A 54,107-nucleotide genomic window follows, 5' to 3' on the forward strand; every position below is an offset into this window, starting at 1 on the left:
TGAATAACATCTTGAAGTTTCTGCTCAGTCACTGCAGCTGGATGAGAAGACTACCACAGCTTGTGATGTCACATGTGTAGAACGATATAAGGAAAATATAAAGAAAATTCAACATACATGTATTTTCACTTTTCTCGCATTAAAAAGAATGCTTGACTTCCCTCTTTCAGAAGACAGGAGGAATAATATTATCTTTACCATAGGCCTACGTCTGTGACAAGTCGAGGAAATGTGCACTTTTTTTTTCGAAAATATCTAATTTTGTGAAATTCTCTTTATATATAATTCTCCTTATATCGTTTTACGCATTGTGACATCATACACTGATAGTAGTCTTCCCATCAAACAGTGACTGAGCGGATACTTTAAAATTCATAACTTTTGAACGGAGGGTTCCATTTTTCCCAAACTTTCACTGATGTGTTCTACTAATATTGCTGCATTCACCCAATCCACATCTATATAAAGGTAGACTTGTCCTTTAAATTCACAATAGTACAACATACTGTAGAGGTGAAATGTTAAACTGACTTCTTATTTCCCTTCTTTAATTTCTGCAGCGTGTTCTAGACTATGACGCGTGTGACATCCATCGATGAACACAAAGTGTCATTTATGAAGGTGAGAAGTATATACCTTTATGAGTTAGAGCACACAACTCTTCTGATAAGACCAAAGTGTCACACAGTGTGAGAAACACAGTGTGAACACAATGTGAACACACTGTGAAATCTCTTCACACTGTTAATTCGAGCGTTGCCACAGTGTGAACACAGTGTGAAATCTTTTCACACTGTTAAATTCGAGCGTTGCCACAGTGTGAACACACTGCGAATTATCAATTCACAGTGTGACATATTATTGAACATTACCATGTGAACACTCTGTGAAAACCAAACCACAGTGTGAAATCTTCTCCACACTGTTCAATTCGAGTGTTTTCACATAGTCGACTACGTGACCACACTGTGAACACGCAATGGGGCACCGTGAAAGTGTAAAAGGGGCCTTAGGGAAGACGCATTTCTCTATTCGGTCTACATTTATTTGGCGGGCAATGGCATGAAGCCCAGAGTATCGGCTCCTACTGCGTTGTGATGCTGTATGATTTAATAGTATTTTTACGTGACCGGTGAAGTGGCTGCCTGAAAGTTGGGCTTCTAGTCACGTCACATTGGATGGACTGACTATATATCTAAGGCTGTGAGGATAAGGGTGATCTATCACTTGGTCTACTCCCACTTCGGCTAACAGCCATAATATAGTCTCAAACCACATGGTATAATCCTGTTTCGTCTACAACCAGTTCGTCTAATGACCATTTAGTCCAATTGCCACTTAGCCTCATTACCAGTGTGTCTACTTCCAGTTGGTCTATGCCTACTTCGTCTAATCCCAACAGTTTATTAGACAAAAGGGGAGAAAGTCCAAGGAGACAAAACGGCAATAAGACTATCTGGTCATTAGACTAAATAATAAGTAGCCAAACTGAGCATTAGACCAAGTGAAAAGTAGACAAAACTGGCATTACATGAAATTGAAAGTAGACCGAGTGAGTTAAGCCTTAATATGGTGACGAACTGGGAAGTAGACCATCTGATAGTAGACCAAGTGGTAATAAACCAGGATAAGTGCCTTACCTAAAGGCACAACCACCGCAGCTGAGTGGCTCAAACAGAGACCTCGTCATAATTATTAGTCTCGTGGTTTTATCTCTTAAATCACTGAGAGCTTCTCACTGAAATCCCATAAAGATTTCCCATTTAACCTATCGTGTTTTGAGCAAAAAGCAGCTTATAATGTAGAGGGGAATGGCGAATACAGGCAAACAGCAAGTCAAACACACAACCCGAACAGCAATGTCTGTATGTTCCTTCTGATTATCCAGATCACTTTGCCGTGTGAAAATCGAAACCCCGGATGTAGTATTTTGGACTTCCTTTGAAATAGGAATGTAATTACATTTCAATAAACAGATGTACAATACATGAGCGCTCGCGGGCATCTCGTTCAACATACGTATTCAACATAGTATACGCATTCAACCGCAAAAACAGACTATAATACTTACTCGCATTGCTTCTAGCTGGTTCCGTCATATCTAATTCAGTACAATTCAATTCAACGTTATTTCCACAAATTTAGTTAAAAATACAGTATACAGAGAGAAAATCGGTGAAAATATACATATACAAACCAAAATTATTCCAGAAGTATACATAGTCATAATTAAAAAGTGTGAGACGGAGATTGACATAACAATTTGAGCAATGGAAGTGGAAATCAGTAGTAGGCCATTGGCCTTTGGAGGCTGATCCCATTACAACAAGTTTTACAATGTTGAAATTATACGTCATCGCGAATCACATTAAAAAGAAAGATTCGCAATGAATGAGGACAAGGGAAATAACATCCAAAAGAAAGGGACCTAGGCATACCAAAACAACTATAGGGAAATGGGACAAATGGGCATAAGCATAATTAATTGTAATACAAAAAAAAAAAATGCATACAATGTTCTGTTGAAATCTGCTTAAGGGTAAAACAAATTTGTACATGTCATAAAAATACTGAATACCAATGGAAATGCGTGAATCTTAACCTGATTCTATGCCGAGCAATGCAAATTGCAAAACCATAAAAACGATTAAAACAACTGGGAGTATCCTGGGATATTTCACACTCTCATTCGTTATGGACCTATACCGTGGTTCCGTCATGTAGTGAAGAATAGCCTTGTGTCATCATTATTTTCAAAATCATATCACTGTATTTACATTTGTTATAAGTTTCACTGATTCATATTGTAATTTTGATTATGATATTGGATTGTCCAGTGATCATGCATCGTATTTTGTTGTTGTCGTGAGTAATATTTTTGAGAAACAGATTCAACCCAATTGAATTCAATGTAAGTCATTACGTCAAACCCGTATTCGTTTCTATTATCTCACCTTGGGCTTTTTTTTTCCTTCCTCATTTTCACTTCGTAATTGGACAAGATATGGGCGGCGACTATGATAAGATCATGTCACTTTGGTATTTTACTATCTATAGGTAGACAGCAAAACCCTATGAAGTATCGACAACGCATGCCCCACAATGGAGTCAAGCTTTGACATTCCCGAGATTATTAGCAGCATGGCTTCCATTTCGGGAAAATAATATCCTTTCTAGTCTTAAAGTGATGTGAAATCTCTTGTCGTGCAGGTTCCTGTATAGGGATTAAAAACAACAACAAGGAACATGAATGGCGTATGAAGACAAAGAGGGGGAGGGGAGACGTGGAAAGAAATGATATGGGGAGTATTAGGGCCTACACTCATCCGCTCATTTGAATTCCATTTTCACTATAGACCTCTACTGGGATGAAGTTCTACTAAAATATTATCCCGTTAAAGGGATAATTTAGATTTGGTTGAAATTGGGCTTCATTTATGTGTGTGTGTGTGTGTGTGTGTGTGTGACAGAGAGAGAGAGAGAGAGAGAGAGAGTCAATTAGAAATTACTTATGAAATATGAAACAAGCAAATTATTTATACGCTATGGAAGAGCGAATGCAATTAAATAGAAATCCAACAATTATTTGATGATAATTGGTTTTGAAAACGCCGAGATATCCAAAACCAAGTGGTACTAAAAAAAAGGGGGGGGGGAGAGCACCCACCTTTCATGAAGACCACAACCAAAATTATACCCTTTAAACAGAAACGTAATGGACAATAAAGTTAGGCTCTATCCCTCTTCACAGTGTCTGAATATTCTTTATCAGTGTTTATCGTTTTCTGAAATACCACTGCCAGAGATGACACAAGAAAATCGTGCAAACGGACAATAAAAAAAAAAATGAGAACTAAAATATGAGAACTGAAATAGCCTAAAGGTATTTATTAGAATGGGGGAGAGATCATAGTTTTCTTTTAAACCGCTAACAGGTGAACCAGAAACAAGTTATTTCTTTCAATATCCTTGGTTAAAAAACACGACTATAATATTATGAGTCAGCATGGTCACGTGACTTTATACATGATGCACAGGACGGAGTGGATCAGTGATAATTGGATGCGCAAGTTTTGGAACTGCTTAAACCGACGAGAGCAGCAAGTGGGTTGTAGAGTGTTTCCGAAGTTAAACAAGAGCATCCAATCCCCACTGATCCATGCACGAAATAAACCTATGTATTGTTCATTTAAAAAAGGGCCTGTAGATTCATGAAAATCAAATTTGTCCCCATTTTGCATCCAGTACAGCACGTATACAACACTATACATGTGCTACACGTGTCACTTATACACAAGGCTTAAGCCATGCGTTCAGATTTTACCGGACGCATGGCTCACAGTGGATCCGTAAAATTCAATGCATGAAAATTGACCATTCAGATGGCAGAGATGCTAAAGCCCATTTTATCAACAAAAAAAAAAATAGATAATATATATATATATATATATATATATATATATATATATATTGGAGTCTAACATGGCTTATCGCTTGTCACTAACTCGCTAATTGTTGTGACGTATAGACCGACTAAGATGTAAGATGAGCCGGTTCAATTGGAATGATGGTCATATATTTTTGCTTTCCCATTTGTAAAGACCGATCAGACCTGACAAGCAAAATCCACAGTCATTGTGGTGTCCATTTGATGGCGTTCATATGGGAATGCAGGATATAATCTTATTATGCCGACTGGCCACAATTTGTCCAACTGGTATATTTTGTCAATTGGAAAGTTGTCTTAATAGTTTATTTAATTTCTGCGTGTAATACACTTCACATGACAAATACAATGATTGTATACTCGCCACGATACAATCCCTAGCTTTTGTGATTATAGTACATATATTATGGGTTTTTCCGAGAGGGATCACCAAAAATGATCGGACATAACTATAACATAAGATTACAATATTGCAATCCAAATTTCGTTCGTTGAATTAATTCTCAAAGCCGTTCAGGATATAAATCTGTCTTCATGATGTACATTTTATCACCTTGTGTGTGTGCAAAACAAATCTTCATTTGTGGTTCTCTGATTTTTGTTTTTCCCTCACAGGCTGCTGAAGATAACAGACACTGGCTACTTCCACTTGTATGATACCGATATGGCCACTCTAGTTTTCTCATGCCAAGCACGGGGCATCTTTGCATACTTACTCTTTCTACTGATCGCTCAGAGCTCAGGGCTTAACATCCTGGTGAACGCCATACTCGGCAAGGGAAGCCATTTCCATTTATCAGCTTCCATTAGCGAGCAACTCGTAAAGAGAGGATATAACGTCACCTATCTGGTCAGCAACGCTTTCGAAGATAAGATCAGAGATGGACAGTACGGTCACATGTTTCATCTTGAAGTTTTTACACATCCCATTCCTGTCAAGGAGGTCCATGAGATGTTCGACAACTTGACTCGACTGGCGTTTTCCCCGCCCGATCCAATGAAGGAGTTTAGAATTACGGGGAAGCTCCTAGAGGCACGGAAAAACGATTGTGACGCATTGCTAAATGATGAAAAGCTGATGTCTCGACTGCGTTCCTCAAACTTCTCCGCCGTTCTCTATGACATGACATGGCTCTGTGGTGCCATTATAGCTGAAGAGCTTGGTATACCGCTTTTTGCAGTGTGTCCGTTCCCGAATCCATGCATGGTTACCAAATCGGCAGGTTCAGTGTTTAATCCATCGTTCCTCCCTGTATTTGCAGCACCGTTTTCAAACAAAATGACTTTCTATCAACGACTGATCAACACTATTATGTACGTCCTAATATCCATCGCTGGTAGAGTGAACTTTTTAGACATATACAGTAATATTACAGATAGATATGGAAAGTCCCCTTCCGAAATATTTGGACAGTCTAAATTGTGGTTAGTAAACAGCGATTTTGCTGGGGAGTATCCGTGTGCTCTTTCTCCAAACGTCATATCTGTTGGAGGACTCACTACAAGGGATCCTGGCCCACTCCCTCCAGATTTGGAAGATTTTGTTCAAGGATCCGGCATTCATGGCATTATTGTATGTTCGTTTGGAAGTTTTCTTAATATGACTGATGATCACATAAGTGCTTTCCAGAGGTTCTCTAGAGTTTTCGGACGATTGCCTCAAAGGGTAGTTTGGCAGGTGGCGGGCAAATTATCTTTTCCTCTCCCACCGAATGTGAAAATCCTCCCTTGGCTTCCGATGAACGACTTACTGGGCCATCCCAAAACTAAAGCTCTCTTCTATCATGGTGGTCATAACACCTACTACGAGGCCATATATAACGGGGTCCCTACAATCGTTAAACCTGTGTACGGAGACCAGAAGGACAATGCCATGAGGAGTGTACATCTCGGAATCGGAGTAACTATTAGCAAGGACTTTACTGAATACGAATTGTACAACGCCTTGCGCACGATTACTACTAATGTGAGTTACACGGAGACAGCCAGCCGTCTTTCGGGTATCTTCCGTGATCGCCCGATGAGGCCGGCCCAGAGGGCCGCATTCTGGATCGACCACGTCATCAAGTACGGTAGCGATCACCTGGGTCCTCTCGAAAACCTGAACGTCGTCCAATACTACCTACTGGATGTGATTGCATTTGTGTTGCTTGTTGCAGGAGCTACAATGTATGGTATCGTAAAATGTGTTACCATGGGATGTCGCATGTTATGTTGTCGTCAAGTTGTCAAGGTCAAAGCTGACTAATCTCTGTTTCATCAGGAGTAGAGACCAAGGCACACTCTACGATTAGACCGGTCGTATGACCTTAAGACCCGGGAGTGTTACGTCACCAGTCTTGCCAGTTTCCAGTCGTACGACTGGGTCTTAGTGCCAGTCGTAGAGATTTGACAATTTGAATAAACTCGACCGGTCGTGAGCTTTCAACCAAAGAAAAGACAACGCATATGCAAAGAGCATAGATCGAAGCGCATTCAATGCGCGCTGCGTGCGCTCAGAACTATTCTTTACTGGTAAAAATGTCCTTTCCAGAGTGGTCGTAAATCTAGTGTAGTCTGATCGCATAGTGCGATTTGCCAGATCGTACGACCTGGTCCTTGTCTCATGGTCTTAAGGTCGTATAGTCGTGAGTATATAGTACTGTGTGCGGCGGACTTAAAGTAGTCGTCACGCGAAAAATAGCTTAATTAATATTCATAAATAAAGTTCATTATAAATTTCTGGAAAGCTTAAGTCTCTGGGAATATGAATGGTTAAGTTTCAGAACGTGAAAAACGTCTCTAGAACGATGGAGATGGTGTTTCGAGACCCCTTTCTGACCGCCAGAACCCGATCTGACGGCGAAATTTTAGGGACCGAAATTATGACGTCACGCAAGGAACGAATCAGCCCTGCGCTGATGTGCTGTTGCTACGCAAAGCGTGGCTCAAAGCGTGAATTCGGCATGATCTGCGTAGAAGGTGATGTTTCTTCTTCACAGTATCAAGTACAAGTTGTTGCAATACACTGGAATATTCAAACATAAATCAAGAAATCAAGAGAAATCAAGAGGAGGGTACAGGTAAATAACCTGATTATCCCGATCGGAGGGGAAAAAAAAAGAATTTAAAGAAACCCCCCATTAGTTGATAGACATACAAGAGTGAACACACATCTTATTAATGGGAGAGCTTGCACCGGAGCACAGTCAAAAGAAAAAAAAATCACTTGAGTTTGTCAACAATGAGCCCGTCATAAAAATCTGCGGTATTTTCTGCCATAGTAAAATGGAATGAAGGTGAAACTGAAGAACACTTTCTAAGATACATTTAAGGTATTTAATCAAACAGCGGTCGATGAGTAGTAGGTCCAACTATACAAAGTGCATAAGTTAAAGCAAGGGATAGCTTACCGGTAACAAGTATAGGCACCCTATACAGTGACAATCAAGTTGATGATCCCCCTTTACAACTCAAATGTGTTTACTCTGAAATATGTTGAATAATAATTCTGTTATAATAGAATTGTTTTGAACCATAGCTGTTACATTCTCGTTCCTGCTTAGTATGATATCCTTTTTGTTTTGAACTCTCATTAAAAAAGAAGAGCAAAGTACCATCAACATTTACGAAAAACAAACAAACAAACAATGAATATTCTGCAATACAATGTGTGATTCTTTAAAATGAAATAAAAAAATCATGTGTTAACTTTCACGCTGGTGTATAGAACTGAAAATTGTTCCGAGAAATTGCGAGTTGAGAATTGAATAATATTAACAAGAAAGTGTACCTGCCAATGAACTGGCAGAAATTCATCACTCATAGAAAAGTAATGATGGCAGTTGTATGGACTAATTCGCTTTGTTTAATAATCCCATGTTCAATTATTATGTGTGCACCCGTGGTTCAAAACAAATGACACACTCAGGCTTCCTCAAAATCAGTGGCGGATCCAGGTTGGGGGGGGGGGGGGCACCGGGCACCCCCTTTTTTGTAAAGGCGCCCCCCCCCCCCTTTACAGAATTCCTGGATCCGCCCCTGAAAACCATTATGATCCTTCGAAGATCTATGCAGCATATATGCCAGTTTTTCTATACGCGTGGCATTTAAGTGCTTGAATTGTGTGAAATATTCTTTGTGAAAGTATCTTGGGTTAGTATTAATCTGATTAAATAGGGATATCTGATAACGTAAAACCACCAGGTCTCCATCATTGATTTACGAATTTCATTCGCCATAGCACACATCAGGAAAAAATGGTGAATCTCATACAGGAATCCTACTTGCAAACAGAATCAATGCAGTACAAAGGTCAAGGTTGGGAAGCTGATGTTGAACTCTTGCTAAGCATTCCGTCTGTTTACGTTCTAGTTTTTTGCTCTGATTGAAGAGATACGTATCACATGTGCAGATGACAGAGACAAACACACAAACAAACATACACACGAAAAACAAAACTGTGGATTTGTTTGTTTGTTTTTGTTTGTTTGTATGTATGTTTTGTTGTTGTTGTTGTTGGCTTGGTAAAAATCGCCTTGTAAAATCGGGAGAGAGAAAAAAAAAATAGATATGACATTTGGAAATTTCATATTATTTTCGTCAAAAATTTGTTGACCAGTCCTCATGAATATTCAAATGAGCGAGTTGATGATATCATACCCTGCCAATTAATTTTGTTCGTAAATATGAAATTCGGAAAATTGGTATTTTCAGCTAATACAAGTAAAAACGTATTTCCATACCAAGATATATCAGAGTTAATCTTTGTTCTTTTATTTTGGGAGGTTTTAAGAAAAGTTTTATATTCATTTAGCTGAAATATGAAATAATTTTTATTTGGTCATTTCTGCTGATGAACTGAATAAGAAATTGTGAGAGCATGACGTCGTCAATTTGTTGATATGAATATTGAAATCACTGGACAGACAGGTCAAGAAATGTTTTTGAAAAAAAAATATGTAATTTCAAAATGTCATATTATATTCCTTATTTCATATCCAATTTTTGTCATTTTTGTAGCGTCATGTAGGCAATATGTTTTCTTTTTATCTTGAAGTTTATTTATCTTTGCTTTTGATTTCTTCTTTCAGACTATAAAACGAAAACTCTATAAGGAATGAGAAGTGTTGGGCTCAGTATGCCTACTGCATGGGAAAATGTGAGGTGGTTAAAGGACAAGTTCACCTTCATAAACATAAGGATTGAGAGAATGCAGCAATATTAGTAGAAAACATCAGTGAAAGTTTGAGGAAAATTGGACAATCGATGCAAAAGTTATGAATTTTTAAAATTTTTGTGTTGGAACCGCTGGATGAGGAGACTACTAAGGCTCGTGATGTCATATGAGTACAACAGAATAAAGAAAATGCAAAGAAAATTCAACATATTTTCACTTTTTTTCGCATAATAAAAGAGCACTTGACTTACCTCTTTCTAAAGGCAATGGGAATAGTAATATTACCCATAACATATTGTCAGTAACGAGTCAAGGGAATGTGTACTTTTTTTCAAAAGATGAAATTTTGTGAAATTCTCTTTATATTTTCCTTATATTGTTGTACGCATGTGACATTATACACTGTAGTAGTCTTCTCATCCAGCGGTGACTGCACAAAAACTTCAAAAATTCATAACTTTTGAACGGATCGTCTGATTTTCCTCAAACTTTCAATGAGATGTTCTACTAATATTGCTTTATTCGCTCAATCCTTATGTTAATGAAGGTGAACTTGTCCTTTAACTAGATGTTGTGTGATGGTTGTCAGTCATCAAACGTTGATGTAAATACATGCATGTGTATAACTACAATGTAACTTGTTCACCGTTAGCACGTGTAAGTGTGTCATTACCTGACATGTGTCCAGAATAATAAGACCATGACCTGGTATGTCAGTATGTCCTTTGTTTTGTTGATTTTTTTTCAATAAAAACATTACTATAAGATAAATACTATCTCATGTGATTTTTAGATTTAGTTAAAATGTATGAATTAGACGAGTATAAGGCTCTCACTGTGCAATAACTATGATGTTTCCAACTAAAAGTAGAATGTTTTCATGAAAGTAATAAAATATTGACAAATCAGGGGCACATGAGTACCAAATACCCAAGACCCCCCCTCCCCCCCCCCCAAAAAAAAAAACCCAAACAAACAAACAAACAAACAAACATGGTATAGTTATAATTAATGACACCAAACAACATGTGGCAAAAGATGCTATCACTTTTAACTTGACGAAGGACCCTTCCTGTAACAATATCCGTTGAATTCTGTCCAGTACGCTGGGCAGATCGAGCCCGCATCCACCCGGAGCGAAGCAGCCGCGAGGAGCCTGGTGAGTATAACCAGTGCGAGTGGCATCCTGGTCCCTGGTCTGAGTGTGTGCTTTGGAGCGGCTTCAATCAAACAGTGAACCAGATTGACCGATTGCCTGGTCATTTATCAGAGCCGCCAAACGCCCCTTTCCACCATGCATCACTTTTCGCGAAACACAAATACATTGCTATATTAAAGAGAGAAAAAAAAAACACACAAACAAAATCCCAAACGCTGTCTCCTGCAAGAGGCAATAAGAGGAGATAGGTAAATAACAGAGACAAAGACGCGGAAAGTAAATGAATAGATAAATAGGCCTAAATAAATTCCGCACAAAGTTTAATCTTGATAATTGAAAATAATCAATATATGAAATCATACATCACTTGATATATAATTAAATACCTATAAGAACGACCTAAGTCCAAATTTGGCTATTGTCTTTGGAAACCATTTACGAAGTTATGGAAATACAAAATTACATCATTCAAGTGACTGTTTTCCATTCAAATAATTTTGTATGAATAACATCGCAATAACTGAGAACACTAAAAGCAGTAGGAAGTTATTTATTCAATTACCTTTAACCCACATTTTCTCTAATGGACTTGGGTCGTTCTTATATTCAGGTATTCAATTGTTCTTTTTTTTTGCGTGTTCTTTTATATGTGCGTGTCTTTTCTCATTTTTGAAAGCGCTTAGAGACTTGAATGCAATGTTCGCTGTACAAAAAGTGTATATATACATCAGGAACGAAGTAGACATATTTTGGTATACGTCTCTGATGAACAATGATCTTGTGCTTCTTTTCCTGTTTTTTTTTTTTTTTCAATGTCGCTGCTAAACCCTGTGTGTTTTCTGTTAAGAAAAACATGTGTACAAAAATCTTGACAAATGGGAATCAACTTAGTCTTGCTTGTAGTCGTCCAGGCGTACAGATAGGTCGACGGATCTGGCGAACAAGGCATAATGTGAGGAGACGGGGGGGGGGGGGGAAGACAAAGTGAGCTGTCATACAGTCCACTGCCGTTACAACGAAATCCTTCGCTAAATCGAAATTTCGTTAGAACCGAACAAATAAACAATAATATTGAGATATATATATATATATATATATATATATAAACATAGGAGATAATGTCGGTGCCTGAATTTTTACTTCGTTGCGCTCGGAATTAAGTTATAACCATATTCGTTGTAACGGGAGTGCACTGTATTGAGATTTCGTTATAACCGAACAAGTAACAATTTAAACAAAAAATACAGGGGATAATGTTGGTGCCTGAATTTTTACTTCGTTGCTACCGGAATTTAGTTATAACCGTATTCGTTATAATGGGAGTGCACTGTCAGTTACTAATCTTATAGTAGGCGTAGTAGTCGTAGTAGTATAGTATAGTAGTAGTAGTAGTAATAACAATGGTAATAATGCATTGTAATAATAATAATAATAATAAGCATAATAATAATAATAATAATAATAATAATAATAATGATAAAAATAATTATAATAATGATGATGATAATAATAATAATAAAATCAATAGTAAACGGTCCTAGGGGACTTTCCCTGAACGTAATATTCATCAAGTTCTGTTTTCTCACCAATTATTAAGGCCTTGAGAATTCATAATGGGGGATGGGGTGGGGGAGAACCCGACTGAATTAGAACGAATAAATCAGATCGGAAATCTGGGACATATCGATTCTCATTTCGTTATGTGGAAAAGACAATTATTTGTCGTTTCTTTGTAAAAGCGTGGATCGGCGTGTTAAGGAAAGCTTCGGTCTACAAAGCGGATTACAGTGTAGAGTTACTCTATTTCCGGGTAACCTCCATCCAAATGAATAGAAGGAATTAAACTATAATGTGTCTCTTTACTTCCGTGCTTGCAGCTTTATATCGCCACTCTCCACATTTCCTGACTACAGGGTAGTATCTCAAGGCTCTTATGATAATATCCTCTTTTACTCTCTCTCTTGCAAATCGGAACCATCTCCTTTTTTGTTGTTACTGTGAACTACTTATATTCGGGTTTATCATTTCCCCTCTCCCCTTGATGGAGGTCCTGAGGTCAAACATAATTTTCAATTCTTCTGTCTTTATTCTCTTTTCCTGTCATTTTTTCCTTTCACTCAAAATGTATTTCTTTTTTATTCTTTTTTTTTTTTTGCTTGTGTTATTTACATGCTAAAATTAGAAATGATTCAAGTTTGTATGCCAGTGGCTTAAAGGAGACCTCCGGACGATTTTCAGATTTTCACATTTGAACAACTATAAATTAGTTATACTGACGACAAACTTTCGGAATATAATTATGGTAATTGGGATGAAAAATAAGAATATTTTCAAAATATAGAACAAATTGCAATGAACAAGGATGATGACATTGCAGAGTCACCATAAGAATGCAGGAGTTGGGGCTCAAGGAAGCAGAACAAAAGAAGGTGACATGCGTACATTCTCCACAGGTGGAATTGTTAAGCAAGTGGTATTGTAATGGATTTACACTGCTACATTACTGAAATATATGAACCTCCTATGTCATCATCTTTGTTCAATGTAATTTGCTTAAGGTTTTTGAAAGTATTGTTTCTCTGCTCAAGAACCACAATAAATTTCAGAAATCAATGAATGGAGTTGTCGATGTATGTACTACATGATGTGAAATTATGAAAATTGTCTGGAATGTCCCTTTAAATTAAAAAAAAAACAAACATGTAAATAAAAAAAAACAATAATAATATCTCGTCAGCGGCGGTTGTAATGTGTATAACAGAAAACCTTCAATATTTGCTTTATACCCGATGCTTTACTCTTTACGTCTCCTTTAACTGCCATCTTGCATAATCAAATGGCAAAAGAATATTGCAGTACCGTATGTCAGTCTTCAAAGCAACAGGGACACTTAATGGAGATATTGATAGAAATTAAAAACAAAAAGTTTCATTTGTATATTACTTTGTAAGTGTGCATTTACACAAACGTTTCATTAGTAGTCATAATTCTTAATAACGCAGTCTGGTGTGTGATGCAGAGTGATGTATACATGCGAGATTATGCGATTGTGCATCACAAACCAAACAAAAGCCTTTTTTATAGAGTTTCTGGAACAGCAGGTTTTCTTTACTACATAATTTTGAAGTTTGGGATAATGAAACCAGCTTCTCTATCCAGAGTGTGTACTTTTTTTTTCCATTATGTCAATAGGTTAGGAAAGTCCATCCGTTTAGAGTTAGGCCATTTACATCATTTTAAAGCTTAAAGTCTGCTCTTAACTATAAATGATGTCGGCGACTTTTTGGTGATTTTTGTGATGCAGGGTCACATATTTGTCAGGTCATGCATTTATGCGATAATGTATTTGAGCGTTGTTAATTATGGCCATTTAAGATCACTGTTCGGTATCTGATATTCCCTACCTCATGTGATACTAATTTTGCTATGCAACATTGAACTGTCTAGTCTCATATTTGACATGTGCTATGGATACTTTAATTGTCGAAATTGATACAGTACTCGTACTCTGTCTTGGATATTAAATTCATTCAGCTGTTTATTTGTACGGTTATAACAAAGTTTCGATATAACAAAAGAAAACTGCTGGTTCGGAGGACTTCACTATAAAGAGAGTCCACTGTAACCGTACAAATAAACAGTAAAAACCATAGAAGAGAAAATGTTGTAGCCTGAATTTTTACTTCGCGGTAACCGGAATTTTGTTATAACCATGTTCGTTATAACGGGTGTGCACTGTATATCAAAAAATCCCTGTAACATAATTGGCATGAATTCACGAAGGTGGTACAAATGAAACCATGGTTTAAACCATGGACCAAAACTATGAAGCGCCAAGTGTCGCATGGAATATTTCGTGACGAAATCAGTCATTTCGTCGATGAAATGATTATTTTGTGACGAAATGACAACATTTTGTAACTAAATGAATATTTCGTGAACGAAATGACAATTTCGCTAACGAAAATATTCCGTGCGACACTTGGCGCTCCATGGATTTTGTCCATGGTATAAACCATGGTTTCATTGTACCAGCTTCGTGAATTCGGGCCTTTGTGTACAGCATCATTACTAACAAACAGCTGAAAAAAAAAAAAAAAACTCGACTGGAGTCGGCCGTTACCGACGAGTGTATGCTTGAATGCACATTATTCACAGACTGATGCTATTTCAGGTTCTCAAATGTAGCCTGGTGGACCCACGAATCCTCACACAACCAGATCTCTAAAAATAAAAGAAAAAAAAATGGAGGCTGCATCATCATGTATTCAGAGGAGTGGCTTTTGGAAAGAGACAACACACACACAACAACCACACATACCACACACACACACACACACACACACACACACACACACACACACATATGTATATGTATTTATATATATATATATATGGTATATGAATATATATACATATATGTGTGTGTGTGTGTTATTTGAATTGAATTACACGACTCAAAAATGAAAATATACAACATAAATTGGTGTACCCGGTAATTTAAGCTTTAAGTCTTTGTCAAGTATTACAACAATAATATTAAATTATTGTTTTGTAGTTTCAAAAATTATACATACATATACATTTATACATATTATATATGAAGAGTTTGTTTGCAAAAACCGATAAGTCAATATTTGCCAAATGGAGATATTTGCGATTAAAGGTCAAGAAAAATAAAGGGAATAATAAAGACATTTTTTGCTTCTTCGGATCATAACTTCAAAAATGTTCCTTTATATGTAGTGACCAATATATCATTTTAAAGGTATTATTTTGTACTTTATGACAGAGATCTTACTTCAAAATTTTCAATAATGGACTTATCGGTTTTTGCAAACAAACTCTTCATATATATATATATATATATATATATATATATATATATGTGTGTGTGTGTGTGTGTGTGTGTGTGTGCAGTCTCAAAACTCGCAAATGCAACAAATACACCTATAATCCTATATTGTAAAAGAACAACAACCAAAAACCCACTCACTGTAAATGATTGTTTTTACTCCACTAAAGGTAATTTTTTTTTTTATCAGATATGGGGCTTATTTTAGGGCGTGTTTTAGAGATAAAACTTAAATTCAAACGTCATTTTAGCAAAATTTGTGTATTGAAGAAGAAATATAAGCACTTGGTCTTTAGTGAAGAAAAAACGGCAACATAGAAATTCATATTAGTAAACCTTTTACGGCCTCTGTTAATACGTGTGTATACATGAAAGGGTGCATGATTGGTTTCAAAATTTCGGTTGGATTCCTTGCGGTAAAAGTTTCTGAGCGTGTGTGTTCGCGCGAATGTATACACTTAATAATAATATATCAATTTATAAAGCACAAAACCTATAGACATATATTCTTCTGCGCTGCAAAAGCTTCTGATGTGCTTGATGATTAATGAACAGTTAAATGAAAAGATGTGTTTTGACTCTTGATTTAAAGACTGCTAAAGTTGGAGATTTCCTGACTTGTAATGGTAAATCATTCCAGAGTTTGGGAGCTGCACAGGCCAATGCTTTGTCTCCCGATGTTACTTTTGTTTTGCGCGTTCGTATTTGTAAGAGAAGAGTGTCCTTAAAACTGCGCAAATTATGAGTATGTCTATGAGATTTAAGTACTATTAGTGCAGATATGTAACTGGGGGCTTGACCGATGAGTGACTTATGTACAATCAAAAAATCTTAAACAATATTCGTTTACGAATCGGAAGCCGGTGTGTAGGTCTTTCAGAAGAGGAGTAATCCTACTTGAGAACCTTGGTTTGTTACAGATAAGCCTTGCGCAGGAGTTTTGGACTCGCTGCAACTTGAGAATCAGGGAGTCCATGTAATAACCCATTGCAATAATCCAGTTTTTAGTATTTACTAACTATACATGCTTGAACGATCATTTCCATACTATTCTCATCAAAATATTACCTAATGTGTCTAAGATTGTTTATCATAATACTATGGTATGATAAATTACACACATTTTATTTTGTGATGTGTGCTTCCATGTTCAGATGTGCGTCAAAACACACTCCAAGATTCCTAACATGTGTGAGTGTTGTTTTTGTGGTTGTTTCACTTCCTTGAGTGTATTATCATTGCTGGTGGTAGTGGTGATGGGGATGGTACGTATCTGTGGCTGTTGCACGGATCTATGCGTCTTTATGTCTTGGATTGAAATGCTTAAGTGCTTTTTGCACTGTAGGAAACACTTCATAGACAAAACTTTTCTCCTATGAGCACACTCATTAAACACGAAAAATAAACAAAAGAAAGGCTAGCAAAACAGTGTTAACAATAAAACACAACAAGAAAATGATAATGCATTCACTTTCTCTTTATTGCACTGAAATGGAAGTCAAGCACAAAATGTCGAATTTCGCCAACTCTCCTAAGGCATCAGTATTTCAGGTTACATCCGTTTCAGTTAATGTATCTAAGTTGTTACCAAGTAAGCACGGAAAATTGCATTTTATGCCACATGTGATTGCTTTTCTTTTGATTGCTCAATCAAACACTATCATTATCAATCTGCGCCGTTGGTTGTCTGGAATATCTGTTTATCCTCACCCATGTTTGAGAAACAGAAACACGAGCGAAAAAACAACAATAACAACAACAACAAAGCAGTCATCTACTGCTTGATATAGGAAGCTTCAAATCCACCACGGGTGATCGAACTGTCGCTCGTAAACTCGACGATCATTCCGCTATTGGTCGATGTGATAGGATCCGGGACTTCTGAGCCACACACTTTTTGGAGGAGGTTACCGTTGCCGTCCCTGATCTGGAAGAGTTGCATGAAGAACAAATGCCTGTAAGTGTGCCTTTACAGCACTTGTCCCTTTTTCCCCTTTCCAGATATGCTTGTTTGTTAGTTTTTCTTTCGCGTATTGATGTGCATTCAGCTTCAATGTATAAATAAGTAAAAGAAGCATGGGAGATATAACCTATAATGTCTAGAAATACATCAGATATGAACAAAATCTAAAATAAAAAAAAATGATATCCATTTCCTTCCAATTATGATAATTTCACACGTATGTGATAAATCAACGACTGAAATCTACGTTTTTGAACAATCTATTGTAAGCCAGAGAGATCAATAACAGTGTCTTACCAAACCAACAATAGGTCATATGCCCTGATTTTCTACTGGAACCCAGACTAGGTGAAGGAGTTTAACCTAATGAATTTCTAGTTGGTTTTTTTTTTTTTTCTGAAAGAGTAATTCTTCTTCTACATAATTCTCAAGTCTTTGATCATGAACTTTTACGAGAACACTATTTTCTTTCTTTCTTTCTTTCTTTTTCAGAATAGTGTGATTTGGTGTATCTTCTCGTTTACACATCACTCTTCACTTTCAAGTTAAATAATTGGAAGAGATGATGCTAAAGCGTTGGAAATTGGCAATAGCCATGGATAAAAATTAATGTGTTAATATAGATCAAGCTTAGTTTCAGCTTGATTTGATAACTCCTTCATTGTTGTTTCTAAAAAGAATTACACCCAGTTTTTGTTTTTGTTTTTGTTTGTATTTTCTCATCTTCATTGCCCAAAGCACTGCTTCATAAGGTTAACGCGCTTCAATGTAGACCCTATCCTTCAAAGGCTCTTTTCTCATTTTTTTTTTTTAAATACACTCTCATCTAGCATGAGTCCTTTTTATATTTATTTAGGTTCGGAGAGTCTCCTTGAATTTAGTAACACAACATTTTAAAGCTTTAAGTCTTCTCTTTTAGAATGCTTACTTCACTAAAAACCCATGTCTTGCGACTTTTTTTCAGCTTTTGTTTTTGGTTAGTTATGTGATAGAAGGTCACATGTCACAGTCACACACACAAACAGACACACACACATACTTGGGCTTATGTATGCAAATAAAATATATGAACAAAAAAAGGAAACAGAAGGTTGAGAGAAATATTATTTACCCTCCTTTATGAAAGGTTTTAAGGTTATTTCAATAAAATTAGAATAAATGCAATATATTGAATTGTCTCTATATTTTTTCGTATTGTTCTCCCACTGTAACATCAGAAATAATTGTTGTAATAATTGTTGTAATCGTCTTATCCCGCTATTGCGGATCAGGAACTGTAAAGATTAGTAAATTTTGATAGAGTTGTCATATTTTTCTAAAAATTCAATTATATGAAGGGTTTGTTTCCAAAAACCGATAAGTCCGTTTTTGAAGATTTTGAAGAACGATCTCTGTCATAAAGTAAAAATAAAGAGAATAATAAGAAAATGTTTGCTTCTTTTGACCATAACTTAAAAGATATACCTGTATATGAAGTGACCAATATATCATTTAAAAGGTATTATTTTGTACTTTATGACAGAGATCGTAGTTCAAAATCTTCAAAAATGGACTTATCGGTTTTTGCAAACAAACCCTTCATATGTTCTCCTATAATACACTTGCCTTTATTCAATTAATATGTGAAAATTTGAAATATTTTTGAAAAGTGATACCTGGTCTGGATAAGAACGAGTAAGATTGTACGTCACAACAAAGAAAACAAAAGTAAGATTACTCTAAATCTATAGATTTGATATTTTTTTTTGTGCAAAACAGTTCTCAAACAGTTAATATGATTATGCAAAATGAATGCGCTGATGATTGCATCACCTCACCCAAATTTTTCATCAGGCTTATACGACAGGAAGGAGAATACCAAAATTAAAATGATTATGTTTCTATAAAAACATCAGGAAAAATATCATTAATGGTATGGATAACCTCAAAATGACGATCTGTCAAATTATATTTATTTTAGGATTTGATTCTGAGGCTTGAAAAAAAAAGAAATTTCTTGCAAGGTCTTAGTACAATCAGTACGACAAGATTTAAGGCAATATTGCCCGACTTTGGCAAAAGGAAGCAAGTGACATCGAGTACAAATGCTACAAATGAAGAAAATATGTTTTTGGGTGGAGAAAAAACAATGTCGGTATTCGTGCAAGTCATATGGTGATGCATTCATATCAATTCGAAGAATGTTGATATTCCCATAGAAACTCATTCTTATGTATTTTGCTTCCTTTTACCAAAGTATTGTAGATTTGTAGCATACATGAAAAATCTGGCAAAAGGAAGCATGTGATGATCATATCATGAGTATGTTACCTGCTTTCTTTCGCCAAAGTATCATAGGTTTCTACCAAACATTAAAAAAAATGGGAAAAGGAAGCAAGTGACAGTCATATCATAATGATGTTACTTATTTCCTTTTGCAGAAGTATTTTAGATTGTGTGCAAATATAAATAATTTGGTTGAAGGAAGCAAGTGACAATCATATCATACGCTTGTAACTTACTTTCTTTTGCCAAAGTGTTTCAGATTTTTAACAAAAATGAAAAATCTGGCAAACGGAAGCAAGTGACAATCATATCCTGAAAATTTTCTACTTGCTTCCTTTTGCCAAAGTATTATAGATTTGTAATAAGCATAAACAATAGGCAAAAGGAAGCTAGTGACAATCATATCATACGGATGTTGCTTGCTCCCTTTTGCCAAAGTATTTTAGATTGTGTGTAAATATAAATGATTTGGCAAAGGGAAGCAAGTGACAGTCATATCATGAGGTTGTAATTTGCTTTCTTTTGCCAATTTTTATCATGCAATTTTTGTGTACTTTCTTTTGCCAGCCGACAATTTCAGAAATTAGTCAAAATAGTAACTTTTGGATTTTTCAATTAAATAAAGGGGTGCTCTTCGTTATTCCGAAGGGTCGTTAATCCGAAACACACAAATTCCCTATACCTAGAGGTTCTTTAATCCGACAATGAAAAAGGGTTCGTTAATCCGAACATTTGTGGCGTTATTCCGAAGGTTCGTTATTCCGGAGGTCCGTTAATTCGAAAATGAAATTCGGAATAATGAACCTTCGGAATAACGAATATTCGGACTAAAGAGCCTTCGGACTAACGAACCTTGGGGATAACTAGCTGTAACCAAATAAAGTATGCCTTAAATATGCCAAATCAATAAAAAAAAAAGTCAATATCTATAAAAATGTCACTTGCTTCCTTTTTCCAAAGTAGGGCAGAAGAACATCATCAATTCACTATTTGTATTTTTATTTTGAATTTTAAGATCTACTTCGTGAAAGTTAGTAAAATTTCATAATTTTATAGCTGCAATGATTTCTGTTAAGGTTGATAACAATTTTCCTTGATATGCACGTAAAATTCACTTTTCTAGACGAAAGAAATTTAACTGTTCCGGAAGTTCTTCCGCAAGAAAGGAGCAATGTGGACGGTACCTCGACAGCATCGTAGGCACACGAGATGTGACTCTCCAGATCGAAGGAGTCAAAGCTGAGTGTGACAGTCTCGCCAGCTCCAGCCTCGATTTTGAATGAGCACATCTCGTTGTTGCCATAGTTACTTGGAAAGTTTGGCGAGGTAAACTGTCCAGTTGACTTAGTGAAAACATGTCCGCAATCTGGAACCGGAACGATCAAAAAAGTGATAAAGGCACCACGTTTATAATTTTGTTTGCGACTATAAAGTGATATAATACAAAATTCTAATGTACGGCATCTTACCGAAACCATTCATATCTAAGTCATATCGTAATCCCCGTCCATTATTTTTTTTTTTAATTTCTACTATTAAGATATTGACAAAGCGTCACCTGACTTGTAGACAAAGATATGTCATCTGAGCCCCGTTTTAGCAGTCGCGAGTTACCATTGAGGACGTAATCAACGATTACTCCGATCCATAACCGATAAAGACTTTTAATGAACAGTAAGTTTACTTTGACGAAGAGACTTCGGCCTGTGACTGGTAAAGGAGAGTTATCATCAATTTCCATGAGTTGTAATGAAATAATACTATACGTTTTGATAAAACTAGCCTTCATAATGCCCGTATCTTCCCTTGAACTGTTTATAACAATCATCTTGGTTTCTAAGCGTCAAATAAAAAAGAAGAAATGTCAAAATGTTTATGATATCATAGCACAAGAACTGACATACATGTAAAACGTAACATGCTGTGACTAAATCTCAAGTCTTTAAGATCCCATCGATTTGACAGGCTTTGTGCTGAAAGATTCCCGAATGTGAAGCAAACTCACAATGAAAGGTGGCGAGAAGGATATCTTCGGAAACATTAAAATTTAGGTTTAATCTGTAGAATACACGTCACAGAAAAGGGCTTTTCTCTTTGCAATATTCTTGTCATAATATGTAGTGGTTGTACTACCAGAAGCAGTAGCAGTAGAATAATAGCGATAGTAGTGATAAATTATATTAAGTGTTTGTTCGCAAAATCCGATAAGTCCATTTTTGAAGATTTTGAAGTACGGCCTCTGTCATAAAGTACAAAATAATACCTTTAAAATGATATATTGGTCACTACATATAAAGGTACATTTTTAAAGTTGTGGTCAAAAGAAGCAAATAGTTTCTTATTATTCTCTTTATTTTTCTTGACCTTTAATCGCAAATATCTCCATTTGGCAAATATGAACTTATCCGTTTTTGCGAACAAACTCTTCATAGGTGATTGTAGTATCGAAGAACGTGCATACCGGCAGGTTTATCATAAACATAACGAAAGAAACGCACACATGCGCATATAATATATTTTATTATACATACAATATCATTATGGATAGTGCTATTTCCAGGCATGAAGGGGAAATGCAGAATCAAATCATAGTCATGGTTAATTTTCTCAAAATAGCACAACAAATTTCAGAAAATGCAAACATTGAATGCCCTTTTTGAGAAATTGTGCCTTAGATATTGGTTCAATGAAGGATTGAATTGACAAAAGCCACAAATGCATATTATACCACTAAGTTCGTATGCTAATGAGATTATATACATTTTTTTTTTCGAGAAAAAACAGATATACAAGTACAAACACATCCAAAATGTACACCCATTTCGTTGGTTTTTTTTTTTCTTGTATCGCTACCAATCTCCCCTGAATTACAATGATGGTACAGTCTTCAATCTGCACATATACCGCGCCATCTGTATTCCACTGCGGACTAATCCTGAGATCAGTGATAAAGTACTGAAAAACATTGTCAAAACCTTGAGGGGGATCGAAAATTTCCCTTTTAAAAAGAATTAGTAGATCCCCACATTTCATGTTTGTAAAATTGTCTTCTCTTGTATTCTTTGTAATTACGACGCTATGTTCAGTCTTATGTCAAATCGATTGTGTCATGTTATTTGTGTTTTGAGATGTGGAACAATAAATCAAAAATCAAATCAAATCAAATCAAATCCCCTCAAGAAACCTCCTTTACAGACGTATTTGCCCTAAAGGTGCCGCCCTATGAACGCTTATTATATATATATATATATATATATATATATATATATATACATATGAAGAGTTTGTTTGCAAAAACCGATAAGTCCATTTTTATATTTTGAAGTACGGTCTCTGTTATAAAGTACAAAATAATACCTTTTAAATGATATATTGGTCACTACATATAAAGGTACATTTCTGAAGTTATGGTCAAAAGAAGCAAAAATTTTCTTATTATTCTCTTTATTTTTCTTGACCTTTAATCGCAAATATCTCCATTTGGCAAATATGGACTTATCGGTTTTTGCGAACAAACCCTTCATATATATATATATATATATATATATATATATATATATTATATACATCATGCATTCGTGTATTTGTATATTTATTCATTATTCATTTATTTATCTCACCTCCAGTTTCAGGAGGTTCTATGACGTAGGATGCGGAGAAGCCGGATGAGCTCACGGAAAAGTCGCTCACGAATCGAATGAGCATCGACTGTCTGACCCCGACCACAACCCCGGGGCTGTCGGTGCCGCACCACTGGCCGAGGAGAGGTTCAGATGATGAAGCTCCGTCGTAGATCTTGGAGAGATAAAGATATTGAGTACAACAAACCGATATCAATATGAAACAGTAAATATACCTATAACCAACATCGTCCTTATGGTGATATTTATCACTTTTAAGAATTAACGGTTTCATTAGTTTCATTGTCATTGTTCTTTCTAGCAGCACTGATTTATTGTCATACTTAACTCATATCGGGCCAACTACGGGATATTGCATAGTTCGTTCAAACGCCGCAGGGGCCACATACGGAATATCCCGTAGTAAATGAGATGACATATAAACGACGTCATTCCAAAGTTCTTTCACCTTCTAACCTTTGACAACATGTCCCAGAATGCTTTGCTACACTGTCTGCGATAATTCAAGAAGGTTTTGTCAGTGAAACGCCAACAAAATCGTAAAAAATCATCGGAAAAAAAAAAATATGTGTTTACATGGAATAACGCGAATAACCACGAAGCGTCAGTGGGTACTATGTACAGCTGTACGGAGTGCTCAATTTTGGATTTTCTGCAGCAGTTTTTGAGGAGGTTTGGACACTTGCAGGGCGATGATTCGACTGTGATAATAGTCCCACATGTACATCCACATGTATGTACAATAATTGTATAATTCAGTCGAACCTGAAAAGCTGTAGCTGTATCTATCGTGACGAGTTTCGCTACAACAAACTATAGGATGCACACATTATACTATCGATTTCCCGCGCACTAGCAATAGCTTCATCGTAAACATAAACCTGCAATTATTGTATCAATAATCATGATATTTTAAAAGGTTGCAGAATATCCACTGTGTATGATAACATATTCGAGAAAAAGTTGAAGTAATCAATAGCACCTTAAAGGCATTATTTACCATTAGCAGGTGAAACAAAGACCCAGCTTTAGTGCTTCAAAATAGTTTTAGAATGTGAGTAAGGCATGTTAGGGATAGAAGCAACCAATATGTAAAAACTATATATATTATATAATATTTTATATATATATATATATATATATATATATATATATATATATATATGGGTGCTGTTCGTTATTCCGAAGGTTCGTTATTCCGAAGATTCGTTATTCCGAAGTTCGTTAATCCGAAACACACAAATTCCATATACCTAGAGGTTCGTTCATCCGAACATTTGTGGCGTTAATCCGAAGGTTCGTTATTCCGAAGATTCGTTAATCCGAAAATGAAATAGGGTTGGTTATTCCGAAAGCTCGTTTATCCGAAAATAAAATAGGGCTCGTTATTCCGAGATTCGTAGATCCGAAATGAAATAGGGTCCGTAACGAACCTTCGGAATAACGAGCTTTGTTTCATTTTCGGATTAACGAACCTTCGGAATAACGAGCTGTAACCATATATATATATATAAATATATATATATATATATATATATATATATATATATATATATATATATATATTATATATATATAATCATATATATATATATAATATACATTTAAGGGCGTGTGTGTGTGTCTGTGTGTGTTTGAGACATACCGAGAGTGAATCGTATCTGCAGTTTGTAGAGATCTCGAGGCTGAAATCGTCGAATGTGACTGTAATGGTCTCTCCGTCACCGGCAACGAGAAGGTAGTCGCACGTCACACCGAAGTCGTAGTTGCTGGGATAATTTGGGCTGGTGAAAGAGCCCGATGACTCGTTGTAGTAACCTCCACAACCTAGGGAACAAAAGTAGAGGTTCAAAACGACAACAAGACAAATTGCATGTTAGCCTTTTTTTTTCCGTCTTCGCGTCGCTTTTGCGAGTAATCCTTTTTGACAACACGCAGCAAACTACTACAATCACTGCCAACACTAAAAGCAAGATATTTTACAAAGACATGTGTTTTAGAGTTCTTTAAAGCAGAAGCGGACAAGGAAACTCAAACAGGATAAATTAGGAAAATAATATGAGACGAGGAAAATGATAAACGTAAGGAAATGGGGATAGAATAAACAGCAAATATTTTAAGTGTAGATTTCTTATTCATATATATATATATGAACATGACGATCAGCACACTGTTTGATTTGATCTACATGCGCACTTTTGCTAAGCACAAGATGTGGGGGGTAGTACACGGTACCTTTTATTGCTCTAATACACACTTTCATCTTCACACGATCTTACATTTAATATTAAAAAAAGAAGTGTCAATTTCCGTAATAGCTGAAGAAAAGTGCAAGCCCATTGAATGAGCATAAAAAGAACAGAAAAAGCGACCCTGGTATCATCAGAGTATTTTTATATGCATCATTTGAGTCTGCGAGATAGCGATTCTCATTCTCAGTTAAACGTGGATGGAATAGCCCCAACCTTACTGTCAATGAACCTGTTATTCAACCCCCTTCCCACACACACACACATTAAACAGAAACATTTCCAAACCGATATACAGTGCGTATTAAAAAAGAAAACTCATCCAAATTTGAAGGGCTACTATTTCATAATTATCGGCTATGGAGAGCGTAATGTTGGTTGGAAGGAAAGGCCGGGAAATTTTTCTTCGTTCCATTGATACCGAATTATGTTGACAAATATCATGCATGACTAAGCATATGGACTTTAAAGACAACAATGACAAATTGCACTTTTTCCAAGTTTGGGTGTTATCGTGAAGGAAGAATGCATGTCTCACTGCATGGATGAGATCTGTAACTGAACGTGGCCAAATAGACCAGCCTGTAAGAATGCAGGTTTGTGTTTAGGGTTTGACAATGTGTTTTTGGTTTATCCTAACATTTCATAGTTTATAACCTTTAACATGGCCACCTAGCTGTTCGATAACTTCGTCACATCCACAGAGGCCAACACACACAATCCATTTTCTCTGTTCATATTCAACGCATAGAATGAATTATGAAGAGAAAAAATGTATAATGGTTTAGCCCTTATGGTAAGGAGCAATTAGTATTCGACAACGTGGACGTGTTGAAGGTTATTAGTCACAAAAGGTTAGAAGAAACCCGAGACATGAAGCTGCAGTTGTGCAAGCTGGCCTGATGATTTGACCACTTTCATTGACAGATCCCATCCACGCAGTGAGACATGCATTGTTCCTTAACAATAACACACAAACTTGGAAAAAAGTGCAGTTTGTTATTGTTGTCTTTAAAGTTCATGTGCATAGTCATGCACGACTTTTGACAACACAATTAGGTATCAATGGAAAGAAGAGTTCAAATTTTCGTACAACTAATATCGCGCTCTCCATAGCTGAAAATAAAACAGTAGCCGTAATAAGTAGCACTTAGTTTCTTTTTTTTTTCTTTTTGTTGATACGCACTGTAGAGATGACCACACTATAACCGACAAATCTACGTGGGCAACATAACTAAAACAATCACCAAACGTACATTACTTGTCAAAGATAAAGATAATCTGGTTACAACCATTCTTACCGGAATCGCTCAGAATTACAGGGGCAGAGAGAACCCTCCCCCAGCGTTTCCCTTGCCGATGTAGATAGGGAGATCTGGAGAGCCGGTTTACAAGTCGCCGATCGAAGCGATATCCGTCCTATTGAAGGTGTAGGTTTCGATAGTCATGCAAGGATTATTAGCATTGCTCCTGAAATCCTCCTATATTGTCTCCATGACCCAAAGTAAAACAGTGTTTTTTGTTGTTTTTTGTTGTTTTTGTTTTTGGTAAAATACCCCTTTCATATCAGCCACCAAAACATGGCACGTCCTCTGGGGGCACGCCGTGTCCATATCAAAGCTCGACTCGGCGTGAACACAGCACTAACAGAGAATGAACACGGTGTCAAGTTCGTGCCAGACCGTCTAGCACAAACACGGCACGCCGGCTCATCCCAGACGCTGTCAATTTGAACGGACACGGCATACAACCGGAACCGGGAAATCTCGGATAAAAGCAACTGCGAGCGCGCTAGTATGTATACAGTAACGTGTTTGCTTTGTAAACCTGCAATGATCGTTTAATTATTATAAATTATGCCGTGGCATGGTCCTGTAAGAGAAAATTGTTTGCAGACTTCAAGAGATATCAAATCGGTAAGAATAAAAACGAACGATTTAAAAGTGGAAAACACTGGTCTCTATGGAAGAGCCCGAATAGCTTTTCCCCAGTGGTGGCGATGAGAAATATCTCTTTGGGAAGAGCAAGATCATTGGTGGAAAATCTGCTTGACGGAGGTCTGCGCTCTCAGAGTGCTTTTCTAGTTATCCATGCAATAGTACCATCTGAAAAGTTTAGTGAAATCTTAGAATAAGGACACAGACAAGATTGAGAGCAAGGATAGACCAATTAGGACACATTTTAAATTCAAAAAGTTTTTTATTCATTCATTCATTGTTCAATAATCCATATTTCACAAATATTTTTTTTTTTATTTCAACACAAGTTAAACACAAGACAGTGAATTTGTAATGAAATCAACAAATATAAGCAAATATGAATAATGTGGAACCCATATACTACAAAGCAAAAGCGAAAAATGTGTAACCTGAAAGATGAATAAAATAAAACGCCATTGTGCACGCATCAGACGCTATCCTAAAATTCTTTTTCTTTTTCCTTATTTTTTTTTTAATCCACCTCGGAAAATGCCTAAAAGGTAATCCCCCTTCTCCAAATAACTGAAAATTTGGGAAATATTCAACAGTGTTCCAAGTATTTCGTAAAGTGTCCGCAGATCTTAAGCTGAATCTAAAAATACAAAAGCTTTCTCTCTTACATGGGCGTGTATGTGTGTGTGTGTGTGGGGGGGGGGTGGCATTCCTCTTCTCCCCACCTCCTTAAACGTCATAGAGTGAAGACGCATATGCGGATATATGTGACAGCTGTACTATGTTTGATAGATACTTTATTTTCTGCAAATCAATATACATGTATATAAGGTACATAATCATGAACATGTGGGAAACATACAAAGTATGTTTAAAACAGAGTCGTTTGACTTGCATAAACAACGATATAAAATGAAATTAATGATATAATATACAGTATACATGTCTATGCAGCAAGGATTACAATAACAATTATAGTTAAGAAGCGATTATGCAGAAGGCCGCTATTGTAAGATTTGCTAGGATTGCATTCCACCACAGATAGTACACCAGATAGTGCAACAGTGAAAACTTTCTAGATGTGGAATGGGGACACTCCTTCCTACATACTCATCCTTAGGTCCGTCTCCATAAACCCATAGTAACAAGACGCACGTAGCGGCTCAAGAGGTGAAAGATGCCACGATTTGTTATTCAAATTGTGTCTGAGTATGACAGGGACTAAAACATTTGAAAATATTACACTCATTTTAATTCTACAACAGCAAAATCTCACTGTGGGAACGGGACCCCCTCCCACACCCTCCCTTCGGTCCATCTCCATAGATCTTTAGGGTAGTTCAAGTTAAAGTTCAAGTTTATTTAACCAATTCATTAAACATTTGACATTTTACAAAAGGATACAGCATTAAGAATAATGAATGGTTTGGGACCCCAAAAGAAGCAGAGCTTGTAAAAAAGGGGTCCCGGATAAACATATAAAACAAAGCAAAACATACTAAAGTATAATAGTAACATATTTACATAGGACAGATGCAACACAAGCACACACACACACACACACACGCACACACACACACATTCAATCACACAAACACGTGTCACAAAAACGCTCATGCACATACATATAATTCACATGAAATTGCAGAAAGATACTTTCTATTCTACTATACTTTTAAATTCAGCTTCCCTGATCAATTCTTGTTTTACAAATTTCCCTCAAGATAGATGCGACATGTACGTTTAAGTTGGATAGTGATGAGGCTGACCTTATTCTCAATGGCAAATTATTCCATTCTCTAATACAAACATATCCAAATGAATTTTGGGCAGTTTGAGTTCTTGCAAAGGGTTGATGAATGAGATTACTTTTACGCGTATCATAAGCATGAACGGTAGAATTTAACACAAACAAAAATAATTTGGTGACAAATACATTATTCCATGATTTAGCCCCCTACACTGTCTCCTTATATGAATTTTTTATTATTTCTGACTGACAATTATTGTGCAACAGCAACAAAAACAACAACAACAAAAAAATCCCATCAACGTGTGAACCTGAGTGCTAGATTTCAGTTCTAAATGTAAAAGCTCCCTCGTATGAGAGGAGGACCCCCTTCCAATAAGGTCCAAGATTTGGACCGGGGATTTGGGAGGCGAAAAAAATGCGTGTATACTGTATGCATGCACATGAAACGGGTCTCCTTTGCAACCTTTCATCAAATAAGATCATATTTTTTTGAATATTTCACTCAAAGTGTGCACCAGATCGTTAAATTTTAATTCAAAATATGCAAAATCTCTCGTGCTTGGGAGGGGGTATCCCCTTCCCAAACCCTCCCCCTCTGTGCCTCTTTCCCTAGCTTAGTACACTTTTTAGATTTACAAAAAAATATGAATAATTCTGAGTGCACAACACTTATCACTTATATTCCGAAAACTCAAAGTTCCCTCATGTACAAGGGGAATTTCCCCTTTTAATCGACCCTTTCCTCCCTAAGTTTCCTCCCCCCCCCCATCAGTTTTTTTTTTCTGTGATTTCCCAAATATTCCATCAAATATGCGTATACGAGATATCTCAATTTCAACCTTAAAAAGGCAAAAGCTCCATAGTAAGGGAAGGATGGAGATAACACTCGCCCTCGTTGTCTCCCTGCTCGCCCCCACCCCCCCCCCCCCGCCATGCATAGAAGTAGACTGTGGCTACACTTTGATCATAAACAGTTTTCCAAATATGACACAAAATGTGCGCACCAAAACGTTTAACTGCAATCAGAAAATTATACAGAATCTCCTTCCACAGACTTGCTACACTTCTCTTCTGATTGACAAATTTCCAGATATTCCAACAAAAGTGTGTGCCAGCTTGTTGAATTTCAGTTCTAAAAGCTTAAAACTGAAAAAAAAAAGGCTCCCTTGAACATGGGAGAGGTATCTTGCCACCATTTCATTGCTTGTTACCCACTATAGACTTGGTACATTTTTGGGAATGACAATTTCCGAATTTTCCACAAAGAGTGTGCCCCATCGCTTTATTTCAATTCTAAAAACGCAAAAGCTCCGCGAGCGGGAGGGGGAATCCCCCTTCCCCTAAGCTCTACCACACAGATGATGCATATTCGGAATAAGAGCTAAAAGTATTGCACCAAAAATTTGCACCAGATCGCTGTATTTCAGGTCTGAAAACGCAAAAATCACTTTCGTGTGGGAGGGGATATGCCCCTATCCACACCCTCGTGTCCATGCTTTTTCTGTTTAATTGCTGAACAGACAGCGTTCATGATATTCAGTGTAAGAATTATTAAGAAGATTATTCAAATGATACCATTTTATAGGCAAATTGTTCAATAATAATCTGCACTTAAATATACTGCAACCTTAAACAAGTGGGACTGTTTCAACTCGTTAAGACACGCAAAAACATGCATCAAATTGCACCATTTGCAACATCAAAATGCAAAAAGTTCTCACCGTGGGAGGGGGGACACCCCCCTCCAACATCCTCCCCTCCCCCCTCGCTCGCTCCGCTCGCTCGGGTTCAGTCTCGTTCATGATATTCAGTGAAAAGAATTAATACAAGAAGTGTATTTGAATAATACCATTTTATAGGCAAATTGTTCAATAATAATCTACATCAAAATATACTGCTACCTTAAACAAGTGGGACTGTTTCACGTCGATAAAACACGCAAAAACATGCATCAAATTGCACCATTTACAACATCAAAATGCAAAAAGTTCTTACCGTGGAAGGGGGAACACCCCCCTCCCACACCCTCCCCTCCCCCTCGCTCGCTCCGCTCGCTCGGGTTCAGTCTCGTTCATGATATTTAGTGAAAAGAATTAATACAAGAAGTGTATTTACATTATACCATTTTATAGGCAAATTGTTCAATAATAATCTACATCAAAAATTTTAATATACTGCTACCTTAAACAAGTGGGACTGTCGATAACACGCGCAAAAACATGCATCAAATTGCCCAATTTACAACATCAAAATGCAAAAAGTTCTTACCGTGGGAGGGGGAAACCCCACTCCCAACCCCCCCCCCCCCCCCTAAGATGAAATCCTGGCTACGCCGTTGATAAGGTCCCCGTTTGGTCAAGCTCCATAAGCTTTAGTACACATTTAAGACTCATAGGTAGATAAATGTGTGACACCTGACACGATTTAGCAATTTTTTATACCTTCTTTTTGAATGATGATTTTGTAACTATATCTAAAGGGGAGGTTTCCCCTGATTACATTATATCCATCTCTCATATTTCCATACTTAAATTATGGTATTCTTGCGTGGGGAAATACATATCAAACACTCTTAGATAAATTAGGTTTATTACAAAAGAAGTCACTCCGTATTTTATGTCAAACTGCATTTCTGTCTCATACTGACCCGTTATTTTTTGAAAACAAATTACGACAAAAATAATATTCCAAATATATTTGAAGAGTTTGTTTGCAAAAACCGATAAGTCCATATTTGCCAAATGGAGATAATTGCGATTAAAGGTCAAGAAAAATAAAGAGAATAATAAGAAATGTTTTGCTTATTTTGACCATAACTTCAAAAATATACCTTTATATGTAGTGACCTATATATCATTTAAAATGTATTATTTTGTACTTTATGACAGAGATCGTACTTCAAAATCTTCAAAAATGGACTTATCGGTTTTTGCAAACAAACCCTTCATTTGAAACAATGTTTCCAAGAAATCAGTTCGTTCACAATTACCCAACAAGGCGTTCGAATGAATTTCATTTGCCCTTTTTCAGAACTCTGCTGGCTCAGAACACCTTCATTTACGATGGGCCAAAGTATTAGAACTCACTTCCTAACGATATTGTAACAGCACGAACTTTGAATTCTTTCAAGAATGAATTGAAATTATTTTTATTGAAATCTTATAACATACAACGGGATTTGGTTTGTTTAATCAACTCTATTAAGTCATCATCTTTCTTTTATATATGCATTAATCAATTACATATCAAATATTTTCTATTATTAGAGTAAAATAATCTGTCGAATATAAGTTCTCCTCAAATGTTACTGTTATTGAATAATGTATCATTGTGTCTATTCTTTCCTTTTAGTATGTCCGCTCTTCTGTATTTTTTTTTCTGGTATATGTACCCAATTCTTAATTCGCAATATCATTCCAGGGTGCGTCTTATCATTCCTACATCCTGGAATTCAGTTTGCTTGTGTCCACGATGGCGTGTGTTGCAGTTTCATTTTCTCTTTTTTTTTTCCTCGTTTTTTCCGTTCCTTCCTGTTATTTTATTTCATGTCAGTTGACATTGGTTTCTTTGTTTTTGTTTCATATATTTGTAGTTTCATGAAGTCATTATTCGTTTTCTTATGTATTTCTGAGGGTCCCATATCGTACAAGCTTGGCTTTTTAGTGGGACCCTCCATTTCCATTCCCATCCGTGTAATATGCATATGTGTATACCTCATAAATGCAATATGTTGTTACTCATGATCACATGTATTTTGTTAATGTACGTTTTTGAAATGACTACAAACATGTTCTGTTGATGCACTGTATATAATTTTCCCTGTTTATTTAATGGAAATGAAAATAAAGATGAATGAAATTGAGTTGAGTGAATGGTTACCATTGACCCTTGACACACCATATCCCCATTACGCCTCAGTTATCAAAGGTCCGTTATCTTGACCTACGCAGCTCCTCATGAGAAAAAAAAAAATCTGGCTAGGAACCTGAAGTAATACAATTGTCCTCTTGTCAGCAATAATAGTATGTCTTTTTCGTTAGTGCTGAGTGCAAGGCTGCTTACACGCCTACACAAAGGGTGCGAAAATATCGAATGCAACATACTGAAATTCGTATAGGAAATGGGGAATCCGTAACACAATTCCCTCCTCGCGAAAAACGAATCGCTTAGCTCAGGGTGAATCTTACGGAAACGAATTATTGTTAACAGTTTAACACTGAAGACAAAGTAAGTGGTATCATACATTAAAAAAAAAATCAAGCGCATTTACAAGCTTGGCTGGTATGAAAAAAAAAAACCGGATATACAAGCTCGACTGATTTTGACAAGGATTCGAAGGAAGAGTATCTGAAGAAAGTAGAAGATAGAAAGAGAGGCCAGTCTCTACGAAACATCCACAAGGCAATTACATGTTTGTTGCACATGACAAATTATACAACTGAATGAATGCACCATATGATTACTGATATGTGGTTTGCTTTCATGACGACGCGTTGCGACGACGCGTCGTCGCGAAGCTTGGCGGGAATGACGAGTTGTTATGTTGATGTCAATCTGTTATTCGTCTCATGTCTATTATGAACTGTGCCAAGAACAGCCCTTTCGGTGAAGGCATCAGTGTCAAAAGCGCAGGGTGATGTTCGTTTTCTGCACATTAGCCACACGATTACAACGTAAGCGTACATGTGTGATTCGCGATTTCGACATAGTATATTTTATCCTTGAAAACCCCCCTCCCAAAAACAACAACAAACAAACCAATAACGATACACAGATATACTAACCGTGAGATTCCAAAGAATACCAATGACAACAAAATACAGTGGAACAGGCCACACGCGATTACGGCATTGAAGCAAAGCATGACCATGGTCACCTCTGACCTCAAGACCAACGTCGACGCTGATGCTTTGGATCAGAGAGGCGACCTCCCTGTGCCGAGTGATGTCCGTCGTCTTCTGTCAGCAGCAAGCGATCAGGGGCCCGTTTCTTAAAACTTGTCGTCAGTGACGATTTGTCATAGATGTGAAAAGCTACTGAAATCCTTCATGAAACCTCGATCGCGCTAACTTGAAAAACTACAGACCAGCCTCCAATCTCTTATTTCTTTCGAAGATAATTGAAAAAGCTGCTTTGTCTCAAGTCTCGAACTACCTGGATACGAAGGAACTCTATGTTGAGAACCAGTCAGCTTACCGACGTTGGCATAGTTCTGAGACTGCTCTCTTGAAGGTACAAGACGATATCCTCAGAGCACTAGACAACAGGCTTGCTACCTTCATCGTCTTCTTAGACCTGTTTGCCGCATTTGACTGTGTTGACCATGACATTATGCTGGTTCGCTTAACGAGCCACTTTGGCATCTACGGGAGTGTGAAAGCTTGGTTCACCTCCTACCTCTCCGACCACAGCTTCCGGTTGAAGGCTGCAAGTGAGCTTTCGGAACCAATGTCTCTTGCTTTCGGAGTTCCTCAAGGTTCCGTACTAGGCCCATGAGGGCATACACCACCATAGCTATGTTGATGACGTGCAACTCTACACCTGTGCAGACCCGAAGGACAGTCGGGCAATTGAACTTGCTCTCACCACATTATCTGAATATGTCAGGGACCTACAGTTGTGGATGGAGGTTAATCTGTTGAAAGTGAACTGTGACAAAACTGAATTCCTTGCTGTTGCTGCGCGCTAATCCGCGGTTCCATCCCTTGATATCTGATGTCACCCTGACTGTTGGTAATGATGTCATTCATCCATCAAGTTCAGTTAGAAGCTTGGATGTCAAAGATGACTCCTCCATGAAGCTGAATCACCACGTGTCTTCTCTTAAAGCAGTTCGCGTCATTTCCATCTCTGAAATATTGCACGTATCAGGCCTTTTCTCGATCAGAAAGCTTGTGAGCATGCTGTGAGAGCTCGCATTACCTCAAAAATAGACTACGCAAACTCCATGCTGTGTGGTACTTCTTCGAGAAATGTCCAACGCCTTCAATGTGCTCAAAACCGAGCTGCAAAGCTGGTTTTTCTAACCAAGAAGCGTGACCATGCCTCTCCTCTTCTTCAGCAATTACACTAGCTCCCTGTGCAAAAGCGAATCATCTACAAAATTTTGTCAATCACGTACAAATGCCTTCAAAATTGTGCTCCATCTTACCACCTGAATCTACTTTCACGTCACCAATCTGAAAGACAAGGAATGCGGTCAGGCCAAGACCTAACCCGGCTATCTGTCCCTAGCTGCCACACGCCTTTGGAATCAGCTCCCTCAAAGTATCAGGGAATCACCATCTCTGTCAGTGTTCCAGAAATCGTTGAAGACTTTCCTTTTCAATAACTGATTGATTCATTATCTACTTATTTTTCTTTGTCTGTTGTATTTTTTTCTTTTCTCCTACCTCCCAAGTGTAAGATGGATTTGTAAAGCGTTGTGATACATGTGCACTCATTGTAAGAGCGCTATATAAATACCAATATTGTGTACAGAAATACTAACTCTTCTGAAAAAAAAAAACATTAAAACACGGATATTTATTAAGATAATCAATTTCGAAACAATTCATCAGAGAGGCTATATCTGTTTATTAGTATTTTCATTAAAAAGAGGAAAATTGAAAAAATCTACGCCGTGTACACTCTAGTATATGTTTCAGCAATTTGAAAAAGTTTATACAGTTTTGAAAAATAGATTTGACTTTCTTTCTTTTTCCTTCTGCTTGATTTCCAAACACGGAATGTGAGTGCAGCTAAAAGGAAGGCAAGTTATTGGTACGGAAACAGTCAGACAAGCTGTTATCTTATAACAGGCAAATTTCTTGCAGGATAGGAAATAATTCCGTTCAAGTATGTCTAAAACTCGGCACAGTGGTCTTAAATGACATGTAATTCGGTCATTAACGTCAGCATGCGTTGGCAGCTGTTACGTAGAAAGTAAATTTGAGAATAACAAAGACACAGTAGCAACGAAATAAGGTTTGTTGAATTCAGCGCTTCCTGAAGCACTTATCTGGATTCTTGAGGGGGGAGCGAAAGATCCATTGAGCTTTGTGACATCATCTAAGCGTTGCCAAGCTTCACAAGTTAACGATGCGTTCCGAAAATTATGTCTTTCCACGGTTTCAGATGAAAATTCTAATGATAAAGCAATGTCTATTACTATGGATTGGTAGATGCTGTCTGCCCTACATGACAAGATAATCTTTCGGTTGACGAAATTATATAGATCGATTTTTATGTGATCTTTTTCAACGGATTTACCGTGATAAGTGGAGAGTGTTTCATCAAGTAGGGGGCTTGAAGAGAACCACGTAATGTTAGGTTGCGGATGTGATATCACCGGGCACGTCACAGACACAATTAAACTGTCATTGATAAAAGCACACATCTGCCCAGTCGTAACAAATGGTGAACAAAGAAAAGATTCTTGAATTAGGTTTGTAAGAAGGCGGCCTTTGTTTATAGCTGGAGCAGCGCAGACGCCATTTTGGATATTTAAATGATCATCAAGGCTGAGAAGCCATCGTTGGTTACAATCACAGATGAGTGGGTTATCGTCTACATCCAGGGTAAGATAAAACAACGGCATATTCCAAGGACTTGTAGGGGCGACATCCTCACTCAGGTAACGTAAATTATTACTTGATAAGTCTAAATTGGTGAGGTGCGGAAATATGCTGAGGTGTGCATTTCCATTCTTAAGTCCTAATAAACTAATTTCATTACCCTTTAAGACAAGAAATTCAAGTGGATGTATGATGTCCATCCTAGAACGTTTCGACAGAAAAGTAATACGACTGTAGGATAAGTCTAGCCAACGAAGCCGACCATATAAGTAAAAGATTCGGTCACAGTCAAGAAATTTCACCATATTCCTGCTAAGGTTAAGAGAAACGGCAATCGGTGCAAAAATCGGTGGTATATTCAATAAATTGCTAAATGTGTACTCCAGTTTATTGAGGTTCGGTGCGTGTAAATATCGGCTCACAACTGGAAAGGAAAGTTTTGACTTCAACCCAAGTTTCTCAAAGGTAAGGAATTCAACACCTCCGCTGGCCAGTAGTTGAATAAAAAAACTGTCGGCGACGGTTACCTCTCTCAAGGAAAGATACTTCAATAGCGGTTTTACACAGTGAGTCTCATAGAATTCTCCTACAGTCCCTCTGGTAATGCTGAGGTACGTCTTTACAGTTAGAGGAGCTAAATCATTGCAGGTGATTTCAACAGATGACGTCAGTAACAGATCTACCGATTCTGCCTGTTCGAGGAGATAAAAGCTTTTAGGAGGGATTTGATTGCCCTCGCTGCTTCCAAAACACACATATTTTAATGGTAGTGTTTTTATGGCAGTTAAATCAACTTTTAACAAGGGATTATCGCATAAATCTAAAATAAAAAGTTCTGGAACAAGTTGGGCAAAATTTTGCGGGATCTCTAGGAGCCAGCTACCACTCAGATCTAGTGTCGTCAAAACAGGAAGATTACTATCAAATACTGAAATGCAGGTGTTCTTAAGATACAGTTCAGTAATTTGTGGGGTAGTCGAAAGTGCCAAAGAATCAATAAAAATAAGTGGGTTGTTGCTGAGATCTATACGTGCTAGTCGAAGTGAGATAGGGAATCCATACACAGCTGCAATACGGTTGTACGCCAAAAACAATTCTTCTAGGCTATACACTGCACCAAAAGTGTCCCTATCGACAAATGTCAGTTCATTTTCGAAAACATGCAGTGTCTTGAGGCGCCATGTATCTGTAAAAGGGAACCAACGCCGTAAATGATTTCGGGAAAAATAGAGAATTTCCAAACCGGCAGGGAAAATCATATCTACGTCGGGGGACGATATTGTGTTGTGATGTAAGTTGATGGTTTTCAAGTTTGGAGTCCGGAAGTGCCCACTAAGAGATGATATTCTGTTTTCCTCCAGGTTTAGATATTTCAGGTTTGGGAGGCTGTCAAACATCGAGGCTTGCACTGATGTAATTTCATTGCCTGCCAAATCGATAATTCTAAGCATGTTCAGTCCATCGACAACAGGTACAGTGGTAAGTTTGCTATCTAGTACCAGAAGACCTGACAATGATGATAAACTTGTGACATTGTGCAGTCTTTCTACCTGCGATGAATGCATGGACAACAAAGTTAGAAAGGACTGGTTGGTAAATGAAATGATTTTTTCTGTACTTCCTCGTACAACAAATGTTTTAAGACTGTTGACGTTTTCCAGAGTTGACATAATTTTGAAATCTTTGTTTGTCCCTTGAACAGAAAGATATTTGAGCTTTCCAAGACCAGACGAGATAAGGCGAGTGCTTGGTAGATACAATGTTTGCAAGTTAGGAAATCCATCAACAGAGTAGAGTTCAGTCAATCTATTTCCAATTAGAGATAAATATGTAATACTGCTGGAGAAGGCATCAGAGGAAATCCAGGAGATGTGGTTATCTTCTAAACGCACCGTAAGCAGGGACGGTAGTGAAAACGTCCCAGAAACTATGCCTTTTAGTCGGTTCTTACCAAGTTCGATCCTCTGCAGTTGGAGCAGACCAGCAAAAGAATACTCGTTAACCTTTTCAATTATATTTGAATTCAAAAATATGGAACGAATATTGACTGGAAACCGATCTGCCGTTAAGCGATTGATCCTGTTAAATGAAAGGGAAAGTAAGTCAAGTTTGGGGGTATCTTCTTTTACGTGTTTTCCAACGTCCGAAATAGCATTTCTCGACAATTCCAGATATCTTAGCGAGGTATTGTTTCTGAACACAGGAATCCCTGTCAACAGGTTTTCGGCAAACGATAAGCTTTGGAGCTCTCTCATAATCATGAACATATCTGTCGGAACATTTCTTAGAGAATTTCCATTGAGCACGAGAACATTTGTAGTTGTTAACTCTTCAAATAGGTCTAGAGAAAGCGTTTCTGATATATCCACGATATCAACTAATGCGCCAGAAGTGTTACCTTCAAGACATGAGGAACACTTGGGGATGTTGAAGACATTCACGCATGACACACTTCGCATCCCGGAAAAACATCTACATATGTCACAGATGCTCCGTTCCGCCGGTACCGATGACAAAAGACCCGATAAAATCAACAGAGTCAAAAGAAACCTTGGAGCGTAGAACCCGGTCTCCATTCTCTTCTTACAGTGTATCAGCATTTCCACTCCTTGAAAAGTCAACAAAAAGTAAATAAGATATCACAATCGGTTGAAAAACATGAAAGCAGGATAGACGAATGCAAAAAAAAAAAATAGAATATGATAAGAGCATGCAGAGTTGTACGTATACATGTATTTATTGGAAATATATCGTTAAATTACAAATCCCTATTGTGACGCCAACTACTCAAGAGGTGATGTTGAGAATTAGGGCGTTACTTCAAGGGTTCGTTAATCCCAAGATCAAACAAGTTTTGTTTTTCCCAAAAAGAAAAAGAAAAGAAGGTGCGTAACGAAGGCGCGTACTGACGAACCTTACGGGATAATGGACTTTGTTACATTTTGTGATTAAGGATCTTCAAAGAAAACGTAGCTATTGCCCTATTGGATTAAAGAGCTTATTTTGCTGAGCAAGCAAATATTTTGCGAACGACGCGAATGTCGAATATAAGGCCAAACATTCGGTGAAGGCTTTCTCCAACCCGACAATTGAACCCTTAACCATTTTTGCGTTCTTTGTGACTTTAGTTCTCAAGATGTATTTTGCGATTATCGTGTGTACCACTCCTGAACTATAGCCAGTGACACTGAAAACAACGCAAAGTACGCCCCCAAATATACTGAAATATATACCCCTCCCCCTCCCGCTTTAAGAAAAGCCGCAGTTATCGTTTGTAACGGTCGGAGTAGAATTAAACCCACCATGGGACTTTTGTAAGGATATAAGGACTGATACCAAAGGCGGGTGAAGTCCTCGACAACAATAGATATCAAACGAAAAGAAGACAAAGTGACAAATGCACAAACCTTTCCAATAACAAGAATTGTTTCCAAGACGAACAATCCTAACGTTAATGTACACGTTATATTTTCAAGTTGTCTTAATAAAGAACAAACAACGGGCGCTCACTTTCAGTAGGTGTCTGTTTCCTAGTGTACGGCGCAGAGAAATCTACAGTAGACACCCGTGAAATAATACTTGTCCAGTTAAGAAGAGTGTTTAAATATATACCTAAAATTCAAATGTTTGGAATGCTAATTGACCAAACTGTAGGTACGTGGGTTTGGCTGAGGTAAAATCTCATTCGAAAGTATAAAAAAAATAAAAAAGATTAATGTGACGATGCTTCTTGCATTATTCAAGGACAATCAACAATCCGCATTATCCTCTCCATATGTATGTTGTCCATGATTTCCTTCATATTTTGAAACATGGCAAATCAAACATGCAAAGGTATTCCTTGGGCTTAGGATCTTGTCGAGGATAAGATTTCAACGGATGTAGGAGCTTCACAAAAATCTCAGCTATCGTTTATTCGTTTATTTCAAGGCAGAAAAACCTGATCAATTTGTGCGATATTAAAAATACTATATGAGAGAAGTGGAGGAGGAATTAACTTCTTTAAGGGAACTAACACGAAGTGATAACATTCAAGTGAATTGGGTATCAAAAAAAATGAAGCAAATATACATCATTTGCATGATCTAATGAATTCTGACGTACGTACCCCAGATGTAAAGATATAGCTTGACACACCAACCGTCTGAGTATGAGCATACGGATCCGTGATACGGATACGACTACAAAAGAAGGATTTCGATAAATTACTCATAAATGTACCGAGACACACACCCACATACATACATGCACACAAAGTCTAGGAAAAAAAAAAACTTATAACAGACTTTGGAAGGAAACTTAGGAAGATTTTCAAAATACCACTAAGGAAAAATCCTGACTTAGGAAGAAATTTCTTCCCAGGAAGGATTTCACAATACCACCCTTAGTCCAAAATTGTTAATTATAGAGATTTCCATGATGGTCGTAAGGAAAGTACTTACTTATTTGTGCTGACAAAATATCTTTGTTGCTTTTTAAAGTTAGTTTGCTCAGTCATGTATGAGATTTGACAACACAACTAGGTACCAATGGAAAGAAGAGGAGTTCCCTTTTGTCATGACTATCATTGGGCGCTCTATTGTTAACAATAATGGAATAGTAGCCCTCTGAAGTTTGATTACCTTTTTTATATTAAGTAGAGTATACACTTAGACCTACTTAGACAGATATTTTAATATGGATGTTCAGTGACAAGGATTCCATATGCTTCTATGTAGATTCCTCATATTTCACATGTTTTATTGTCTTATAAGCTGTACTTGACAATTCATCCAGGCTTTTGTATTGTGATGTTTATGTTTTATGTATTTCTTTAAATGTGGAATATGGAACAATAAAAAACAAACAAACAAACAAACAAAATATTGGACACGCATCAAAACCAGCTCATCATTCCAACAAAGAGAGGGACACCACTGTCCTATTATGGAGTGTAAGAATGCTAAAATCAAAAATAAATACAGCAAAAATATATATGTAAAAGTATGATAGGGGAATTTTCCTTTACTGATCACTGAGCAGAAAAAGGAAAAAAAAAAGTTTCGCCCTCGATGGAGCGTCGACGAGCGTTGATGACTGTACACACGGTATCAACACTGCAGCTACACGGATAAGGCCGGAACAGCACAGCATCTACACGGCGCTTACACGGACCAACACGCAGCTACGCGGCAGTCACGCGGACCATCCCAGATTGCTCTGCCAACACGGCATGTCTTTGACCTCCAAAAATTGCCGTGTTGGCCTCCCGGCTGTCTTCTTGTCTTCTTGGATGACCCCGGATCAGATCCGGTTACGTGATCCGGCATGTCTATGTGACTGGATTATTATTATTATTATTTTTTTTTTTTTTTTGGGGGGGGGGATTGGTTTTAACACTGTATAAATAAGGTTCAGTCACGATGTAACCACAACCCGCTGACGATCGTCGTCTGGAAAGCACGCTTCGTTTGCTTCAGAACAGTCTCATATTTAAGTAATATGCAGCTTAACTCACATAATCTTTTGTTCTACACAGAACCAGGCACCTGACTAGGGTGACTGGGGTCAGCGAATGCAAAAATCTAACTTAATGATCTCAGCCTTGACTGCTATGTACATGTTCGTTCGAGTTTAATGCAGGACAAGCCAAAACTAAATGAGGAAAAGATAATAATACTGTGAACAGAATACTGCCAAACAGAGGGTGAACAAATGTTGATAGAATAAACTCTGATCATTTTTATCAAACCCACTTTTCTGGGCATTTAAACACAAAGAAACAAGAATTTAGGACAAGAAAGCAGGCACTCTTGTCTTCATTTTGGGAACCTGGTATACCAGGTTCCCGTAAGGAATGGGTAAATAACCATATGGATATCGTGAAAAGCGAGGTATATCCTCCCTGGCATTCTTGAATGGATGGTTATGACCTGGCGATTTTGCACGCTATTTTCCAAAACTTTTAAAGACTTTGCTCTATCTTTGTGAGAATTCTGTAACGGTTATATGGATGCAGTAGTTCTGGAACAGTTGCATATTATTGGTATGTCTGCCTGCCTTGGTTGCGATTTAACAGTGTCTGCATCGGCTGAAATGGTGAACCAGATAGCCAATGCCTCCTTGCTCGATATCGTGTTCTTATCTTCTTTGATCTCAATCACATCTTGTAGTTTGTGGTTCAATAACGCGGTGACATTTTTTATCCTTTATGTTCCGTAATAACATCTTAAATAGTTTAACCTTTCTAGCCTTTTCAGAGAGCTCAGGCCAGCCTGCACGACTGCATGCTTGTGTTCGGGGTTTCTTCTAATCTTTTAAGGTCCACAACCTTCAACATGGCCACGTTGTTGATAACTTGGTCACTTTCACAAAGGTTATCCAATTATACATTTTCTCTTTTCATATTCAGGACATGGTTTGTCGCTGCGAGGGAGGTGTGGAATATGAACAGAGAAAGATGGACTGTGTGGGTTGGCCTATGAGGGAATGCCCAAGCTATCGGACAGGTGGCCATGTTAAAGGTTATGGATCGTAAAAAGTTAGAAGAAACTCTCAACAAAAACCCTAAAAACCAACCTACAATCGTATAGACTGGTCTGTTTATTCGGCCACTTTCATTGACAGATCTCATCCATTCAGTCAGACAATGATTGTTACTTCATGTGACACTCAAGCTTTGAAAAAGTGCAATTTGACGTTGTTGTCTTTAAAGTTCACGCACTCTGTCATGCTTGACATTAATGTCAACATAATTATTTAGGTGCCGATGGAAAGAGGAAGAGTTCTCCATTCCTTTAACCAACATTGTGCTCTCCATAGCTGACAATTAAAAAATGGTAGTCCTCTAAACTTGCATTATTTTTTTTTTATACGCTCTGTATCACGAGCACGGTAAAGGCAAGAGGGAATGTCTCCATTACAACACACTCCGAGGAGAAAACAAGACATGAATATGGACAACAAAGACAAGCTAGGAAGACGGATGTAAAACATTATCATGCCACGATGTGTGTGTTTGTGTGCGTGTGTGTTGTTGTTGTAGTTAATGTTGTTGTTTTTACTTTGTAAGAAAAATGATGGACACAGAATGACGACCGGATATCTTTATGACATTGTGATTCAATTGCTACAAAGGAGTTATATAAAACAAGCAATTAATAGCATATTAAGCGACTGGATTAGTGAGAGGGGAAGAGTGGTGATCTATTATGCCTTGACGTATATTCAAGCAGATCAATGGTAGCCTCGGTGCTCGCTGGTACCACGACTGATTAGATCAAGTGACTCTTGAATATGGCATTGCAAATTCCGTTTAAAGTACAATGTCTTATTCATAACATCATTCTAGAAAGTAAGACAAAAGTTGGTAAGATTAAAGTCTTAAACCAGTATTCTTACGTAAAATATCTCGTATTACTCATAAAATTTTAATCCGCCTGTCTATTTTACCCATCGAGATTTGTTCTTTGGAGATTCATAACTGAGATAGATGGGGCCTTAGTAACACACAGAAAATCTTCAGCATTGTTTGGAGTCAAAAGGGCCTGAGCCTGAACAGGCAGGGATAGCGATCACATATAAGGACTACACACAACAAGGAGAGTCAGGGGAGGGCTAGGGACACAAAACAAAGAAAACAAAAGAGAAGGGTAAGGAGCCCAACAGGTAAAGGGAGGGGATTAAATGAAGGTGTACAGACAAAAGGCAGAGGAGGATCAGTGATGATCCCTAGGACCATTGGGATCCCTCATTGCCTGTGTCCTCTAAACCTCCCATTTTGTTTTCTTTGTTCTATGTTCCTAGCCCTCCCGTGACTCTTCTTGTTGTGTGTAGTCCTTCACACTTATGCGATTGCTGTCCCTGTCTGTCATTTTGCCTCTGACGAAGATTCTGCTAGGAAGGATCAAAAGCTCAGGCTGTTATTCTTTTACTCCATTTTACTCCATTGGCTCGCCGCTATTGGATAAGCAGTTTTCATCAGCCTTTTTTTTTTGTTTTTTTTTTTGCTGCACTTCGAAATGCTTCCACAAATTTATACAAGATTGTGATTTATTAATCGTTTTGTAGCATGTCACGTTTTAGCATTGGCAGCAGACACCTCCAATTTTCTATGCAATGCTTGTGCTAGCGTGGTTATACTCCTATTTCGTGTTATTTGTATTTCTGAAAAAGGATGGATATAACATGTGCTGTGTGTCCTGTCTACAAACATTATTGTCCGTAACATGTAAAAGCAGCATTAATGGCTTACACCAACCATGTCACTCTTTAACAGAAGAATAATAAGCAAATAATCATCGACTGTGAGGGCGATGGTTACATAAACTAACATCGCCAAGGTGATCCGCAACGTGTCTATTAGGTCGAAATGAAGGCGAGGGCTCATAGACGCCTCAAGGATCACTGAGGCGATGTTAGATTATATTCTGTTGCCCGAGACATAGGAGATGATTATTAATTGCTTTATACCCCACATCGATTAACAAGCTTGAGATTCGATAGATATGTATTCCATGAACCACACAGATTCTTATTTTATGATCGTGCTGAATGTTTACAACACAGGTGGTTGCGCCGTAAAAAAATACTGTCAGAAAGACATGGTGGCCAGTAAAATGAACGAACGAGAGTGACGTTAGATCAAAGACGATAACAGGCGATGCTGATGTATCGATAATTGTGCGATATCCGCTGGTGTGTGCCACTAGAACTTGCTAGCTACTCTCGTGGCCGATAGATGGGAGCTATACCTTTATCGATTCAAATCGCAGGTATGTGAAAAATGCTAACGAAAAAGACTATCACATATTTATGGTACAGTCCCACGGCATGGGTGTTGGGAGAAACATCTTTCGGTCACGTGTTAAGTAACCCATTGGTCAAACATACTTATGTCGGATATAAAACATAATGAAACATTAAAAAATCTGTCTAATAATATAATATCTCATATGAGATAATTGCGTGCACAATTCGTAATTTTTAGTGCGGCAAAAACACACTTTCAAATAAAAACGTAATTTAACATGTAAGAATATTCATTATAATCTCCAAATTCTAACTTAATTTCAACTTAACTATTGAAAATGACAATGTTTAAGAAACCCACTTGGCCTGCCATATCTAAGTCGTTCATAAAGTCGTGCGTGAATTTACAAACAGCTTATTACGAAACAGCGCCCACGAGAATTACGTTTAATGTCGAAGGTTACAGAGACTGAGACAGAAGGGATTTGGACCCTACATTTTTAATGCTGGTTAAAGACTTTAGGCCTTGCCAACGATACAGAACTTCTGGAGAATATTTTAAAGTCATGTAATCTCAACTGTCATGGAACCGTTGAGTAAAAGGTTTCCACTAAACACTGATGAGTTTGGACAAACGCCCAAACATTCTGGACTACCACCCCCCCCCCTTCCCTCTCACTTAGCCAGTCGCTGATAGTACGTGATCCTAGTGCTTGTTTATATAACTTCCTGTGTTTCATTCTTGCTCAAAGTATTGAATAGTCATAACTAAAGAAGCACTCTGAGAGCGGAGACCTCCGCCAAGCAGTTCGCTTCCAACACTGCTTTATATATACTTGTCGTTGCAACTAATTGACGAATTGCCCTACGTAAACAAGCCTTGAATTGATCAGTGTTTTTGTAGTAGCCATGATAAAAAAAAAAAAAAAAAAAAAACTTAGGCGTACGTAATCGAGCAGGATTCGATCCTAAGACCTCCTGATCTCCGGACAGGCGTCATTTCCACTAGACCACCGAGCTTTCGCCCGACAGCAAGTGTTGGTTCTAATCCTTATAGCATGCAGTGGATACTACGTAACTTTATTCAAATTCATGAAATTCAAGGAATTGAATACATTGCCTTCAAAATGATTAATTAACTTGTAAATTTTCGGACTTTTTTATTTTTGTAATTAAAAGAATGCGTTTTGTTTTATCACGACTTATACGTGACCAACACATGTCACAATAACACCAATACGCAATTTCAGGAATCTTCCTTTTAGGGATCTTTTATTCATGGATTTTAAGAAATGGGAAATTCCAGTATGTGTGCATATCTTTATTAGTTTGTTGATAACATTTGATTGTCATACTTTGTAATGTATATATGTTAAAGGGACATTATCAGAGCGTAAAATAGGTTTGTCATTAATATTATTTACTAAAAAAAAAAATAGCTTGGATGCTATAACCATCACTTATGGCCGCCCGCAGTGGCGTATCTAGGGGGGGGGGGCAAGGGGGGCAAAGAGGAAGAAGAAAAAAATAATAAAAAACGAAGAAGAAGAAGAAGAAGAAAAGAAAAATGAAAAGAAGAAGAAGAAGAAGAAGAAGAAGAAGAAAAAAAAATTCGCCCGGAAGGAGGGGGGGGGGGGGGGAGGGGAGGGAGAATGGTTGGGGGGGGGGCAGAAAACCAAATCAAACAAGATAAAAACAAAAAACATGATGATGACGCGGACAAAATGACAATGTTTATTGTGTTCACACAAGAATTCCATGTTCTGTAAGCTGAAATACAAACATTTTCTGCTCGCTTGCTGCGCTCGCTCGCTAAAATTTATATAAAAAAGAAAGTAAAAACAAAACGTGATGATGACGCGGACAAAATGACAATGTCTATTGTGTTCACACATGTCATTTTATATTTAGCAGGAAATATGTTACACGGAGCAGCGACTGCAATTTCATTCGTCCTGAAGCGATCGCCGATTGGATCAAAAGAGGACGCCAACGGTTTCGAACATACGGGGGGGGGGGCAAAAAATCAAAAAAGATAAGAACAAAACGTAATGATGACGCGAAAATATACAAATTTCGGCTCACTCGCTCGTACTAATTTAGAGTATTTTTTTTTCAAGTACTCAGTTTGTGGGTATAAATCGTTATCTATAAGGTCGTCACTGTATCTTGATTAGAATTGTAAGATTTAACAAGCAAAAAATGACAAGAATTCCATGTTTTGTAAGCTGAAAAAAAAAATTTCGGCTCGCTCGCTGCGCTCGCTCGCCACTCGCCAAAATTTATCTAAAAAAAAAACAGAGATAAGAAGAAAACGTGACGATGACGCGGAGATATACAAATTTCGGCTCACTCGCGCGCACTAATTTAGAGGTTTTTTTAAGTCCTCAGTTTGTTGGTATAAATCGTTATCTTTAAGGCCGTCACTATATCTTGATTATAATTGTAAGATTTGATAAGCAAAAAAAATGACAAGAATTCTATGTTTTGTAAGCTGAAATACAAAAATTTTCGGCTCGCTCGCTGCTCTCGCTCGCCAAAATTTATCAAAATTCATTACATTTAAATCACCCTCAAAAAGACCCCTTTTAAGTGCTTGAAAAAGCATATCATGTGGACTTTGTTTAAAGTCCCTACCGGGATGGGGTTGGGGTTGAACACTTTTTCAGAAATTAGGAGCGCAATTTTCGCGCTTGCCCCGGGTGCCGTTTTCCCTAGATACGCCACTGGGCCGCCCTGTCCGTTTGCCATCCGTAACTACCTGCGTTTTGCCCGGTAGTCATCCTGGGGCCACGCTGTGGGTATGCGTTTGATGTGCTGTACATAGCTTTTTCATCCGTTACATCTCTTGCAGCAACGGACATTACTGGAGACCTAGCAGATGGTAACGCGTGGAAAACGACAAAACACCTTACAGATACAGGAGAAAACGCGCAACTATCGAACAATTCTAGGGTCGGATCGCGCTATCCTTTTTTGGCGACAAAAAAAAAAAAAAAACAAAAACAAAACTTTATGCATGCACAAAGTTTTCTGGCCGCTCTGACGGAAATCACCGGAAGATAAACCTCCATCTAAAGGATAATGGACGTGAAACTCATGAAACGCAATCGACATTTGTTTCTTTGTTTTATCCGGTAAGTGTGAGAGGGGCATTAGATAGTCGTCGTAGCATATAGTTGATTACTAGTCTTCCCTTCGCACTCATAATCCAGTCTCTTCGTACGCGATTTTTATTTCTTTTTTCATTAATTATTCATATATGTTTCTTTCTGTTCAAGGACATTGTAATGTCATGACAGAAAAGAATCTTTCTTTTTTTCTGAGTCTGTCCGTCTTTTTCATACAGTGAAAAAAAAATTCTACTGTATTCATACATCTAAAATGTCACGTATGTATAATGTAATCGGATGAACACACTAGACATTTTCATCCAACATGCAGGCAAACAAACACACACATACACAAACTACAGTATGACGTATTAATCAAACATTAAAATGAATATCCACCTGTCATCTTTATGATTCGATAACGTTCTACATTACAGGCATAATTTACCAATTGCAGACGAAAACAAAACAGCATTAGTAATTTAAAATAGTTCAGAATGTGAGTTAGGGATAGAATCAACCATGCAAAAATATGAATTAGTAAAATCAATGTTAATTGTTCTTTTTATATTCAGAATGTGGATACGAGTTATGATAAAAACGTTTCAAGACTACACCGTCTACAGTTATAGTATATTGAGAAAAGTACAGATATCATCCTTATTTTCTAGGCTTTATCAGTGTTTTTCGCGAAAATTTTAAATGATAGGATGTTTTGTGGTACAACAGACCTACACATATGCATTTAAAGTCATATTTTGATTCTTTTTAAACACTAATCCCAAAGGTAAATAGGACCTTTAAGTTTCTTAACTTCATGGTTGGATAGCGGCTCGGTAACACAGAGAAGTGTTACAGAAAGTTGCAAAATCGGTTACCAAAGTGTGACCGCGTGATGTTGTGAATCCAAGGATGCTGTGATGAGTACGAAATTTGTTATGCAAAATGTAAATGTCACCTGATCTGATCGGTCATGGAGCCGGTAAGTACGGAGATTGTCCGTAATCTGCTTAGATAGTCGTCAAGGCATATAGTGGATTACTTCTCTTACCTTCTCATTCATAATCCAGTCTCTTACGTATTTTTTTTCAATTAATTATTCATATTTGTTTCTTTTTGCCCAAGGACATTGTAATTTCATGAAAGAGCAGAGTTTGGTTTTATTCTTAGTCTGCATGTCTTTTCATACAGTGAAAAAAAAAAAATCTGGTGTAGTTATGCAATCTAGAATATCATAAATGTTAAAGTGTATGATGTAATCGGGCGAATGCAATATACATTTAGATCTAACATGCATGCATACACACACAAACTTTTTATCTTAATTAAAGAATTCATTCGTTCATTTTTATTCCTGATCCATTCTTAATTCAATCATTTCATTTATTTGGCAAAATATACAACGGTATTCAAGTTATAACAGAGAAACAAACATAGCACTAAACGCCAGGACCCCTTAGAAGCAATTTTGCTCTTGTCTATAGACGGAGCCCTCAAAAACACGCAGAAAAAAAGGAAGGTAAAATACATTCAACCATCACTATCTTGTTGTGACATGAAACATAACATACACAAGATGAGTCCAAATTAGAATTACACATATAGTTGCATAATTCATGAGTTGACAAAAAAAAAGAGATATACCTACTTGTTGGCAGACAAACACTTACTCACTCACGATCATTAACGGGCTGTTAACCATTTCCTCGATAGTGTACATCCATGCTAGCCTGGAAACGTTGAACTGCACATTACTTGATTATGAGGCCATTCTGAAGCAAACATATTTTCACACAACGATAGGCATATAATGTACTCGTAAATGAATCCCACAAGGATTGGAAAAAAAATTATCATCCAGCATTCCCACTGATTCCCACTGATCAGTTACTAGCCATCCCCTTTAACGCCTTTTGCTATATCAAAGTCTTCAAATCATGCCGCCAATGTCCACTCACCTTTAGTTTCACTAAGTACCCTCCTGGATTGTGCTCCTTGTGGGTGTGTAGAGGAGCGAGTTTGGCCGTGGCCAATGCGGCCAAAAGGAGTATAAGGAATCCCTTCATGTCTATTTAGAGGAAAACATCATGAAAGGAGTTGTGAGCTTGACGAAAGGAAATTAATTAAAATACAAGGACGTATCAATTTTATACTGTTAGATGTAATTAGATGCACGCGCACACACACACACACACACACACTCTATCTCATTCTCTGTTAATATGAAAGATAACGGTTGAGTGATTCTAATTAAGAGGGATTTTAAATGACTCAGTAAAATAATCGAAGAAATGATCAGAGTCATAAACCTTGTATCGTATACAACAATTTGCCAATTAAAATAAATCAGAAACAGTGAAATGAAATGAAATGTAATGAGATGAAAAGTGTTGGTTTAACTAATGTGTCTTGCCCGTCAAGTAAACAAGAGATTACTAAAACAATGTACAATAGCAAATAAGTGCATCATAATCAAATCGTTAATGACAAACACTGATCATGTTGATGAAATCAGCAGTTCAACAGAATCAGTTGTAAAGCAGTTCATAATTCAGAAAGATATCTTTACCAAAGAAACCGATTGTTCGACACACTTTTCCAGGACATAACATATTTATTACTTGTGACAGAAGATAAGTGGAGAGTTGAGCAAGTTTCAATAGTTGAGCACATCTTAAATCTCTTAATTCAGAGCAGTATGATTCTTCATGTAATATTCGAGGCACAAAAATTAAGCAATTTTGATATCCATTGTTGCAATTTTTCGCAGTTGTCCATGTCGTCATCTTGTTTTTGTTGTTATAGCATCCAGAGGCTTGCTCCTTTCGCAGTTCATTCAAACTTGGCCGTGAGCACAGTAACTGTCTCTCCGTCACACGATTCCCCTCTTCAATCTTTGAAATCATCTGTTTTCTTGGAATTCTTCGTCCCTTTCATATTGGCGCGGTCTCTCTCTCTCTCTCTCTCTCTCTCTCTCTCTCTCTCCTTCAGCATTTTCAGAACAAAACGAACCCATGGCAATAAATCAATAAAGGGGTCGTATAGGAAGGCCTCTTTGCTGAGGTAAGGATTCAACTTTAAACTTTGTGCGAGACAACTAGGACCCACTTTATAAAACTAATGTTAAGGAGCACAGAATTCCCACAGGAATGATAAGTTCATATGATGGGTATCGATTTTAAAACACCTGATAAAAACAACAACAATAACAATAGTAATAGTGATAATTATTATACTGCTAATAATTGTACAGACATTAAAATGACGCGCAACATGCCCACTCAAAGGTGCTCAAGGCTGATATCTCCAAAAAAACAAAGTAAAACAAAGCGATCCTAATAAAAGGTGGGCCCTACTTCAAATTAGGATAACTTCGTTTTGGATATCTCAGCCATTTATAGATTATGTAGTTTTCATGCAATAAAACTTGAATTCCTCATAGAATTGAGATTCCATTAAGTGGTTTCTAAAGTCTAAGTTCTATCTATTTCAATTTTCTTATCATAATAATATCTTTCTCATTCATCTCACAAAACAGTTGAAATCTGAAGTCCCATCGTAACCACAATTTTGCCACCCCTTTAAATGGGATGGCTAGTAACTGATCAGTGGGAAACAATGGTAATACTGGGGGATGATTGTTCCAATTTTTGTGGGATTCATTTAAGAGTAGATTAGATATTCAAGTAATGTGCAGTTTAATACTTCCAGGATAGCATGCCTGTACAGTAACAGGGCATTATACTGCACATTACTTGAATATGAGACCATTCTGAAGCAAATATTTTTCACACAACAATAGATATGTGATGTACTCTTAAATGAGTCCCACAAGAATGATAACTATAATCCCCGCATTCCCATTGATTCCCATTGATCAGTTACTAGCCATCCCCTTGAACAAAAAGGCTTCCTGTTGACGAAAAAAAAAAAAAAATCTCACCGCGATGATTGTTGTCTGATCAAAAGATCACTCGTAATGTTGAAAGCAACTTTCCTTTTAGCATTCGCAAACGCTCAGGGGTTGCAGATTAAACTCTCATCAAAATACGTTTAAAGTTGGACTTATGCACCGGTTTGAATACCAGCCATGGAGTGCGAGGGGGTAATGGTAACAGATTTTCAGGTGAGAAGGCTGATAATAATGTATTTATTTCATTTACAGAGACACATTTGAGAAAACAAAATATAAGGTTTTTCTTTTTTGTTGTTTTTACTGTTTATTTGTTGAACTTTTCTCTCTTTGCACTCGTGTAGTCTTGTGTTTTAATAATCCTTCTTGTCAATATTCTCAAAGAAAACCAATACCGGCACCAAAAACCCACCAGAGGAAGTGTGTAGGTTACTCGGAGCCCTAATTACGCTTTGACTTTCCAGATAAGGATTTAAGTGTGGATGAAGTCAAAGTAAGAAAATAAGCCTACTTTCGTGTTCAATTCCATAATTACCTACAAGCAAAACTAACTGATGATGTGCGAGGAAAACTTGAACACAGAATCGGACAATATTGATGATTTGTCAGAACTTTGTGAAATAAAAGAGCCACTCTTCGCAATACTGAATTTGTCGCCGGCTTACCTTTACCTTGTCCTTTTGCTTGACTGCCTCCCGTGGTAGCTGCTCACGAATATGCAATACTCTGTTGAAAATGAACGTCATATGTTTTATCATACATTTCATAAGGGTTGGCCAATTCACTTTAATCTCTAAAAGAAAGCAAATACCGTGTTGCTTAATTCTCACAGTGATATGAATTGCCCCTTGGCCCTTACCATCTCGCCCAAATGTTGCCATTGCATATTAATGCAAACAAGGAGACGTATTGTTTACACGAAAAGGATAAGCTTATCACCTTGCAAAAGCAAAAGCTACGTGTGTTGCAGCACAAATTGTTTCCCCTGCACCAATTGTTGGCCCCGGCACAGGGCGACAATTAGTATGTGCAGCTGGGAGTGACAGCACAAATTGTCGCCTCTGCACAATTTGTCGCCCGGCAACAAATTGTGCTGCTGCTTGTGCAGTTCCTAATTTTTGACCTCAATTGCGACAATTTGTGGAGGTAAAAATCAAACTGCACAAATTGTTATCACACACGGTTGTCTTCAAGCTGCAGAAGATAATGCTAAGATGCACTATACGAATAGTACGATGCATGGGGTGGGTGTTCCTGTGGTTTTCTTAGGTGTGGTTGGTATGACTGGTCAATTTGAAAGGTGTGTGTGTGTGTGTGGAGGGGACTGTGCAGAGCTGGGTATGGTGTATGTCATATGTGTGTAAAGTGTACGCA

At 37.4% G+C, this 54,107-nt stretch overlaps 2 protein-coding genes across 2 annotated transcripts; one reads left to right on the forward strand and one right to left on the reverse strand.

Annotated features, from left to right (window-relative positions):
- The first annotated feature begins 4,006 nt into the window (after positions 1-4,006).
- Positions 4,007-6,695, forward strand: LOC140246562 (UDP-glucuronosyltransferase 1A6-like). The gene is made up of 2 exons (XM_072325904.1): positions 4,007-4,014; positions 5,063-6,695. The coding sequence occupies exons 1-2, from the start codon at positions 4,007-4,009 to the stop codon at positions 6,693-6,695; spliced, it is 1,641 nt and encodes a 546-aa protein (XP_072182005.1).
- Positions 6,696-17,393: 10,698 nt separating this feature from the next.
- On the reverse strand, positions 17,394-28,782 carry LOC140246563 (bone morphogenetic protein 1 homolog). The gene is made up of 5 exons (XM_072325905.1): positions 28,779-28,782; positions 25,134-25,315; positions 23,468-23,642; positions 21,032-21,213; positions 17,394-17,546 (listed from the first exon to the last, which is right to left on the reverse strand). The coding sequence occupies exons 1-5, from the start codon at positions 28,780-28,782 to the stop codon at positions 17,394-17,396; spliced, it is 696 nt and encodes a 231-aa protein (XP_072182006.1).
- Positions 28,783-54,107: the final 25,325 nt, after the last annotated feature.

The sequence above is a fragment of the Diadema setosum genome, chromosome 3 (assembly GCF_964275005.1).
Source record: "Diadema setosum chromosome 3, eeDiaSeto1, whole genome shotgun sequence".
Classification (NCBI taxonomy): Eukaryota; Metazoa; Echinodermata; class Echinoidea; order Diadematoida; family Diadematidae; genus Diadema; species Diadema setosum.

What these genes read in the sequence shown, in the direction of transcription:
- LOC140246563 (XM_072325905.1), bottom strand. An exon ending in AGAACCTCCTGAAACTGGAG is followed by an intron (nt 21,214 to 23,467) that starts GTGAGATAAATA and finishes TTCCGGTTCCAG; the next exon opens with ATTGCGGACATGTTTTCACT. An exon ending in GTGCCTACGATGCTGTCGAG is followed by an intron (nt 17,547 to 21,031) that starts GTACCGTCCACA and finishes CAACTCTTCCAG; the next exon opens with ATCAGGGACGGCAACGGTAA.